This window comes from Homarus americanus, unplaced genomic scaffold (genome assembly GCF_018991925.1).
Source record: "Homarus americanus isolate GMGI-L3 unplaced genomic scaffold, GMGI_Hamer_2.0 scaffold24260, whole genome shotgun sequence".
NCBI lineage: Eukaryota > Metazoa > Arthropoda > Malacostraca > Decapoda > Nephropidae > Homarus > Homarus americanus.
Window position 1 is genome coordinate 9,003,037 of NW_024721079.1, and position 54,155 is coordinate 9,057,191.

At 42.1% G+C, this 54,155-nt stretch overlaps 1 protein-coding gene across 1 annotated transcript; it reads left to right on the forward strand.

The window, feature by feature from the left end:
* Positions 1-11,819: 11,819 nt before the first annotated feature.
* Positions 11,820-34,139, forward strand: LOC121861538 (glutamate receptor ionotropic, delta-2-like). Its single transcript, XM_042359385.1, has 9 exons — positions 11,820-11,920; positions 12,377-12,821; positions 16,588-16,723; positions 21,382-21,505; positions 23,489-23,748; positions 24,450-24,594; positions 24,924-25,149; positions 27,706-27,993; positions 33,558-34,139. The coding sequence occupies exons 1-9, from the start codon at positions 11,866-11,868 to the stop codon at positions 33,811-33,813; spliced, it is 1,935 nt and encodes a 644-aa protein (XP_042215319.1). The 5' UTR covers positions 11,820-11,865; the 3' UTR covers positions 33,814-34,139.
* Positions 34,140-54,155: the final 20,016 nt, after the last annotated feature.

Genomic DNA, 54,155 nt, shown 5'->3' on the forward strand with positions numbered 1-54,155 from the left:
AAAAAAAAAAAAAAAAAAAAAAAAAAAAAAAAAAAAAAAAAAAAAAAAAAAAAAAAAAAAAAAAAAAAAAAAAAAAAAAAAAAAAAAAAAAAAAAAAAAAAAAAAAAAAAAAAAAAAAAAAAAAAAAAAAAAAAAAAAAAAAAAAAAAAAAAAAAAAAAAAAAAAAAAAAAAAAAAAAAAAAAAAAAAAAAAAAAAAAAAAAAAAAAAAAAAAAAAAAAAAAAAAAAAAAAAAAAAAAAAAAAAAAAAAAAAAAAAAAAAAAAAAAAAAAAAAAAAAAAAAAAAAAAAAAAAAAAAAAAAAAAAAAAAAAAAAAAAAAAAAAAAAAAAAAAAAAAAAAAAAAAAAAAAAAAAAAAAAAAAAAAAAAAAAAAAAAAAAAAAAAAAAAAAAAAAAAAAAAAAAAAAAAAAAAAAAAAAAAAAAAAAAAAAAAAAAAAAAAAAAAAAAAAAAAAAAAAAAAAAAAAAAAAAAAAAAAAAAAAAAAAAAAAAAAAAAAAAAAAAAAAAAAAAAAAAAAAAAAAAAAAAAAAAAAAAAAAAAAAAAAAAAAAAAAAAAAAAAAAAAAAAAAAAAAAAAAAAAAAAAAAAAAAAAAAAAAAAAAAAAAAAAAAAAAAAAAAAAAAAAAAAAAAAAAAAAAAAAAAAAAAAAAAAAAAAAAAAAAAAAAAAAAAAAAAAAAAAAAAAAAAAAAAAAAAAAAAAAAAAAAAAAAAAAAAAAAAAAAAAAAAAAAAAAAAAAAAAAAAAAAAAAAAAAAAAAAAAAAAAAAAAAAAAAAAAAAAAAAAAAAAAAAAAAAAAAAAAAAAAAAAAAAAAAAAAAAAAAAAAAAAAAAAAAAAAAAAAAAAAAAAAAAAAAAAAAAAAAAAAAAAAAAAAAAAAAAAAAAAAAAAAAAAAAAAAAAAAAAAAAAAAAAAAAAAAAAAAAAAAAAAAAGTTATGATGATGACAGTGCGTGTGACAGTGTGGAGGGCAGTGTGACATATGCAGAGGGGCAGTGTGTGAGACAGGGTGTGAGGGCAGTGTGATATAGTGTGTGAGCAGTGTGATGAGAGAGACAGTGTGTGATGATAGGGCATGATATGTGTGACAGTGTGTGGACAGTGTGAGTGGGAGGGTAGTGATGATGAGTGTGAGGAGTGCAGTGTGGAGGGCAGTGTGAGGGTAGTGTGGGGATGAGTGTAGTGGGTGTGATATAGTGTGGAGGGTAGTGTGGGAGGGAGAGTGTGAGGAGTGATGAGAGTGTGATGTATAGGGTGTGTGATGAGTGAGTGTGTGAGTGTGAGAGAAAGTGATGAGTTACAGCAACAGGGACAAGTGGGTAGAGCAGTAGTGTGACAAGTAAGTGTGCAGAGTAATGGGGCGACAGGTGAGGCGTGTGTATTGACAGGTAAGGGCACAGTAATAGGGACAGGCATGCAACAAGGACAGGTATGGGTACAGTAACAAGGACAGGTAAGGGCACAGTAACAAGGACAGGTAGGTACAGTAACAAGGATAGGTAAGGGAAAGGTAACAAGGAGGTAAGGGTACAGTAAGAAGGACAGGTGGGTGGTGACAGTAACAAGGACAGGTAAGGGTAACAAGGACAGGTAAGGTACAACAAGGACAGGTAAGGGTAAAGTAAGAAGGCATGGGTACAGAAGCAGGTAAGGCACATGACAGGTAAGGGCACAGTAACAAGGACAGGTAAGGGCACAGTAACAAACAGGTAAGGGTACAGTAATGACACAGGTAAGGGTACAGTAACAAGACAGGTATGGGCACAGTAACAAGGACAGGTAAGGGTACAGTAACAAGGACAGGTAAGGGTACAGTAACAAGGACAGGTAAGGGCACAGTAACAAGGACAGGTAAGTGGCATGTAAAGAAAGGTAAGTGCACAGTAACAAGGACAGGTAAGGGCACAGTAAGAAGGACAGTAAGGTACAGTAACAAGGACAGGTAAGGGTACAGTAACAAGGACAGGTAAGGGTACAGTAACAAGGACAGTAAGGGTACAGTAACAAGGACAGGTAAGGTACAGTAACAAGGACAGGTAAGCAGTAACAGTAACATGATTAAGGGTACAGTAACAAGTGATGAGGTATGGGCACAGAACATGATTGTATAAAAACAGTAACAAGGACAGGTATGCATGGGACAGGTATGGCACAGTAACAAGGACAGGTAAGGGCACAGTAAGAAGGACAGGTAAGGGTAGAGTACATGACAGGGTAAGGGTACAGTAACAAGGGACAGGTAAGGGCACAGTAACATGACAGGTATGGCACAGCATGACAGGTAAGGGTACAGTAACAAGGACAGGTAGTGGGTACAGTAACAAGGACAGAGAAGAGTAAGAAGGACAGGTAAGCACAGTACAAGGACAGGTAAGGGTACAGTAACAAGGACAGGTAAGGGCACAGTAACAAGGACAGGTAAGGGCACAGCAACAAGGACAGGTAAGGGCACAGTAACAAGGACAGGTAAGGGCACAGTAACAAGGACAGGTATGGCACAGTAACAAGGACAGGTAAGGGTAGAGTAACATGACAGGTATGGCACAGTAAGGACAGGTACACAGCAATGCAGTAAGGGCAGAGCAACAAGAAGGGCACAGCAACAAGGACAGGTATGGGCACAGTAACATGACAGTAAGGGCACAGAACAAGGACAGGTAAGGGCACAGTAACAAGGACAGGTAAGGGTAGAGTAACAAGGACAGGTAAGGGCACAGTAAGAAGGACAGGTATGGGCACAGTACAAGGACAGGTAAGCAGTAAGTAACAAGGACAGGTATGGGTACAGTAACAAGGACGTAAGGGTACAGTAACAAGGACAGGTAAGGGTACAGTAACAAGGACAGGTAAGGGTACAGTAACAAGGACAGGTGGGTGGAACAGTAACAAGGACAGGTAAGGGTACAGTAACAAGGACAGGTAAGGGTACAGTAACAAGAACAGGTAAGGGTGCAGTAAGAAGGACAGGTAAGGCACAGTAACATGATTAGGTAAGGGTACAGAACAAGGAATGAGGTAAGGGCACAGTAACAAGGACAGGTAAGGGCACAGCAACAATGACAGGTAAGGACAGTGGCACAGCAATGAATGAGGTAAGGGTACAGGCCAAGGACAGGTAAGGAAATGCAGTAACAAGGACAGGTAAGGGTACAGCAAGACACGGTATGGGCACAGTAACAAGACAGGTAAGGGTAGAGTAACAAGGACAGGTAAGGGTACAGTAACAAGGACAGGTAAGGGCACAGTAACAAGAACAGGAAATACAGTAACAAGGACAGGTAAGGTTACAGTAAGAAGGACAGGTAGGGTACAGTAACAAGGACAGGTAAGGGTACAGTAACAAGGACAGGTGGGTATAAGCACAAGTAAGGGTACAGTAACAAGGACAGTAAGGGCACAGTAACAAGGACAGGTAAGGGTACAGTAACAAGGACAGGTAAGTGGCATGCAACAAGGACAGGTATGGTACAGTAACATGACAGGTATGGCACAGGAACATGACAGTTAAGGTAGGAGCAATTGATGGAGGTGATATCACAGAAGAATGATTATGGGCACAGCAACAAGACAGGTAAGGGTACAGTAAGAAGGACAGGTATGGCACAGCAACAATGATTAGGTAAGGGTAGAGTAACATGATGGTAAAGGTACAGTAAGACAGGTATAGGAACAGCAACAAGGACAGGTAAGGGTAGAGTAACAAGGAATAAGTAAGGGTACAGTAAATGAAACAGGTAAGGGTACAGTAACAAGGACAGGTAAGGGTACAGTAACAAGGACAGTAAGGGTACAGTAACAAGGACAGGTAGGTTACAGTAAGAAGGGACAGGTAAGGTACAGTAACAAGGACAGGTAAGGGTGCAGTAACAAGGACAGGTGGTACAGTAACAAGAACAGGTAAGGCAGTAACAAGACAGGTAAGGCACAGTAACAAGGACAGGTAAGGGTAGAGTAACAAGGACAGGTAAGGTTACAGTAAGAAGGAGGTAAGGGTACAGTAACAAGACAGGTATGGCATAGTAACAAGGAATGCAGTAAACATGATTGAGGTATGGCACAGTAACAAGGACAGGTGGGAGAGCAAAAGTGTGACAAGTAAGGTACAGTAACAAGACAGGTAAGGGTACAGTAACAGGACAGGTAAGGTACAGTAAGGACAGGTATGGCACAGTAACAAGAACAGGTAAGGGTACAGTAACAAGAACAGGTATGAAATAGTAACAAGGACAGGTAAGGACAGCAAGAAGGACTGTAAGGTACAGTAACAAGGACAGGTAGTGGGTAGAGTAACAAGGACAGGTAAGGGTACAGTAACAAGGACAGGTAAGGGCACAGTAAATAGAAGTAAGGTTACAGAAGAAACAGGTAAGGTTACAGTAAGAAGGACAGGTAAGGGTACAGTAACAAGGACAGGTAAGGTACAGTAACAAGGACAGGTAAGGTAGAGAGTAACAAGGACAAGTAAGGTCAGTAACAGACAGGTAGGAGTGAATCAATAAGTAGAAGGAACAGACAGGTATGGGCACATACTAAGGGACAGGTAAGGGATACAGTAACAAGGACAGGTACAGTAACAAGGACAGGTAAGGTAGAGTAACAAGGACAGGTAAGGTTACAGTAAGAAGACAGGTAAGGGCACAGTAACAAGGACAGGTAAGGGTACATAAGACGGGACATATGGACATGTAACAAGACAGGTATGGTAGAGTAACAAGGACAGGTATAAGGTGCAAGAAGGACAGGTAAGGGTACAGTAACAAGGACAGGTAAGGGTAGAGTAATGGGACAAGTAAGGGTACAGTAACAAGAATAGGTAAGGGTACAGTAATGATGACAGGTAAGGGTAAGAAGTAAATAAGGACAGGTATGGGTAGAGTAACAAGGACAGGTAAGGTTACAGTAACAAGGACAGGTATGGAATAGCAACAAGGACAGGTATGGGTAGAGTAACATGATTGGTATGGGCACAGTAACAAGGACAGGTATGGGAATATAAATAAGAGAGGTATGGGACAGTAACATGACAGGTAAGGGTAGAGTAACAAGTGATAAGGTTACAGTAAGAGACAGGGTACAGCAACATGACAGGTAAGGGTAAGTAAGGGGACAGTAAGGGCACAGTAACAAGGACAGGTAAGGGTAGAGTAACAAGACAAGTAAGGGAACAGTAACAAGGACAGGTAAGGGTAGAGTAACAAGGACAGGTAAGGGTACAGTAACAAGGACAAGTAAGGGTACAGTAACAAGGACAGGTAAGGGTAGAGTAACAAGGACAGGTAAGGGTACAGTAAAAAGGACAGGTAAGGGTAACAGTAAGAAGGACAGGTAAGGGTACAGTAACAAGGACAGGTAGGTACAGAATAAGGGACAGGTAAGGCACAGTAACAAGGACAGTAAGAGTTACAGTAACAAGGACAGGTAAGAAGGGAATTAGGGGATGGAGAGAGAACATGTAAGGTATGCACAGTAAGAATGATATGTAAGGGCATGAAAATAAAGGACAGGTAAGTGGGTACAGTAACAAGGACAAGTATGGGTAACAGCAAGAACAGATAAGGGTACAGTAACAAGGACAGGTAAGGTAACAGTAATGAAACAGATAAGGGTACAGTAAATAAGACAGGTGGTAGAATAACAAGGACAAGTAAGTGGCACAGTAACAAGAACAGGTAAGGTTACAGTAACAAGAAATATAAGGTTAAGAAAAGAAGGACAGGTAAGGGTAGAGTAACAAGGACAAGTATGGCACAGTAACAAGGACAGGTAAGGGCAGTAACAAGCAGCAGGTAAGTGGGTTACAGTAATGACAGGTAAGGGTACAGTAACAAGAACAGGTAAGGGTACAGTAACAAGGACAGGTAAGGGCACAGTAACAAGGACAGGTAAGGGTAACAGTAACAAGGACAGGTAAGGGCAGCAAAGATGAACAGGTATGGTAACAGTAACAAGGATAAGGGCACAGTAACAAGAAATATAAGGGCACAGTAACAAGGACAAGTAAGGGCACAGTAACAAGAAACAGGTATGTACAGTAACAAGGACAGGTATGGGCACAGTAACAAGGACTGAGGTAAGGTTACATAAGAAGGACAGGTAAGGGTAGAGTAACATGATGTAGTGGGTACAGTAACAAGGACAGGTAAGTGGACAGTAATACACAGGTAAGTAACAAGGACAGGTAAGGGTACAGTAACAAGGACAGGTAAGGTACAGTAAGAAGGACAGGTAAGGGTACAGTAACAAGGACAGGTAAGTAGAGTAACAAGGACAGGTAAGGGTACAGTAACAAGGATAAGGGACAGTAACAAGGACAGGTAAGGGTACAGTAACAAGGACAGGTAAGGACAGTAACAAGGTAGGCAGTATAAAAGGACAGGTAACAGTAACAAGGACAGGTATGGCAGAGTAACATGATGCAGGAAGGCAGAGCAAATGACAGGTAGGGTACAGTGTGAGACAGGTAAAGGGTGAGAATAAGACAGATAAGGGACAGCAAATGAGACAGGTAAGGGTACAGTAAGTGACAGGTAAGGGCACAGTAACAAGAAATATATGCACACAGTAAGGACAGGTAGAGCAAATGACAAGTAAGGGTACAGTAACAAGAAATGTGTAAGGGTACAGTAACAGGACAGGTAAGGCACAGTGTAACAAGGACAGGTGGCAGTAAGAATGACAGGTAAGGGTACAGTAACAAGGACAGGTGGTAGAGTAACAAGGATAAGTAAGGGCACAGTAACAAGAACAGGGTACAGTAACAAGGACAGGTAAGGTAAGTAACAAGAATAGGTATGGGTACACAGGTAACAAGGACAGGTATGGTACAGAAGAAGGACAGGTAAGGTATAGAATAAGCAAGAGGGTAACAGAACAAGAACAGGTATAGGGTCAGTAACAAGGACAGGTATGGCACAGTAACAGTTGCGTTTGAATGGTATGCAGATGCTAAGGACAGGTAAGGGACAGTAACAAGTGTGGGTTATTAGTAAATGGGGTCATAGAAGGGACAGGTACGAGAGTAACAAGGACAGGTAAGGGTACAGTAACAAGGACAGGTAAGGCAGTAACAAGAACAGGTAAGGAACGGTAAGAAGGATAGGTAAGGAAAGTAAGACAGGTAAGGGGTACAGAACAAGGACAGTAAGGTAACAGTAACAAGGACAGGTAAGGTACAGTAATAAGGACAGGTAAGGGTACAGTGCAAGAACAGGCATGAGTAAATAAGGACAGGTAAGGGCACAGTAACAAGGACAGGTAAGGGTACAGTAACATGAACAGGTAAGGGTAGCAGTAACAAGGACAGGTAAGGGTACAGTAACAAGAACAGGTAAGGGTAGCAGTAACATGACAGGTATGTAACAGTAACAAGAATGGTACACGTAAGGAGAGGTAAATGACAGGTAAGGGTACAGTAACAAGACAGGTATGCAATAGAAAGGACAGGTAAGGGCACAGTAACAAGGACAGGTATGGCACAGCACATGACAGGTAAGGGCAGGGTGTATGGTACAGTAACAAGGACAGGTAAGGGTAGAGTAACAAGGTAGGGAATAAGGACAGGTAAGGGCACAGTAAGAAGGACAGGTAAGGACAGTAACAAGGACAGGTAAGGGTACAGTAACAAGGACAGGTAAGGGTACAGTAACAAGGACAATAAGGAGAAAGAATAAAGGACAGGTAAGGGTAGAGTAACATGACAGGTAGAGTAAGACAGGTATGGTAAGTAAGAAGGACAGGTAAGGTACAGTAAGAAGGACAGGTAAGGGTTACAGTAACAAGGACAGGTAAGGGCTAACAGCAAATATATGAAGGGACAGTAACAGAATGAGGTTGCAGTAATTGAAGGCACAGCAACATGACAAGGACAGTAACAGAGGTAGGCAGTAACAAGGACAGGTATGGGTACAGTAAAAGACAGGTTACAGTAAGGACAGGTAAGGGTAAACACAGGTGCAGTACAAGGACAGGTATGGTAGAGTAAACACAAGTAAGGGACAGTAACAAGGACAGGTAAGGGTACAGTAACAAGGACAGGTAAGGGTACAGTAACAAGGACAAGTAAGGTTACAGTAACAAGGACAGGTAAGGTACAGTAACAAGGACAGGTAAGGGTACAGTAAAGAAGGACAGGTAAGGTTACAGTAAGAAGGACAGGTAAGGGTACAGTAACAAGGACAGGTAGGTACAGAATAAGGACAGGTAAGTACAGTAACAAGCAGTAGGTTACAGTAACAAGGACAGGTAAGGGCAGGGAGTAAAGGAGGTAAGTTACAGTAAGAAGGACAGTAAGGGTGGAATAAGGACAGGTAGGGAGAGTAACAAGGACAAGTATGGGTAGAGAACAGGTAAGTGACAGTAAAAGGACAGGTAAGGTTAAGCAAGAAACAGATAAGGGTACAGTAATAGGACAGGTGGTAGAGTAACAAGGACAAGTAAGGGTACAGTAACAAGAACAGGTAAGGTTACAGTAACAAGAAAGATAAGGTTAAGTAAAGAAGGACAGGTAAGGGTAGAGTAACAAGGACAAGTAGGACAGTAACAAGGACAGGTAAGGGCAGTAAAGACAGGTAGAAGTAAGGACAGGTAAGGGTACAGTAACAAGAACAGGTAAGGGTACAGTAACAAGGACAGGTAAGGGCACAGTAACAAGGACAGGTAAGGGTACAGTAACAAGGACAGGTAAGGGCATGCAGTAGAACAGGTAGGCAATAGACAAGGATAAGGGCACAGTAACAAGAAAGATAAGGGCACAGTAACAAGGACAGGTAAGGGTACAGTAACAAGAACAGGTAAGTACAGTAACAAGGACAGGTAAGGGTACAGTAACAAGAACAGGTAAGGTTACATAAGAAGGACAGGTAAGGGTAGAGTAACAAGAGACAAGTGGGTACAGTAACAAGGACAGGTAAGGGGCACAGTAACAACAGGTAAGTAACAAGGACAGGTAAGGGTACAGTAACAAGGACAGGTAAGGTACAGTAAGAAGGACAGGTAAGGGTACAGTAACAAGGACAGGTAAGTAGAGTAACAAGGACAAGTAAGGGTACAGTAACAAGGATAAGGGACAGTAAGAAGGACAGGTATGGGTACAGTAACAAGGACAGGTAAGGACAGTAACAAGGTAGGAATTAACAAGGACATAAGGGTAACAGTAACAAGGACAGGTAGGAGAGTAACATGTAAAGGAGAGTAAATGAGGTAGTACAGGAGACAGGTAAGGGGTGAGGAATAAGACAGGAAAGGTTACAGTAAATGAGACAGGTAAGGGAAAGTAAGGACAGGTAAGGGTACAGTAACAAGATTGTAAGGATACAGTAAGACAGGTACAGTAAATGACAAGTAAGGGTACAGTAACAAGAACAGTGTAAGGGTACAGTAAATAAGGACAGGTAAGGACAGTAACAAGAACAGGTGAGAAGAAGGACAGTAAGGGTGCAATAAAGGACAGGTAAGGGTACAGTAACAAGGACAGGTGGTAAAGTAATAAGGACAGGTAAGGGTACAGTAACAAGAACAGGGTACAGTAACAAGGACAGGTAAGGTAAGTAAAACAAGAACAGGTAAGGGTACAGTAACAAGGACAGGTAAGGTACAGAACAAGAACAGGTAAGGTAGAGAATAAGGACAAGTAGGGCAACAGAACAAGAACAGGTAGGGTGAAAGGACAGGTAAGGTACAGGAACAGATAAAAGTACAGTAACAAGGACAGGTAAGAGTGTAACAAGGACAAGTAAGGGTACAGTAACAAGAATAGGTAAGTAACAAGAAAGGGTTACAGTAAGAAGGACAGGTAGAGAGTAACAAGGACAAGTAAGGGTACAGTAACAAGGACAGGTAAGGCATGTAACAAGAACAGGTAAGGGTAAAGAGGAAGGAAGACAGGTAGGGGACAGAACAAGGACAGTAAGGGTACAGTAACAAGGACAGGTAAGGTACAGTAACAAGGACAGGTAAGGGTACAGTAAAGAACAGGTATGAGTAACAAGAACAGGTAAGGGTACAGTAACAAGGACAGGTAAGGGTACAGTAACAAGAACAGGTAAGGGTACAGTAACAAGGACAAGTAAGGGTACAGTAACAAGAACAGGTAAGGGTACAGTAACAAGGACAGGTAAGGGTACAGTAACAAGAACAGGTAAGGTTACAGTAAGAAGGACAGGTAAGGGTAGAGTAACAAGGACAAGTAAGGTACAGTAACAAGGACAGGTAAGGTACAGTAACAAGAACAGGTAAGGTACAGTAACAAGGACAGGTAAGGGTACAGTAACAAGACAGGTAAGGGTACAGTAACAAGGACAGGTAAGGGTAGAGTAACAAGGACAGGTAAGGGTAGAGTAACAAGGACAGGTAAGGGTACAGTAAGAAGGACAGGTAAGGGTACAGTAAGAAGGACAGGTAAGGGTACAGTAACAAGGACAGGTAAGGGTACAGTAACAAGGACAGGTAAGGGTACAGTAACAAGAACAGGTAAGGGTACAGTAAGAAGGACAGGTAAGGGTACAGTAACAAGGACAGGTAAGGGTACAGTAACAAGAACAGGTAAGGGTACAGTAACAAGGACAGGTAAGGGTACAGTAACAAGGACAGGTAAGGGTACAGTAAGAAGGACAGGTAAGGGTACAGTAACGACAGTATGGCACAGTAACAAGGACAGGTAAGGTATTGTGTAACAAGAACAGGTAAGGTTATTGGTAAGAACAGGTAAGGGTACAGTAACAAGGACAAGTAAGGGTACAGTAACAAGAACAGGTAAGGGTACAGTAACAAGGACAGGTAAGGGTACAGTAACAAGAACAGGTAAGGTTACAGTAAGAAGGACAGGTAAGGGTACAGTAACAACGACAGGTAAGGGTACAGTAACAAGGACAGGTAAGGGTAGAGTAACAAGGACAAGTAAGGGTACAGTAACAAGAACAGGTAAGGGTACAGTAAGAAGGACAGGTAAGGGTACAGTAACAAGAACAGGTAAGGTTACAGTAAGAAGGACCGGTAAGGGTACAGTAACAAGGACAGGTAAGGGTACAGTAAGAAGGACACGCAGGGTACAGTAACAAGGACACGCAGGGTACAGTAACGAGAACAGGTGATGGCAAAATATCTCACCTCACAAAAACAGTAATTTGCTGAGGTAAGTATTGATACAGGTATAAATAACATAGTTCTCTTCGGTAGTCTGTAAGAACATCGTAATGGTAGTCCAAGTGTTCCCTCTATGCATGACAAATCAACATTACTATTTCATTCCAATCAGCTCACTTTTGTCTGATGTTATGTAGACAAAACGATCTGAGGCTCGCTGGCTCGTCGATCTGTGGCCTGGTGGTAGGTGGTGGTAGTGGTGGTGAGTGGTGGTAGTGGTGGTGAGTGGTGGTAGTGGTTGGTGGTGAGTGGTGGTGGGAGTGGGAGGTGGGTGATTGGTTTGGTGGGTGGTGGGGATTGGTGGTGAGTGGTGGTGGTGGTGGTGGTGGTGGGTGGGTAGTGGTGGTAGGTGGGTAGTGTGTGGTGGGTGGGTAGTGGTGGTAGGTGGTAGTGGCTGGTAGGTGGGTGGTTGGTGGTGAGTGGGAGGATGGTGATTGGTTTGGTGGGTGGTGGGATTGGTGGTGAGTGGTGGTGGTGGTGGTGGGTGGGTGGTGGTGGTGGGTGGGGTGAGTGGTGGTGGGGTGGGTGGGTGGTGGTGGTGGGTGGGTGGTGGTGGTGGGTGGGTAGTGGTTGGTGGTGGTTAGTGGTAGTAGCAATGGTGGTAGTAGTGGTGGTGGTGATGGTGGTGGCGGCTATAATTAGTGGTACACAGGGCTACAGGTGGTAGTAGTAGTGGTGGTGGTGGTGTGGTGACAGCGACAAGCCAGCCCAGTACAGGTGTGACCCTCGCCAGGTATGGAGCTCACGCGATACCTGTTACCTGTCTGCCTGACTCTACTTATCCCTGCAGGTAATGTCTCGGGTTCACTCCTCCGGGTAAAAGAAGATAACTATATACATGAAGTAATGGCAGTTTAACATTACTAGATTGAGCTCTTCTCATAAGTTACTGATGATATGTTGGTTGTGTCACTGTTTACATGTGTCTACCTAACCTGGAGATAACAGAGTCTGATACAAACATGTCCTTTGTTGTTGATGGATTATGACAAATGCATGGTAATGATTCTATTCTTTTTTGTATGTTTTTTAATGTTCTCGTAGTTTACAAGTTTTGTCTGTCATGGAGATGGACTTTGGTAGATAGTTGTGTGTATTGTACTACGTTAACATTTATTTATCTGATTTTGATAACTTCTGATATTTTTCTGCACTGATAATTACATTTAATCAGAGGGATTATGTGTGTGATAAGATTTACGTGAGGTTTAAAGGTGAGAATTCTTAAGAAGTCTTGTTTGTGCAGAAGTTGAGGGCGTGGCGCGCACAGAGGCTGTTTCCAGTGACCCTGCAATGGTCGCCGGGACCCTAGGGGCGTCCCCAGTCACCCCCCAGCATCCGCCTCTCCACGCAGAGGCACTGCTCGCTATCCTCAGAACGGCCTTCCAAGACACTCGCTCCCTCAAGGTCCTTCACGATAGCACCATCGCGGCTAAGGACGTTCTTCAGCGTCTCTTACTCGGCGGCATCCCAATGGCCGTGCAGGTCAGAGACATAATCAATTCCCCCCAGGACCCCGGCGACCACCTGGAACACTTCAGGAGGCGAGGAAGCCATAACTCTGACCTGGACATCACCATTTTGTTGTTCCTCGACCAAGACCGCGTCCAAAGTTTCCTGAGAGCGAGGTCGTCTGCCTGGGTGATGGGCCCGCTAGTGTTGGTCAGCCTCCACACGACCCCCTTCACTAGGTAGTGTTGTTAGGTTAGGTTAGGTTATATAAAATAAATTAAGATTAGGTTAGGTTAGGTTAGGTTAGGCTAGGCTAAGTTAGGTTAGGTTGTTGGTTAATGAGGACTAAGGCCATCTAACACGTAATGGTTGAAACATAATCATCACCTCCAACTCATCCTCTAACAGCCAGCAGTTCACGGTATGGGTAGTTGGTGTGTGTGTGGGGGGTGTTTCATCACCCACTTTGAGATATTGAGAACAGTTTCTACAGCCAAGACCGTGTTGTAGTGTCTTATTATTATTATTATTATTATTATTATTATTATTATTATTTTTATTATCGTCATTATTATTATTATTATCATCGTTATTATTATTATTATTATTATTATTATTATTATTATTATTATTATTGTCATTGTTATTTACAAAACCACATACCACAATATACACTTACATGACTCACATTATATAACATGACATATCAATAGTACAACCTACTCTTAATACAGTAATATACATCAAAATACACCAGTAACATTGTATCAACCGCAACCAAGACAAACAGCTGTCATTATCTACACTCCCAGGTACAGCTCCCTCAGGTAACAGCCACTCAGGAGCGGCCATTAAGTAATTACTGGCAGGGGGACAAACTAAATATGTCTCGATATCTATAATTAATCCATCAGTCAGGTGTGTGTGTGTGTGTGTGTGTGTGTGTGTGTGTGTGTGTGTGTGTGTGTGTGTGTGTGTGTGTGTGTAGGTGTGTGTGTAGGTCGTGGTGATAATTGTTGAGTATTTCGTGGTAGAGTTTCATAAAAAGTACATGTAAGTCAATTAATGTATGTATGTGTGTATGTATGTATGTATGTATGTATGTATGTATGTATGTATGCATGTTTATCAACCTCTAAAACATGGAGTTGACAAGGCAGGGTTCTGGCAGGTAATCCATACTGGTAACTCAATATAAATTTTATCTTCCAAGAACTATGCCACCAACTGTATAACACTACATATAAGAAACCACACACACACACACACACACACACACACACACACACACACACACGACCAAATTCCCCAATATATTTCTACTATTTCGGAACCTTGACAATCTCTAACAAACTCAGAGCTGAAATTCCCTCGTGCCCAACTGTCGAGGCGGAGGAATATCTTGATATTCACGTCATAATTTAGTAAATGAACACACTCAACAAACTCACACACGGTACCAATAAACCTGGCCACACGGTACTAACAAACTCTCACACGGTACTAAACAAACTCTACACATTTAAATAATAAAACTCACACACGGTACAATAAACTCACACACGGTACTAACAAACTCACACACGGTACTAACAAAACTCACACGGTACTAACAAACTCACACACGGTACTAACAAACTCACACACGGTACTAACAACCTACCAACAAACCTCACACACGGTACTAACAAACTCACACACGGTACTAACAAACTCACACACGGTACTAACAAACTCACACACGGTACTAACAAACGCACACACGGTACTAACAAACTCACACACGGTACTAACAAACTCACACACGGTACTAACAAACTCACACACGGTACTAACAAACTCACACACGGTACTAACAAACTCACACACGGTACTAACAAACTCACACACGGTACTAACAAACTCACACACGGTACTAACAAACTCACACACGGTACTAACAAACTCACACACGGTACTAACAAACTTACACACGGTACGTACTAACTCACACACGGTACTACCAAACTCACACACGGTACTAACTCACAAACGGTACTAATTAACATAAGGCACGAACAAACTCACAAACGGTACTAAAACTCGCAAACGGTACTAACAAACAAAGTCACAAACAGTAGTAACAAGCTTACAAACGGTACTAACAAACTCACAAACGTTACTAACTCACAAATGGTACTAACAAACCCACAAACAGTACTAACAAACTCACAAACAGTACTAATAAACTCACAAACGTTACTAACTCACAAATGGTACTAACAAACCCACAAACAGTACTAACAAACTCACAAACAGTACTAATAAACTCACAAACGGTATTAACTCACAAATGGTACAAACAAACTCACAAACAGTACTAACAAACTCACAAACAGTACTAACAAACTCACAAACGGTACTAACTCACAAATGGTAATAACAATTTTACACTCGGTACTAACTCACAAATGGTACAAACAAACTCACAAACAGTACTAACAAGCTCACAAACAGTACTAAAAACTTACAAACGGTACTAAGAAACTCACACACGGTACTAACTCACAAACGTTACAACCAAACTCACAAACGGTACTAACTCACAAACGGTACTAACAAACTCACACACGGTAATAAACTCACAAACGGTATTAACTCACAAATGGCACTAACAAATTTACACTCGGTGCTAACTCACTAACAGTACTAACATACAAGCACACAAACAGTACTAAATCACAAACAATACTAAAAAACTTACAAACGGTACTAACACACTCACACACCGTAGTTAGTCAAAACGGCACTAAAACCTCACAAACGGTACTAAAAACTCACAAACAGTACTAACAAACTCATAAACGGAACTAACAAACTCCCACACCGTAGTAACTCAAAACGGTACTAACAAACTCACAAACGGCACTAAAAACTCACAAACAGTACTAACAAACTCATAAATGGTACTAACAATCTCACAAACGGTATTAAAACTTACAAATGGTACTAACTCACCAACGGTTACTAACGAACTCACAAACGGTACGAACTCACAAATAGTACTAACAATTTACAATCGGTACGAACTCACAAACAGTACTACCTCACAAACAGTACTAACACACAAACAGTACTAACTCACAAACAGTACTAACAAACTCACAAACGATACTAACAAACTCACAAATGGCATTAACTCACAAACGGTACTAACAAACTCAAACAATGCTAACAAACTCATAAATGGTAGTAACGCACTCACAAACGATACTTACAAACTCACAAACGGTACTAACTCACAAACAATACCAATAAACTCACAAACGGTAATAACAAACTCACAAACGGTACTAACACATTCACAAACGGCACCAACAAACTCTCAAACGGTACTAAAAACTTACAAACGATACTAACAAGCTTACAAACGGTACTAACTCACTAACGGTTACTAAAAACTCAAAACGGTCATAACAAACTCACAAAAGGTATTAACAAACTCACAATTGGCAATAACAAACTCATAAACAATACTAACACACGGTACTAACTCACCAACGGTTACTAACAAACTCAAAAATGGTACTAACAAACTTACACACGGTACTAACTCACCAACGGTTACTAACAAACTCACAAACGGTACTAACTCAGAAGCGTTACTAACAAACTCACATACCGTAGTAACTCAAAACGGTACTAACAAACTCACAAACGGTACTAACAAATTCACAAACAATACTAACAAACTCACATACTGTACTAACTCAAAACGGCAGTAACAAACTCACAAACGGTACTAACAAATTCACAAATGGTACTTACAAACTCACAAACGGTACTAAAAACTCACTAACGTTACTAACAAACTAATAAATGGTACTAACAAACTCACAAACGGTACTAACAAATTCTAAAACTGTACTAACAAACTCACACGCGGTACAAACGGTACACACATGAACCTACGTACCCGTTACTGTATCCTATCCCTGCTGTAACGCGCTGTACCGTCCCCGTCAGACAGGTGCTGGTGGCGGCAGGAGAGGTGAGTCGTGTGGTACTGCTTTTGCCAACCTTCACCTCAGGGGGTCACCTGCGCTACAACATGGTCACCTACTTCCCGTACAACCCCGTGGGCGCCAGGTACCGTACGAAGGTGAGTAAGTTATTATGGAACCTATGTTATTATTGAAAAGTGGCAAGAGTTATTTGTTTTGTTTTTGGTTCCTTCCAAGATGGCGGCAAGGGACAGCTGATCGTGAAATGTAAACACTGAAGGGGATTTCCCGAGCTATTTTATTACCACACCAAACACTCCGCTATGTTTATGTGAAGAAAGTAAACATTAATAAGGATAGCTGTAAATATGTTTCGTTGTGTTTACTGCCACGGACGGCAGGTAAAACTGTTTCATCTTTTCACTGTTACGGACAGCTGTAAAAATGCTTCATCTTATCTTTTCACTGCTACGGACACTTGTAAAAATGTGTCATTTTTTCACTGCTACGGACAGCTATAAAAAACGCTTCACCAGTAAGAGCTGTAAAATAAACTGTTCGCTGTGTTGGCTGCTATGGACGGGTGTGATGTTGCTGTTAAGATATGTAAATGGCTGTAAACTTTTCACCTCAGATAATCCCGATAAAATTAACATAGATATTTGGATACTTGGTGGTGTTGCTGTTGGTGTCTACTGTTGTTCCTGTTTACTGTTGTTCTTGATTACCGTTGCACTTGCCTTTCGTTTATTGTACTGTTGTTTTTTCTTATCTAACAGTATTACCTCTTTTTCTCTCTCTCTCTCCACCATTCCCTCCTTCCACTCCTCTTCCTCACCCTCCCTTTTCTCTCTCCCCCCCTTTATTTTACCATTCCATCTATCTCCCCCCCTCTCCCTCCCTCCCGTTTCTCTCCCCCCTCTCCCTCCCTCCCTTCTCTCCCAAGATTAAATTAACACTGACATAACAAAAACCAGGGGAATTACATTACAATTACTATACTAAAAACCTTAGGTAATATATACACACCTGAACTTAAGACAATATACAGGTAAGTGAATCTCTCCCAAACAAAATACTACCTGGGCTAATTATTCTCAACTCAAGGTAACTTAGGTAAATTGTTTTAGCCTTCAAAGCTAGAATAAGTTTAAGATCAAAGATAAGTATATATTGGGCTGATGACTCGTGTGTGTGTGTGTGTGTGTGTGTCGTTCCTTTGTTACGGTGTAGCTGAGTGTGTTTGTATAATGATGGGTGTGTACTGATTATATCTGCTGCCTCTGTTTGTTTGTTTGTCTGTGTCTGTCTGTCTGTGTGTGTCTCTTTCTTTGCCTGTCTGTGTATGTCTCTTTCTTTGCCTGTCTGTGTGTGTGTGTGTGTCTCTCTCTGCCTATCTGTGTGTGTCTATCTGTGTGTGTGTGTGTGTGTGTGTGTGTGTGTGTGTGTGTGTGTGTGTCTGTGTGTGTGTGTGTGTGTGTCTGTCTGTGTGTCTGTGTGTGTGTGTCTGTGTGTGTCTGTCTGTGTGTGTGTGTGTGTCTGTCTGTCTGTGTGTGTGTGTGTGTGTGTGTGTATGTGTGTGTGTGTGTGTGTGTGTGTGTGTGTGTGTGTCTGTCTGTGTGTGTGTGTCTGTGTGTGTGTCTGTGTGTGTGTGTGTGTGTCTGTCTGTCTGTGTGTGTGTGTGTGTGTGTGTGTATGTGTGTGTGTGTGTGTGTGTGTCTGTGTGTGTCTGTCTGTGTGTGTGTGTGTGTGTCTGTCTGTCTGTGTGTGTGTGTGTGTGTGTGTGTATGTGTGTGTGTGTGTGTGTGTGTGTCTGTGTGTGTGTCTGTGTGTGTCTGTCTGTGTGTGTGTCTGTCTGTCTGTGTGTCTGTGTGTGTGTGTGTGTGTCTGTCTGTCTGTGTGTCTCTGTCTGCCTGTCTACTTGATTATCCTTTATTCTCTCTACCTGTCTGTGTCTCAGTCTCTGTCCTTTTAACCAATCTTTTTTTTCTATTCACTCTTTTGTCCTCTTCCTTGCAGTCATATATAACTATAAGTTGCCATACATAACCACAAGTTGCCATATATAGTCATAATTTACCACACAACAGCAATTCGCCATATATAGTCAAAAGTTGCCATATATAGTCATAATTTACCACACAACAACAATTCGCCATATATAGTTAAAAGTTGCCATACAAACAAACAATGCCATATATACAGTATAGACAAAAATATCCATACATAGACAAAAGCTACCATGGATAACCAAAAGCTGCAATATATAACCACAAGTTGCCATACAGACAAAAACTGCCATATATAGCTACAAGTTGACATACAGAGACAAAAACTGTCATACATATATATAGTATAGACCAAAAATTACCATACATGGACAAAAGTTGCCAAAGATAACCAAAAATTGCAATACATAACCAAAAGTTGCCATAGTAAAAAAAAATTCATATATAGACAAAACTTGCTATAGATAACCAAAAAAACTGCAATACATAACCTTAAGTTTCCACACATAGCCAAAAAATGCCATATATAGCCACACGTTGCCATAAATCACGGAGACTCAAGCGTATTTAAGCTGTAGGATTGAGAAGGAACCAAAGAAGAACACAGAGAGGGTGATGGATGTGACCCTGTGTAGTGTAGGGAAACCTGAGGCCCCTTATGTAACAGTGGCCCCTAGTCTACCCTCCCTCCCCCTCCCCCCTTCTTGGTTTACCTCTTGGTTTAATTCGTAGTTAACTTTTTGGTTTAATTCGTGGTTTACTTCTTGGTATAAAATGTGGTTGCATTGGGTTGGGTTAGGTTAAGTTGGGTTAGGTTAGGTTGGGTTAGGTTAGGTTGGGTTAGGTTAGGTAAGCACTAACATCACCTTCCTCCTTCTACACAACCAACACTATTGCCTCATTCTCCCTACTTTACGGCCACTTTCCTCTGATTCCCTTTATTACATTCTCTTCATCTGTATTCCACAAGTAGCAGCCAATGTTTGTTTTTACCTCCTGTTACGTGACTCTCGCTATTATTAACCAGTATTTTGTATTATTTTCTACCTTTCTCTGCGGTTTTCTTTCGTTTGTATTCAGATGAGGGTTACGTTTTGTGTCCCATTTTCTGTGATACTTTTGTTGTTGTGGTGGTGAATTTTTGTGTGTATAGCTTGTGTGTGTTGGTATACCTGTAGTGGTGTAGTCTTGATGGTGAAGAGACTTCTTGTAGCAACACACGGTAACTGGGTGCCTCGTGGGCCCAGGCTAGACCAGCAGGGGATATCGGAACTGCAGTGGGCCCCAGAAGGACGGCGTTTGGGCCCACTGGCATGTGGATACGCCCTGGTGCCTACCAACCATTGCCCCGCTGCCTTGCAGATTAACTTTGGTAGGTATAAGGCTACGGGAGTAAACCCCGAATGAAAAATCTACGGCGGAGCCCCGCATCAGGCAGACATGCTTACATACCTCCAATAACACCCCAACGGTGGTATAGGCAGAAAAGGTGACCAACATGGGAACCCAACGACTACACCGATGGACGAAGGCAATGCACGATGGACAGGCCGTTTTGGATGCCCACCAAATCTCCTCGCCATTGTGGGGCAACTCCACGATGGCATGAACGGCAGTGTCCTGCACAATGGTACCCAGTCTGAGTTCTTCCCCATCCAAACGGGGTAAAACAAGGATGTGTACTGGCACCAACTCTCTTTTCCATTTTCTTGGCTGCCTTCCTTACTCGTGCCAGTGCCAATTTAGCCGGCAGGGTGGCCATCGAGCACCGGATGAAAGGTCTTTTCAACATAAGACGACTCCAGGCAGGAACAAAGGTGTCGGCAGCTTCCATTACTGAACTTCAGTATGCAGACGACCTCACCCTTGTCACTCACACTGAACGCAAACTACAGGAGAGCCTACACAGATGAGTATGCACACTTCGGCCTTGAGGTGAATGTACATAAGACTTAGATTCTCTTTCAGCCTGCCACTGGTTCAGCCATACATCCACCATCCATCCAGTTTAACAGGAGTACCCTCTCTAATGTTACACTTTCGGTATCTCGGCTTCCATCTGTCCACTACCAGGGGCCAGATTAGCATGGAAATACTCTAGTTTGGTATATCAATATATTTCTATACGATCATCCTCCTTTATTCCCTCTATCCTTCTTATCATTCCATCATCGTTGCTTCTTCCTCTTCTTTTTCTTCTTCGTACTTACTTCTTCTGTTTTCTTCTAATTGGTTTCTTCCTTCTTCTTGTTTACCCTTTCTTGTTTCTTTGTATTTTTCTTCCCCTTTATCTTTATTTTTCTTCTTGTTGTTTATCCTTATCTTCTTCCTGACAGCTGGTTCTTCTTCTTTCTTCTTGTTTTATAGATTTTTCTTTTCCTTCAAGTTTTCTTCTTAAATTTTCTTCTCGTTTTCTTTATCTTGTTTTTCCTCTTTTCTTCTAATTTGCTTGTTTTTCCTTCTTATTTTGTTCCTTATCCTTCTTATTTTGTTCTTTTTCTTTCTTAATTTGCTCTTTTCCTTTTTATTTTGTTCCTTTTCCCTCTAATTTTGTTCTTTTTCCTTCTTATTTTGTTCTTTTCCTTCTTATTTTGTTCTTTCTCCTTCCTATTTTGTTCTTTTTCCTTTTGTTTTTTCCTTATTTTGTTCTTTTTCCTTCTTATTTTGTTCTTTTTCCTCCTTATCTTATTAGTTTTCCTTCTTATTTTGTTAATTTTCCTTCTTATTTTGTTCTTTTTCTTCGCGTTTTTTTCTTTTTCCTCTTGTTTTCTTCTGTATCTCCTCTACCATTGTCTTCCTCCCAACAGCTGGTGGAGAGAGAGACGTTAACAAGACACCAGCTGTTTCTCGAGCGTTTTCCGGACTTCCACGGCCAGCTGTTCCATCTAGCCAGCTGGATTGACGACTTTCCATATCTCTTCTACGATAATGGTGGGTGATGGTGGCTGTCCGTGTCCTTGTTTTGTGGATGTCCGTTCTTGTGTCGGTTGTCTCTGATGTCCGTTGTCTATTGAATCTTCCGCCCGTGTCCGTGTTTTGTGGATGTCCGTTCTTGTGTCGGTTGTATTTTCGTCCGTGTCCGTGTTTTGTGGATGTCCGTTCTCCGTTCTTGTATCTGTTGGATGTTGTATCTACCATCCATGTCCGTGATGGTTAATTTTTCCGCCCATGTTCTTTTTTTCTTGTCTGCCTGTCTGTCTGTCTGTATCCGTCCTTCCGTTCTGGTCTGTCCTTGCATTCTTGACTGTCCATCCGTCCTTTCTTCTGTCCGTGTCTATGTACTTTATTCAATCCGTGTCTGTCCGTACAATCTGTATATGTTCCTTCCCGTCCGTATCATATCCATCCATCTTCCCGTCCGTATCCTATCCGCCCTTCTTCCCGTCCGTATCATATCCATCCTTCTTCCCGTCCGTATCATATCCGTCCTTCTTCCCGTCCGTATCATATCTCATCCTTCTTCCGTCCGTCCGTATCATATCCATCCTTCTTCCCGTCTGTATCATATCCGTCCTTCTTCCCGTCCGTATCATATCCATCCTTCTTCCCGTCCGTATCATATCCATCCTTCTTCCCGTCTGTATCATATCCGTCCTTCTTCCCGTCCGTATCATACTCATCCTTCTTCCCGTCCGTATCATATCCATCCTTCTTCCCGTCCGTATCATATCCGTCCTTCCCGTCCGTACTGAAAGTCAATCCAGCACACGCAATCTGACAACTCACCTGTCTAATTAGCACCGTAACTTCCAACCCTCACCTGAGCTAATAATAATAATAAAACTGTTAACTTCCCCAATGGTACTTTTACGTCATGTATTCCAAGAGAAATTTACGACTATTATAATTTTTTTAAGGTAGAGAAAGTTAGTAATTTTTTCCTACCTTCTCTACCACAACACCTGTCAGTGAGGGAGATTCTATCTGTGGGTACGAAATGAGAGAGAGAGAGAGAGAGAGAGAGAGAGAGGATATAATAAGAGCGGAAAGAAAGAGATAAGAACAACACAGAGAGAGAGAGAGAGAGAGAGAGAGAGAGAGAGAGAGAGAGAGAGAAGAGTATTATTATGTATAAGAGCGAAAAGAAAGAGATAAGAACAAAAGAGAGAGAAGAGAGAGAGAGAGAGAGAGATAAATAAGAAAAACACAAACTAAAACAAAACACAAACGAGAATAAAACAAGAAAAACAAATTAACTCCTTCAAAACAATATCACATCATCATCGTCAACCCACAACACACATAAACCAATTTTTTTTTATACAACTCGACCTTAAACCACTGCGTAGAATAAACTAGTAAAAAATTTTCTCTCTACATCAACACCATAATAGTTTCAGTTTAAAATTTAACCAGAAGCGAATGAGAATTGTGGTGGTGATATTATATGAAATTAAAAGCAGCGAGACGCATTATCCTCGTGTTAATTCTCTCTCCGGTGAACACGTATATTTATAATTTCTTTTAAACTTCTGTATGTTGTAGTTTTTGTCGTACTCAAGTCGTAATTATTGTAATAGTTTTAAGCTACAGTATTTTTGTAATATTAGTTACGTATTGATGTACTAAACACTTTAATACTTTATAAATTACAGTAGTTTGTGATACTGGACATTTTTGTATTCAGTATATCGTAAAACGGATAAGGCAATGAATCGGGTATATTGTGTTAACTTAAAATAAAGGAATATACGGTCGTTCATACGTGTTCTTAAGCACTTAAAGGTATATACATATTTACATTAATCTTGTAATTAACCTGCAACATAAGGTATAGATTCTTTGATATGTTAATTACATCTTTAAATAGTATGTGAATGTTAATATTTTGTCCATAATGTAACCTATAATAATGTTAACATGTTAAAAATAATATATATACGGTGTCCTGATGTAGTGTGTCGCGCCCTGCAGAGAAGAAGGTGGTGGGTATTGGCCAGGCGATGCTTCAGGAGATAGCTAGTCGCCTCAACTTCACCTACCACCTGCAGGAGATCCCACCTGACGAGTACTGGGGGGAGCTGATTAACGGCACCTGGGTCGGGATGCTGGGGCAGGTGGTGAGGAAGGAGAAAGATTTTATCATCAATGGCATGGCGGTGGTGCTCGACAGATACCAGGCAGCTGACTTTAGTGTTCCCTACTTCAGCGACTCCTACAGTATTACCCTGAAGGTGTGTGTGTGTGTGTGTGTGTGTGTGCTGAAGAACAGGACAGACAACTTTAATCTGTGAAGCTGAATAACACACAAGTGGTATACATACACGAGAAATTGGACTGAATATGAATTTGGGTAAATACTCAATGAATAGACACGAAGAGAAAATACTGTGAAAAAAATACAATGCAAGAATATTTACAACTGGTAAATATATCGTTTAGGGAAAAGAGGGCTATTTATAAGTACAGGGTATAGCATAAGTTGATTTGCAGAGAATGTGTATATGTGTGTGTTAGTAAAGCGATTTATGCGTCACCCTGCATGCATGGAGGAATGTAAGTGGAGAAAACGGATTGATTTAAGGCTCTGGTGAACGCATGGTTGATGTTCGTGTGCTAAGAGATCATAACAGAGAACAAGAGAGAACAACAGAGAACCAACGAGAAGAAACAAATATAGAGTGATATTAAAAGACAAATACTGCATGTGTTTAAATATGTGGTGTCTAATCGAGATATGTTGGCAGGTATGGGGACAACCACATCATGTTGGCAATGCTATTTTATCATTGTTCCAACCATTATACCTTTATCTTTCTCTTTATTATACTTCTCAGGGTTAATTATCTCCTGTTGTTTCGTCTCTATCCACCCCACCCCACCTCACCACCCCTCCCACAAGTCCAATGATTCTCTCACTTCTCTCCCCACACAGGTCCCCCCACCCTTTCCACGCTGGCGGTCTGTGGTGTATCCGTTCGGTGTGTGGGTGTGGGCGGGAGTGTTGGCTGCCTTAGTGATGCTCTCTCTTATATTCCACCTCCTCGTCCGGGCTGACTCCTCGCCCATCTACAACAACAGTCAGTATCTTCCTTCTCTTTCTTGTGTGTGTGTGTGTGTGTGTGTGTGTGTGTTTTAATTAAGTAATATAACAACCACGTAAGCAACAAATTCTAACTAAATTAAACTACGAAACACAATTACAAACTTTTTTCGCACTTCTTATATTTCCCCAATCTAACCAACAGTGTAAATCCATACTTAGTTATTATCTAAATAACATCATGAAGAACAAAACACTCACTGAAAAGAACATCCAATGAACACTGAAACACAATTCGATGGATATAAGAACAACCAAAACATCAACACGAGTCACCTTCTCAACCCAACAACGAGGAAATTCCAGGGATGGACGTGTTGTCGACGATGGTATGGCTCTCCAGGACACTCCTCCGACAGTCAGTGCCAAGAGTGCCAGAGGTGATGGGGTGCCGAGCCTTCCTGGCCTGTTGGTGGCTCTCAGCTCTCGTGCTCTCCACCTCCTATATGGGCAAGCTGATAGCCTTCCTCACCGTGCCCACACAAACACGGAGGATAGACACTCTAGAGGAACTGGCTGCCGCCCAGGTCAAGTGAGTTATCCAGTTCAAGTGAGTTATCCAGGTCAAGTGAGTTATCCAGGTCAAGTGAGTTATCCAGGTCAAGTGAGTTATCCAGGTCAAGTGAGTTATCCAGGTCAAGTGAGTTAGTTATCCAAGTCAAGTGAGTTATCCAGATCAAGTGAGTGAGTTATCCAGGTCAAGTGAGTTAGTTATCCAAGTCAAGTGGGATAACCAGGTCAAGTGAGTGAGTTATCCAGGTCAAGTGAGTTAGTTATCCAGGTCAAGTGGGTTATCAAGGTCAAGTGAGTTATCCAGGTCAAGTGAATTAGTTACCCAGGTCAAGTGAGTGAGTTATCCAGGTTCGGTTAGTTATCCAGGTCAAGTGGGTTATCCAAGTAAAGTGGGTTATCCAGGTCAAGTGATTTATTCAGGTCAAGTAAAGAGTCATCCAGGTCAAGTGGTCAAGTGAGTTTTCCAGGTCAAGTGAATTAGTTACCCAGGTCAAGTTAGTTAGTTATCCAGGTCAAGTGAGTTATCCAGGTCAAGTGAGTGAGTTATCCAGGTCAAGTGAGTTAGTTATCCAGGTCAAGTGGGATAACCAAGTCAAGTGAGTTATCCAGGTTAAGTACTTATCCAGGTCAAGTGAGTGAGTTATCCAGGTTAGGTTAGTTATCCAGGTCAAGTGTGTTATCCAAGTCAAGTGGGTTATCCAAGTCAAATGAGTCATCCAGGTCAAGTGAACTAGTTACCCAGGTCAAGTGAGTTATCCAGGTTTAGTTAGTTATCCAGGTCAAGTGGGTTATCCAAGTCAAGTGGGTCATCCAGGTCAAGTGATTTATTCAGGTCAAGTGAACTAGTTATCCAAGTCAAATGAGTTATCCAGGTCACGTGAGTTATCCAGGTCAAGTGAATTGTTTCCAAGTTAAGTGAGTTATGCAGGTCAAGTATCTCCTCAGCATCCAAGAAAAATAACATCCTGCTACTCGCCAACTCGCCCCAACTTCGCCCATTCACTCGCCCAAAACCATTTCCTCCTCTCTTGTAAAAATTCGCCAAGTTTGCTGGAGTGCCATTTATGCTAATTAGCTAACAGGGAACTAATTAGCATACATGTCTTACGCAGAACCTTTTCATACATTATTTTGCTTCTATTTATGTACCAACTCTCGAAGTATTGTTAGTTTTTAATTATAAAAATTATTAATAAGTCTAAAATATGTTTCCCAGGTAATAATTAATGACACCTGTATATGTAATTAACCAGTCATCGACAATATTTGCATTGAAGACATTTTACCTGTATTTTATTATTATTGTAAAAAAAAATACAGAAAAAATATGGACATTATAATTCTTGTTTCTTATTGGCAGTTTTTCTAAGGAATATATTGACTTGTTAGAAATAAGTTGTTTACGTTTAGAAAGGTCATACGAAAGGTCAAAGTTCACCCTTCTGTTGGTATGGATGAGATCAAAGGTCAGAATCAAAAGGCCACAAGGCACACTCCAGACCTCACCCACCCTCTATCCTCACTACTACCATCAGCTGAAGAAGTCTGCTGGATGAGTTATGTGCATGTGAAGTTTTCTTTTAGCGTGGGATAAATCGCCTTGGGGTCATAGGGTCAGGTCACAGGGGGATTACGCGTCATTGAGGCAACTTACAGCCATTGAGACAAACTTTGGTGTTCGTTTCCCTCCCCCAGTTGGTCACTTTTTCTGCAGAAAGAATGTTAAGCTTTACTAAGTTCTTGCAATGACCTGACCTGACCTAGGGTAACGTAATTCAAGCCAACCTAAAATAATCTAACCCAATCCAACCTAGCTAACCTAATCAACTTAACTCAACCTAACCTAACCCCGTCTGACCTGACTTGACCTAATCTACCGTAACCTAATCTATTGTAAGAAAACCTAACGTAACCTAACTAACTCTTCTAACCTAACCTTACCTAACCTGACTTAATCTAACCTAAGCTAACCTAATTCAACCTAACCTAATCTAACCCAACCCAAACTAAGCAAACCTAACCCAACTGAACTGACCTGATCTGACCTGACCTAACCCAACGTAACTCAAACTAACCGAACCTAAGATAATCTAAGCTAAACCAACTGACCTGACCTGACCCGACCCGACCCAACCCAACCCAACCCAGTCAGCCACTCGACCTCACACACATTAAAGCCAAGTTACCATGGCAAGATAGTCGATAAAACTACACTTTTGGAGTTCTTTTCTGCTCACGTGTTCGCTGGCAGAAATCTTTAAACTGCCCTGAAGCAAAATTTCCGAGGGATGTAATGGCCCCAGAATGTGAGTTTTGTTCAATGGTCGACGGTGTAGATGTCGTCTATATTTTTCTTACTGTCGTATTTCTTGGATTTTCTTGGTGGTGGAAATGTTTTCGTTTCATGAGTCAAAAGTTGTCGTTTATTTTTAGTTTAATGAAGATTTTGTGAGGAATAATCTAAACCTAACCTATCTTCACCTAACCTAACCTCATCCACCAGAAACAACACATACTCGCCAGGTTAGGTTAGGTTAGGTTATAAGCTCACCTAATAACCTCATCTGATCGTCAGGATACATATGTTGGACTACGGTAACTTCCTGCCTGGTTACCTGTGGTCATCTAAGGAACCTGTACTACGGAGGCTGGGGAACAAGTTGTCGCTTTTACCGGACTACGACCAGGTTCTGCAGGCCTTCGATAGCGGGGCCGGGGTGCTGGAGGCTACTGAATACTCCCAGTTTCTGTTTATCACTCGGAGTAGGAGCAAGACTTCCTACGCCGTCGAGGAGAAGCTGTATCCGAACTACGTGGGCTGGGCGTTCCAGAAGGGCGCTCCTTATAAATACATCTTTGACAGGTAAGATCTTTTGTGTGGTCGGAGGGTGGGGGGGTGTCGGGGAGGAGGGGATGTTTGTGTGGAGGGGAAGGGGTGTTTGTGTGAAGGGGTGTGAGGAGGAAGGTGTGTTGTGTGAGGGAGGAAGGGGTGTGTTTGTGTGGTGGAGTAAGGGGTGGGGGTGTGTGTGTGGGAGGAGGAGGGGTGTTTGTGTGGGGGAAGGAAGGGGTGTGTGGGTGGGGGAAGGAAGGGGTGGTGTGTGTGGAGGGAGGAGGGGGGTGTTTGTGTGGGGAAGGAAGGTGTGTGGAGGGAGAAGGAAGGTGGTTGTGTGAGGGGGAAGGAAGGGTGTTTGTGTGGGGGAAGGAAGGGTGTGTTTGTGGGTGAGTGGGGAAGGAAGGGGTGTTTGTGGGGGAAGGAAGGGTGTTTGTGTGGGGGAATTGTGTGGGGGAAGGAAGGGGTGGGGGGAAGGAAGGGGTGTTTGTGTGGGGGGAAGGAAGGGTGTGTGTGGGGGAAGGAAGTGTGTGTGGGGGGAAGGAAGGGTGTGTGTGGGGGGGGAAGAAGGGTGTGTGGGGGAAGGAAGGGGTGTCAGAAGGTGGTGGGGGGAAGGAAGGTGTTGTGTGTGGGGAAGGGGGAAGGGGTGTTTGTGGGGGAAGGAAGGGGTGTGTGTGTGGGGGGAAGGAAGGGGTGTTTGTGAGGGGGGAAGGGTGTTTGTGTGAAGGGGGGAAGGAGTGTTTGTGTGTGGGGGGGGGAAGGAAGGGGTGTGTGTGTGAGGGGGGAAGGGGTGTTTGTGTGTGGGGGAAGGAAGGGTGTGTTTGTGTGTATGTGGGGATTGAGTGTATGATGGTGTTTTTGTGTGTGCAGAGGTTGATTGAACGTGCGTGTTGGGTGCTTACATGCGTGTGTTGGGTGTTTGTATGTGCGTATGTTGTTTTTTGTGTGGGGGGAGGTATATCGTAAGTGTGTGCATGTGTGTGTACGTGTGCATGTGGAGTAACAATCAGAAGCATTAAGACTTTACCTCTTCTTTAACTCCACCACAGTAATCACATTAACAACCACAATACACACAAGTTATATTACAATTATTACCCAACGCTTATTTTCAATTAATATTCAAATTACTAACAAACTACTACTACTCTTTTCTCGTTATACATCAACATAAAATTGCCTATTACGACTACATTTTTTCCTATTATGACCATATTTTTTCCTATTCCGTTTTTAGTTACATGGAAGATAAAATATATATAAAAGTTATTATTTTTTTTTACAACAGACGAGTTAAATTGTCCGTCAAAATAGGAGAAAAAAGCTTTGTGTGTTGTGAGTGTTGGGTGGTCAGGTGGGGGAGGGGGAGGGGAGTACAGCAACAGCAGGATGGGGTGTTTTGATCCATTTGAGTTAATTTTTTTTATAGGAATAATAACAACAACCGTACCACCACCACCAACAACAACAACAATATCGATACTCCCACTAACATAACAACAACGCCACCACCATCATCACCACCACCACCACCACCATCACCATCATCATCACCACCACCACCACCACCGCCACCACCATCACCATTACCATCACCACCACCACCAACAACAACAACCTCATCACCAACTACAAAACCATAACAAATAAATCTCAAAACTTTACAACACCGCCGGGTACAGTGTGATAAGTAAAGGAAATAAGACAGTGTTGACAATATTCACCACACCAACAGCTGCCTCAAAAGGGTCTAATTGGAATGTCCTGCCGTCTTGTGCCGCCATTCACCACGAACGTCTTGCCAATTTCTCAACTTTTTCTTCTCAAGCGTGACGACTATCTGGAGAATTTTCTTCATCTGGTGATCGAAATGTTCAGCTTTTAAGAGAGTCTCAGCTCCTTTTAAGAGAGTCTCAGCTCCTTTTAAGAGAGTCTCAGCTCCTTTTAAAAGAGTCTCAGCTTCCTTAAGTAACTCACAGCTCCCTTAAGTAACTGTCACATCACATCTTGTTCACGGAATTGACGAAGACTTGATATGAAAGGTGTGTTTTTTCTTACAGGGTTCAAAGAGACTTAACCTTACATTTAAATACATAGATTCGTTTTCTGTTTGTAAGACGAAGATGTGATACAACCTTAAAGAAAACCTGAAACTCTCGGAAGGAGGAGCGGGAGAAGAGGGAGGAGGAAGAGGAGAAGAAGAAATATTTACTGAAGAATATATTACCTTATCGGGAATGCGTCTACCCAGTGACAAATATGACCAATAAGATTTTTTATATGAATATTTATTTTACTTATAAATATTTCTACTGACAGTTAATTAATGTACGAATATTAACACAACCAGGTAATTTATTGCACCAAAATTAACTCTAAGACAGGTAGGTAATTAGGAGGAGTATTACCACTGATATTGACCCTCGTATTGATCACAAATATTACTACTGGAGGTAAATATTACAAAGTAAATATTACAGAAAAAGTTAATAAGCATTTTTTGATACCTGAAGACATCAAAGGTAAGGCGGACAGGTGTGTGTGTGTGTGTGTGTGTTGAGGATAACTTACAGCCCAGGTAATGTTCATTGAATGTTGTGGCATTGAAGCTTTTTGTATTTGATATCGAAAGAGAGTATATATGTATGTATGTATGTATGTATGTGTGTGTGTATGTATGTATGTATGTATGTATGTATGTATGCATGTATGTATGTATGTATGTGTGAATACTTACATGCATCCATGTATGAATGTATGAATGTTTGAATGTATGTGTGTATAGATGCAAGCATATAGAGTATATATGAATGTTTGCATGCATATGTTACTGTATGTATGTATGCATGTATGTATGTATGTATGTGTGAATACTTACATGCATCCATGTATGAATGTATGAATGTTTGAATGTATGTGTGTATAGATGCAAGCATATAGAGTATATATGAATGTTTGCATGCATATGTTACTGTATGTATGTATGTACGACCCAAAAATAACGATACTGACCCTATAACTCGGGAATCAGGAGTGGGAGGGGAGGGACAAACAGACGGTTATCGAACATGTTCTAACCTATCACAGTGTAACAAGGCTCAACTCGATCGCTTCCCTCAGTACAATCTCGTTAAACTTAAGAAATCCGCGACGGAAGCTTTTCAGTTATTGACTGAGGCCTACAGTGAAGATTGCATGTCTCGTGCACGCGTTTTTGAATGGCACAAACGATTTTCGGAAGGCAGAGAAACCGTGAAAGATGATGACCGCCCAGGCCGTCCGCACACAGCAGTTACCGATGACAACATTGAAAAAGTACAAGATATGATAAAAAAAAACATAGGTTGGGTGTTCGAGCAATAGCTGAGCAAGTTAATTTAGACAGAAAGTGTTCGACGCATTCTAACGGAAGAATTGAACTTGACAAAGGTTTGTGCAAAAATGGTTCCAAAAACGCTGTCAGATGAACAGTGCGCCAGCCCACAATGCTTTGTCTGTGAAGCATTTTTTAGCCAATAAAAGCATCACTGTGCTTGAGCACCACCCTATTCACCAGACCTGGCTCCCTGCGACTTCTACCTCTTCCCAAAGATCACGTCCGTGCTCAAAGGAACCAATTTCTTGTCAGTAGAAGAGGTGAAAGCAAAAACGACGGAGCTCCTCAACAGCCTTACAGAACATGATCTGCGGAATTGCTTTAAACTGTGGCAGCATCGTATGCAGCTGTGTGTCAACTCAGAAGGAAACTACTTTGAAGGAGATCACAACTGATTTTCTTAATTTGGTAAATAAAAAGAGTTACAGCATCAGTCTCGTTTTTGTGCGTCGGACCTCGTATGTATGTCTGCATGTATGTAAGAATATCTACATGTATGTATGAATGCCAGCATAACCTAAATGTCTGCACGTGCACTGTATATGAATAACAGCATGTATATATGAAAACCAGCCAGTGTGTAGGACTGTAGTGTTGACTATTGACCCACATAATTCACTCTACTACCCGGCCTCCTCCTCCTTCTTCTCCTCACAATATACAGTTGTTGTGAGGCTGAAGCGGTACAATGACCCCCCCTCTCCCCCCCCAATGTATCAACCCCTGGGGGAAATACAGAAAAATACATCATATAAAACCAAAGAAAAGATGCATAAAATACACAAAAACAAAAACACCACAAAATACAGATAAACATAAAACAAAACCAGAACAAAAACACCGATCAACTTCAACACACACACACACACACACACACACACACACACACACACACACACACACGAGTTGGATGCACAGCCAAAATATTTTCACGGTCGGTATGAAAAAAATCTCGATTTGTGGGAATTTCTTTTATATATATTTTTGTGGTCTAGATATTTTTTGTTATATTATATTGTAATTTTGGCACGTGACTGGCATTAGTATATCAGTCCGGGGAGTGTAGCTATAGCGCCCAAAGTTTAAAACATTTATTACATTTTTGGGGATAAACTATTGGCTATATTTTTAGATAAACTATTGGCTATATTTTTAAATAAACTATTGGCTATATTTTTAGATAAACTATCGGCTATATTTTTAAATAAACTATTGGCTATATTTTTAGATAAACTATTGACTATATTTTTAGATAACTATTGGCTATACTTTTAGATAAACTATTGGCTATACTTTTAGATAAACTATTGACTATATTTTTAAATAAACTATTGGCTCTATTTTTAAATAAACTAATTGGCTATATTTTTCATAATGACTTATGAAATATATTACCGTATATTAAGTACAGTATATATTCTCACTGGTTTAAGGATTATACTATTGATTTTACTTGTCACAAATAATTTTTCTGGGTATATATTATTTACTATATTATTCACTATGATTTTTTTATATATACTCCAGGTTTGTTTGTCTTGTTTGTATTATTTATATTGTTACTTTGCTTTTTAGTTCTTGTTTATTTTGTTTATTTTGTTTTGTTTTTTTAGTTCTTGTTTATTTTGTTTATTTTTTATTTTGTTTGTTTTGTTTTTTTAGTTCTTGTTTATTTTGTTTATTTTTTATTTTGTTATTATGTTTTTGTTTATTTGGTTTATTTTGTTTATAGTATAATTATTTGCATTGTTTAACGTATTTATTTTGTCTGTGTTTCTCGTCAGTGTGTACATTGATATTTATTTTTAATGATGTAAACCATTAGTTCTCCTGTGATAGATAACGAGGTGATTAAGATAGATTGATTGTTAGCTTATTGGTGCTGTTTGTGTGTGTGTGTGCCTCCCAACAGAACCTTAACCACTATCTCTCAGCGCCCCTGACATAACTTTAACCACTCTCCTCCAACGCTCCCGACAGAACCTTAACTACTCTCCTCCAACGCTCCCGACAGAACCTTAACCACTATTTTTCAACGCCCCCGACAGAACCTTAACCACTATCTCTCAGCGTCCCCCGACAGAACCTTAACCACTATCTCTCAGCGCCCCCGACAGAACTTTAACCACTCTCCTCCAACGCTCCCGACAGAACCTTAACCACTATCTCTCAACGCCTCCTAACAGAACCTTAACCACTATCTCTCAACGCCACCCGACAGGTACTTAAACGCCATGTCTCAGTCGGGCTTGGTGATGCAGTGGCGACGCTCCATCATCGAAGACTTCCGACGGTCTACAGGAGACAAGCAGAGGTCGGCGACGAAGGGGATGCTACAGGTGGAGGAGGAGGAGAAGCAGGTCCTTGAGCCTTTAACCCTGGAGAACATACAGGGAGCCTTCATAGTGCTGGCATTCGGTAGTGTGTTGGCCTTGTTGGTGCTGGTAATAGAGGTGGTGGTGATGTACTGTGGCTAGTGTGTGTGTGTGAGAGAGAGAGAGAGAGAGAGAGAGAGAGAGAGAGAGAGAGAGAGTATGATGACTCCAAATCAACAACACTCGTCTCAACCATCTACTAATCACATCGGCTGTCGTGTAGCACAGTCGTCACCCAAGAGGTTTCCTGCACACCTGTAATTGATGTCACCACCTGCTGTAGTGGGATTCAAACACACCTGTAACTCGTATGTGCTTGGAAACCCCATTATGTACACGGATGAGCCTATAGAGTATGTCTAAGCGAATATCGATGTCACTTGTCAAATAATAATAAAAGTAAAAAAATAATAAAGCAAATTGAATAACACTGCGTCTTCTTACTGTCCATCTAAGTGCTGAGAGAGAGAGAGAGAGAGAGTCATTAACACACAATAATCTAGGGTCATCATCCTCTACACGTCACCTTCACTCCCTAAATTTAGGCTTCTTCAATAATAACTCCTGACCTTTGACCTTTCATAATGAGGTCACCACCAAAAATATCTAGGGGTCCTAAAATACTAATGTCCTAATATATACTATTGAAAACATATTTGCGTGAGTAATAATAATAATAATAATAATAATAATTAACGGTTTATTAAGATAACATGGCAGCCCGAAGGCTGGAAATATACAATGAACAGAGGTGATAGGTTACATATGGTGGAAGCGGGGAGTGGGTCACTTGATTGACAAAAGATTTTAATACAAGAATTAAGAAACATAGAGTCAACATATAGATTAACTATAGATCTGGTACTGTGGGAGCTGGTCTTGTAAACATTCTTGTGACCTGATATTGGCGCCACTGTCTGGATGGCCGTCGTACCTGGGTGCTAAGCCGCTACCTCACTACAGCTACTGATGTTTAGCACATCCACCACGTGGTCCGGGTAGGTCCTTCAGCTCACACAGGGTGTTGGAGATGGTTCTTGTTCCTCATGTGATCTAGTTAGGAATTCATAGTTCCTCACCTGGGTGGAGTAGGGAGTCCTCATTTCTCTCCTAATGTAGTTTGGAGTCTTTCTTAGCTTCTCATCCAGTGTTGGTGGTGGTGAGTGTACCGCGGACTGGGTGTGTCTGGTCCGCGTCAGGTCAACATTGACCGCACTGATTGTCACTCACAGTTGTTTCTTTCCTTCAAGTTGAAATTGTCACTTTTGTATATCACTCGTGAGTTGATCATCAATCTTTGCACTGTACTGTTGGTGGGAGAATGTTGATAAATCCTGATTCTCTTTCAGCTTGCCCCTGGTTCAGCCACATCTCCACCATCCATCCATCTTAACAGTACTACCCTCTCTAATGCTACCCACTTTCGGTATCTCGGCTCCCACCTGTCCACCACCGATGCCATCGATGAAGAAATTCAGCATCTGAACAGATGTGCATCTCAAGCCTTTGGCAGACTCCGAAACGGTGTCTTCAGCTGTAGGGAGCTGACATACCTACAAAGTTACAAGAATATCGAGCAGTGGTCCTCCCCACCCTGCTATATGGCAGTGAGACATGGGTCACATACAGTCGGCACCTCAAGGTACGTGGAAACTTTCACCAACGTAGTCTACGTTTCATCCTCCAAGTTCGCTGGGAAGGCAAGAGGACAAATGTCAGTATTCTTGCTGACACCAACTGTAGGAGCATCGAGGCTACCATTATCCACGAACAACTACACTGGATTGGCCATGTTACACGCATGGACGACAGTAGACTGCCAAAGCTGCTACTTTAGTCACCTAACGAATAGTATGCTGGCGGGCAACTGATGAGGTACAAGGATAGTCTTAAGACAAACCTGAAAAAGTGCCAAATCGACCTCCTCACCTGGGAGACGATTACTCCACACCATAACGCTTAGAGGAGCACCACACAAGAAGGTGTCAATATTTTCGAGTTATTCCGACTGCATAACGAGGCAGACAAGTGCCAACGCCGGAAAGACGCTGCCGCCGATCCTCCCGCACTAGATGTAGCCCCCCACATAAGCAACTTCTGAGATCGACTCTGCCAGTCTCGTATCGGCCTCTTAAGTCATCTCAGAACTCATCAACCTAGGTAACACACTTAATAATTCATATAACTGTATCATAGCTGGATGACCGTCATACTCGATTCCGGGTGAAAGAAATGTAGTGGTAGTAGTGTGTGTGTGTGTGTGTGTGTGTGTGTGTGTGTGCGTGTGTGTGTGTGTGTGTGTGTGTGTGTGTGTGTGTGTTTGTCATGTGCATTCCTAGTCCACGGAGAACCTGCCAAACAAGTAGAACATTCACCTGCCTCGGTAGCGTTCTTTCTCCCAAGCACAACATCGACGGAGAGATCCAGGCTGGGATCCATCCTGCAGCTGCCTCCTTTGGTAGAGAGAGAGGTCGGGGTAAATGGGAGTAAAAAAGCAAGCAGGTCCTGGGAAGTAAAATTGGTTACTCAGGACAAGGGGCAAAACAGAACCAGGGAAGGGTAGGTTTAAATGTATACTATACAAACAGTAGGAGTGTTAGAAATAAAATAGACTTGCTGAGAGAAGTTGTTTGTACCGAGAATTTAGACGTCATAGCAATCACCGAAACTTGGATGAATCTGGCGAGCAAATTTTTTTTGATCAGAGTACCATATAGAAGGGTACAACCTTTTTCACAAGGACAGGGAAGGTAGGAAGAGGGGAGGGGTCGCACTCTTCGTCAGGGACACAATAAAATGTTGTATTAATAATTCAATAAAGGGTGAAATAGGAATCGGGTCTGTATGGGTAGAAATTACGGAAGGAAGAGAAGAAATAATTATGGGAGTGATTTACAGGCCCCCAAGTCTTGGGAAAGAAGCAGCTCAGTCCATATGGCAGGAAATGAGTAATGCAACAAAATACAAAAACCTGTACATTATGGGGGATTTCAAATTCAGAAACATTGACTGGGACAACATTGTAGGTGACTATGAATCTGAAGATTTCGTAGACACAGTGCAGGACAATTTTTTGAAACAACTAATTACAGAACCTACTAGAGGTGACAATATATTAGACCTAGTAGTATTAACAAATAAAGAAAATATTATCAGAGATATCACAGTAGGGGAAGAACTAGGTAACAGTGATCACAGAGAAATCAAGTTCACCCTAAATTGGGAAACGAAAAACAATGACAATATGGTCAGGATCAAACTTTCAATCGGCGGATTATGGGGGGTTAAAAAGGTACCTAGGTGAGGTCACCTGGGAACAGTCAGGTCAGTCCCAGGTGGGAACGGGTGAGGTCACATGTGACACAACAATTGATCATGACGATAATATATTCACTCGTATACTACGTAAAGCACAAGAACAAATTATACCATACAGAAAAAGTAGGTCAAATAAGAATGAGCCAAGGTGGATGACCAGAAAACTTAAACATGACATAGGAATAAGGAAAGGAATTTATAAGAAATTAAAGGGAGGGGAGGAGCAGCTCAGAAATAGGTATAATGAACTATCTAGGAATGTTAAGAAAAATGTAAGGAAAGCAAAGAGAGACTGCAAAATCAGAATAGCAAGAGAATCCAAGGCGAATCCCAAGGGATTTTTCCAGGTATATAGAACAAAGGTCAAGGACAAAGTTGGGCCTTTAAAGTCAGAGAGGGGGGGGGGGAAGTGATCGATGACAGTGAAGAAATAAGCAAAGCATTGAACAGCTACTTCTTATCAGTTTTCACAGAAGAAATTCACGAGGAAATTCCAGAGGTGGAACTGATATTTAGGGGAAAGGAAGAAGAGAAATTAAAGAATATCACTATCAGAAAAGAGGATGTTCTTAAGAGGATAAACAAATTAAAGAAGACAAAATCCCCAGGGCCAGATGAAATTTTCCCTCAAGCCTTGAAAGAGTGTAGGGAACAGATTAGCAGACCCCTCGTAAATTTATTTACAAAATCATTAGACACGGGAGTTGTGCCAGAATTGTGGAAACAAGCAAATGTAGTACCCATATTCAAAAAGGGAGACAGAGCATCAGCGTCAAATTACCGGCCGATCAGTTTGACGTCTGTAGTGGGGAAATTTCTTGAATCAATTATAGTAAATAGCATCCAATCGCATTTAGAGAAAAGCAAATTAATCTACGACTCTCAACATGGGTTTACAAAGGGAAAATCTTGTCTAACAAATCTGTTGACGTTTTTTAGGAAAGTCTTCGAGGTAGTAGATAATGACGAAAATGAGGATGTTATATACCTAGACTTTAGGAAAGCATTTGACAGAGTACCGCGTCAGAGGCTTCTGAGAAAGTTAAGGCTCATGGTATCGAGGGAAAGTTTTAAATTGGATAAAATCATGGCTCACCGATAGAATGCAGATGGTCAGCGTAGATGGTGTTAAATCTGAGTGGGGCCGTGTAACCAGTGGGGTTCCCCAGGGGTCAGTACTAGGCCCACTCTTGCTCATAGTCTACATAAACGATCTAGATACTGGGATCAGCAGTGACATAAGCAAGTTTGCGGATGACACCAAAATAGGGCGGCAGATTAATTCAGGACAGGATGCAAATGCACTACAGGAGGATTTAAATAAACTGCAGGAGTGATCAGAAAAATGACAAATGAAATTCAACACCAACAAGTGCAGCGTACCTAATATTGGAAGAACAAATATTGTCAATGTATGCAGCCTTAACAACATCAACCTAGAGAAGTCGACTTGTGAAAGAGACTTAGGGGTACTTGTAAGCCCGGACCTACGGCCTAGAAAACAGTGCGTTAATGTTCGAAATAAGGCAAACAGAGTATTAGGTTTTATATCTAGAAGTGTAAGTAATAAGAGTGCAGAGGTCTTATTGCAACTATATCTTGCGCTAGTCAGGCCGCATCTCGATTATGCTGTTCAGTTCTGGTGCCCTTATTATAGAATGGATATCAATTCACTGGAGTCGGTGCAGCGAAGAATGACGAAAATGATTCCGGGACTTAGAAACCTTCCATAACAAGATAGGTTAAAGAAACTAAACTTGCATTCCCTAGAAAGACGAAGAGTGCGGGGAGATATGATAGAAGTATTTAAGTGGGTGAAAGGGATCACTAAAGGGGATATAGATAAAGTTCTTATAATATACGAGCAGGATAGGACTCGTAGCAACGGATTTAAGTTGGATAAGTTTAGGTTTAGGAGGGAGATAGGAAGGAACTGGTTCACAAATAGGGTGGTGGACGAGTAGAACAAGCTTAGCAACTTTGTAGTAAGTGCTGGAACGCTGGAAAGTTTTAAAAGGAGCTAGATAGATTCATGGGTGATAGAGAGTGGTAGTAACTCTCGACAGGAGCTGCCATGCACAGGCCAACCGGCCTATTGCAGACTCCTTATTTTCTTATGTTCTTATGTTTGGTCATCTATGCGCTAGAGTGTTCAACAATAACAGTCTCTATGTCACAACCAAACTTTCTGTCTATCAAGCTGTCTGTATGTCCATCATCTATTTGTTTCGGAAGCGTGGATTACGTACCAAAGGCACATCAGATCTCTCGGGGCCTTCCATATCCGTTGTTTGCAGCGCATTCTTGGTCTGACCTGGCAGGACAAAGTCCCTCATACTGACATCCTTCTGCGCGCCAACACCACCAGCAAAGAGGCATTTTGGCGAAGCAACAGATGCAATGGACGGGATACATCATCCGCATGCCAGAGCACCTACTCCCCCGCTAGATCCTCTACAGGCAGCTGCCCGAGGCAAGCCGCAACCTTGGAGGACAATGCTTTAAGTACAAAGATCAGCTTAGAATGGCGCTTAAAAAAGTAACATTGCTCCAAAGGATCTCGAGACCGAAGTCTATGGTGTTCCACCTGTACCCAAGGCGTCAAACATCTCGAGAACGAGCGTAATAGGGCCAGATGTTCACGTAAGGAAAGGATACACAATCGCCCTCCCAGAGACCTCCCACCCAACTCGGAGCTGTCCTGCCCAATGTGAGAGACTGCGGATCAAGGATTGGACTCCACAGCCACATCCAGTGGCACCACCGACAACATCACTAGTTCACCACTCATGATCATCATCATCGATTCATAATGAAGCAGAGTTGTCGTCGACTACGACGGACATACATAAACAATGAAATAAGGTAGTGGTGTCTTGTTTGTTTGCGCGCGTGTGTGTGTGTGTGTGTGTGTCTGTGTGTGTGTGTGTGTGTGTGTGTGTGTCTGTGTGTGTCTATGTGTGTGTGTGTGTGTGTGTGTTGTGTGTGGGTGTGTGTGTGTGTGTGTGTGTGTGTGTGTAGAATGCCAATACTGTGTCCAAATGAAGCAGTTGGTCAAGATGCTCAGGTAGTCTTGGAGGGTCTTGGAGGCGTGGGTGTGGAGGTGGTCTTGGAGGTGGGTGGGTCTTGGAGGTGGGTCTTGGGCGAAGTGGGTTATGGAGAGGAGGGTCACTCAGTTAAAATACTTGACCACTGCCGAAGGGTCCACCTCCGCCTGGCCGCTAATCCACAGCAGAGTATAAAGATCACCCACTCTATTGCATTCCTGACCCCGAGATGCCGCGCAGTGCTCGACCCTGGCTCAAAGTCACAGCTGGAGGTAGAAAAGATGGAGGCCGGGAGGAAGGAAAAAAAAGGATTACAGAGGCTCAATCATCCTTTAAGTTAATTCTCCAGCAGTGCGTGTTCGCTCTCTCTCTCTCTCTCTCTCTCTCTCTCTCTCTCTCTCTCTCTCTCTCTCTCTCTCTCTATCTCTCTCTCTCTCTATACCTCTCTCTCTACCTCTCTCTCTACCTCCCATCATTATCTCTCTGTACCTCCCATCATTATCTCTCTGTACCTCCCATCATTATCTCTCTCTACCTCCCATCATTATCTCTCTCTACCTCCCTTCATTATCTCTCTGTACCTCCCTTCATTATCTCTCTGTACCTCCCTTCATTATCTCTCTCTACCTCCATCGTTGTCTCTCTTTCTCCTTCATTATCTCTCTGTACCTCCCTCATTATCTCTCTGTACCTCCCGTCATTATCTCTCTCTACCTCCATTATCTCTCTCTACCTCCCATCAACTATCTCTCTCTACACCTCCCTTCATTATACTCTCTCTACCTCCCTTTATTTATCCTCTCTCTGCCTCCCCATCATTATCTCTCTGTCCCATCATTGCTCTCTCTCCTCCCCTCATTGTCTCTCTCACCTCCCACCATTATCTCCCCTCTACCTCCCATCATTATCTCTCTGTACCTCCCATCATTATCTCTCTCTACCTCCCATCATTATCTCTCTCTACCTCCCATCATTATCTCTCTGTACCTCCCATCATTATCTCTCTGTACCTCCCTTCATTATCTCTCTCTACCTCCCATCATTATCTCTCTCTACCTCCCATCATTATCTCTCTATACCTCCCCTCACTATCTCTCTGTATCTCCCATCATTATCTCTCTCTACCTCCCCTCATTATCTCTCTCTACCTCCCCTCATTATCTCTCTGTACCTCCCCTCATTATCTCTCTGCACCTCCCTTCATTATCTCTCTCTACCTCCCTTCATTATCTCTCTGTACCTCCCATCATTATCTCTCTGTACCTCCCTTCATTATCTCTCTCTCTACCTCCCTTCATTATCTCTCTCTACCTCCCATCATTATCTCTCTGTACCTCCCTTCATTATCTCTCTGTACCTCCCATCATTATCTCTCTGTACCTCCCATCATTATCTCTCTGTACCTCCCATCATTATCTCTCTGTACCTCTCTTCATTATCTCTCTGTACCTCCCATCATTATCTCTCTGTACCTCCCATCATTATCTCTCTCTACCTCCCATCATTATCTCTCTCTACCTCCCATCATTATCTCTCTCTACCTCCCATCATTATCTCTCTCTACCTCCCTTCATTATCTCTGTACCCTCCTTCATTATCTCTCTGTACCTCTGTCATTATCTCTCTCTACCTCCCTTCATTATCTCTCTCTACCTCCCATCATTATCTCTCTGTACCTCCCTTCATTATCTCTCTGTACCTCCCATCATTATCTCTCTGTACCTCCCATCATTATCTCTCTGTACCTCCCATCATTATCTCTCTGTACCTCTCTTCATTATCTCTCTGTACCTCCCATCATTATCTCTCTGTACCTCCCATCATTATCTCTCTCTACCTCCCATCATTATCTCTCTCTACCTCCCATCATTATCTCTCTCTACCTCCTTCATTGCCTTAGCATCTCTCTCCACCTCCCTTCATTATCTCTCTACCTCACTTCCATTATTTCTCTCTACCTCCCTTCAGTATCTCTCTACCTCCTTCATTATCTCTCTCTACCTCCATCATTATCTCTCTCTACCTCCCCTCATTATCTCTCTCTACCTCCCCTCATTATGTCTCTCTACCTCCCATCATTATCTCTCTCTACCTCCCCTCATTATGTCTCTCTACCTCCCCTCATTATGTCTCTCTACCTCCCCTCATTATCTCTCTCTACCTCCCTTCATTATTTCTCTCTACCTCCCTTCATTATCTCTCTCTATCTCCCATCATTATCTCTCTCTACCTCCCCTCATTATCTCTCTCTATCTCCCATCATTATCTCTCTCTATCTCCCATCATTATCTCTCTCTTCCTCCCATCATTATCTCTCTCTACCTCCCTTTATTATCTCTCTCTACCTCCCTTCATTATCTCTCTCTACCTCTCTTCATTATTTCTCTCTACCTCCCTTCATTATCTCTCTCTACCTCCCTTCATTATCTCTCTCTACCTCCCATCATTATCTCTCTCTACCTCCCATCATTATCTCTCTCTACCTCCCATCATTATCTCTCTCTACCTCCCATCATTATCTCTCTCTACCTCCCTTCATTATCTCTCTCTACCTCCCATCATTATCTCTCTCTACCTCCCCATCATCTATCTCTCTCTACCCATCATTATCTCTCTCTACCTCATCATTATCTCTCTCTACCTCCCATCACGTATCTCTCTCTACCTCCCTTCATTATCTCTCCTACCTCCCCTCATTATCTCTACCTCCCTCATTATCCTCTCTCTGCCTCCCCTCATTATCTCTCTCTACCTCCCCTCATTATCTCTTTCTACCTCCCCTCATTAACTCTCTTTACCTCCCTTCATTATTTCTCTCTACCTCCCCTCATTATCTCTCTCTACCTCTGTAGTGATGGTTTGTCAGACCACAGCTTACATCGCGAGGAAAGCCAGACTTGACCCGACATTAGGGAGGTCAAAAGTATAGGGTATCTCTTGCGGCTGACCAGGGTTACAAATCAACTAGCTCCCCTCCCATGTGACATGTCACCACAACAGACATGTAAGAAGGCACCAGCCGACTCTCTTCCAATATACAATAACCTACTCTCTGAACAAAGGCCGGACCTGACCTCACATTAGCCAGGTCAAATGTAACCCTCGGAGCCCAACTCAAGGGGCCACAAATCAACCAGGGCCTCTCATGTCACACGGCCCCACCTGATGACTTCTCCAGAAAGTACGTCTTACATCTCAGAAACTCCAGTCTGACCTGACATTAGGGAGGTCAAGTGTAGGGGAACTCTCACGGTTGCTCTCCCAATATACACACGGCCCCACCTGATGACTTTCCCAGATAGTTTCTGAAAAGTCCAGACCTGACCTCACATTGGCCAGGTCAAATGTAAGGAGACCCTTCGCCTCCTCCCCCCCCTCCCCCCGACCAGCTGAACCTGACGGCTCGCATCCCAATATATAGGACGTCCTAGTCCTCCCTCGGGGAATTTCGCAGAGTCAGAGAGAGAGACACACAGGGATCGGAGGAGGAGGTCCACGACAGTCGAGTCCTGCTCACGGGAGGAGAGTCATGCAGGACTTCCCTCCCCGACTTCCCTCCGGTGTCCCAGCTAAGCAGTCGCCCTCCCGACACCAGTGTCCCCGCTAAGCAGTCGCCCTCCCGAGACCAGTGTCCCAGCTAAGCAGTCGCCCTCCCGACACCAGTGTTCCAGCTAAGCAGTCTCCCTGCTAGGCCTCCCCTAGGTCACGTGAGTGTTTGTCAGAACTTTCCATGGGATGAGTTACTTATGTGGGAAGTGTATTCATTTCATGTTCGTGTCCGAGAATCAGTGTCTAGTAACATAATAATGTCCTAGTAACTTTCAATTGAAGGTGTTATTAATGTGTCCATGTCATGTTCGTAATTAATAAAGAGTTGTAACGAAGCGGTGTTTGAGAAGTCGCCTTTAAGAACGTAATAGATGTGTATTGACGTGTAAGACACGACCAGTGTACGATAAGAGTAAATAACTATCACGGCCACGCTACCAAAGTCTTCCTCTCTTTTATACTCTTATACTATCAATATTCTACCTATATGTAATATTCTTCTTGTGAGTTTTGTCTCATTACACCTCCCATCATTATCTCTCTCTACCTCCCATCATTATCTCTCTCTACCTCCCCTCATTATCTCTACCTCCCCTCATTATCTCTACCTCCCCTCATTATCTCTCTCTACCTCCCCTCATTATCTCTCTCTACCTCCCCTCATTATCTCTCTCTACCTCCCCTCATTATGTCTCTCTACCTCCCATCATTATCTCTCTCTACCTCCCCTCATTATGTCTCTCTACCTCCCCTCATTATGTCTCTCTACCTCCCCTCATTATCTCTCTCTACCTCCCTTCATTATTTCTCTCTACCTCCCTTCATTATCTCTCTCTATCTCCCATCATTATCTCTCTCTACCTCCCCTCATTATCTCTCTCTATCTCCCATCATTATCTCTCTCTATCTCCCATCATTCACAACATCTGTCATACTCACCAAACAGAGAATTAATCTTTCTATAAAATATTAGAAATGTAAATTACTATAACAGCTCGTGGATTTTACAGCTCAGACAGACAGACAGGCAGGCACACAGACAGACGCAGACAGACACAGACAGACAGGCAGGCAGACACAGACAGACAGACAGGCAGGCAGACACAGACAGACAGACAGACAGACATTCTTCCTGTGAGTTCATCCCTGTTCCCTGAAGCGGAGGAGGTTGGGGCAGTATAGTCTTGTGGATAGAGTTCATATCAACGTTATTGTTTGTATCTGGAGGCAAGCAAGAGTGGTCAGTTGTTGTTGTTGTGAGGAGAAGTTTGTTGTTGGTAGAATGTTACATGTTTCTTGCTGGTGTTTTAAGTCACATGTGTTGGTGTTTATGTGTCATCTATGTAAAGTATGTGTCATTTACCTCAAGTATATATGTGTGTCATTTCTTACCACCACGAGTGTTTCGGATCAATTTTGTGTTATATTTCTTCTTTAAAAATAATAAATCATAACATCTCGAGGGTTGTGAACATCTTGCCACCAACTCTTCCTTTACCTCCATCATCCACAACAACATCTTCTCCTTCAGATGTGTCCACAAATTCACGTTCTCGAGGTCGACCAAACATGATCTCTGAAATAACCTGGAGAAGACGACCCACTATCTTGTTTGTTGTGTAAGATAGCGGAGATACAACATACTCAATACTAAAGCCGCCGATACTATATTCACATCCCCCAACAAGTGTCAGGTCCCACCTCACAGATGGGTCGACTAAGGGTGCCCGGGATGCAAACCAGCGATCCCTTGGGCAAGAGGCGAACGATGTAAACACTCGGCCGCTGCCACACCTCAAATCACTTTAAACTTTTCAATATATTCATAATTAGTTTTACACACCGGCCTCTCTGTCTATCCTCAGTTGTGTTTGATTAACAGAAAGTTATGTAATAGTTTCTTATGATGAAGGAGCCTATATATCTTATCACGGTTCACCTGTAGATTAACCTCCTTAGCTTATTAGGCATTAAGGTTAACCACCCTAATGTTAACCTAACCTGAGTTGAACTGACCACACCTAACATATTCTAACCTCACCTAACTTATTCTAACCTAACCTAAGCTAACCTAATCTAACCTAACCTCACCTGACTTGACTTGACCTGACCTAACCAATACGTAGCATTGGGGTGTTTAAACATCAAGGGAACTCTAAGCTCTCTCACACACACCTGACCTGTGCCATGGCCAAGTACAGGAGCGCCCCAGGGAGTGTTGTGTTGTTGTTTAAAGTTGTACAGAGAGTGAGATGATGGAGTCAGGAAGCGCTGTGTTGACCCGAGTGAGTGAATCTTGTACCGCAGCCGGAGATACTAGCACAGAACACCCAGTGATACCCTTCTGTACCGCCCTCCCCACACACACAACACGAGAGAGTATCACCACACTGGTATGGTATATAATTGAATCCAGTGGTGACAGAGGCGGTGAGGCCAACTATTGTGTCGAGACAAACTCCTATAGACTCCAGATGTTGAGTGGGTAGTTGTGGGAGATGAGGAGTCTTTTATGTGGGGATAATACAGGTAGTTCTCCAGCCACCACTGAGATAATCTTCCACCAACAGTGTTTTTGTCCAAGGTTGCTGCTGACGAGGCCCCGGGGGGAGGTGTTGTGGCTCTTCAATACACACACGCTCATCACTGCTTCTATTTTTCATACCACACAATTTCTTCCCATGTTTTGAAAAGTTTAATTAATTAAATCCCCCGCGTGTGCGTGTGTGTGCGTGTGTGTGTGTGTGTGTGTGTGTGTGTGTGTGATGGAGGTGGTGGTCGTCCCTCAAGACACAAGAGAGTGACCGAGATAATCAAGGAACCTCGCAACGTCTTGGAGATTATAGCCCAGAGAAACTCACCACCTCCTAAGACGTAAAGCCTCTGCAAGTCTCACTGAAGGGGGGGAGGGGGGGGGCGAAGAGGGGAAGGAGGCGAATAGGGAGGGAGGGAGAGGGGGGAAGGGGAGGGAAGAGAGGGCAGAAAGGGGGTCATAAAGTTTTCTTAAGGACGAAGATATTTCTAACTTCTGTGCAGTTATAGGACGCCCCAAGACGCCCCCAAGAAGACAGTGACGTCAACAAGAGCAACACAAACGAGGCATCAATTAGTCTCAAGTCATCAACAGCGACGCAGATTATTAACTTCTCAAGTCACAACTCCTCTACTACTTTTTTAACAAGATCAAGTTTATGCCTGTAACCTGACCTGACATCACCCGCTGCTGGGGACGGTGAGAGGAGGGGGGGCGGTAAAGAAGGGTAATTTCTTAAGGATAACCTGAACATTAGTCCCCTCCTCCCGGAGCTTATTGTAACTGATGATTAAACACTTAAACGCCGCCTGAGGGGGTTAGATTAGGTTAGATCAGGACAGAACAGATAGGTTTTACATTAGGTTAGGTTAGGTTATGTTTCATCGGGTTTGGTTAGGTTAGTTAGATAAGATTAGGTTAGGTTAAATCAGACCAGGTTAGGTTAATTTAGGTTTTATTAGGTTAGGTTAGAGTTTACTCATCCGGCAGAAATAAACTGGGGTGTCTAATCTTCAGGTGAACCAGTTATAAAGCCTCTACCAAATCCATAGTTACAGATCAAAGGAGAGAAATACATACAGTAATAAACGGGGCAAACAGGACGTGGACAGTTTATGCAAGAGAGATTCTGTGTATATATGGCGAGGGAATTTTTTATACACAGTTGCCGATCCAATTATTTACATGTGTACCTGTCCACTCCTTTACCTGTGTACCTGTCCACCCTCTTACCTGTGTACTGTCCATTCCTTTACCTGTGTACTGTCCACTCCTTTATCCGTGTACTGTCCACTCCTTTACCTGTGTACTATCCACTCCTTTACCTGTGTACTGTCCACCCTTTCCTTGTGCACTGTCCATCCCTTTACCTGTGTACTATCCATCCCATTACCTGTGTACTGTCCACTCCTTTACCTGTGTACTGTCCACTCATTTACCTGTGTACTGTCCACTCCTTTACCTGTGTACTGTCCACCCTTTCCTTGTGCACTATCCACCCCTTTACCTGTGTACCTGTCCAATCATTTAAAGTGCATGTACATATATATACACACACAAGTTATCGTCTGTCATAGTAAAATTCTACCTGTTATGAATGCCAAATTTTAAGTGTCATTGTGATTAGAAATAATATCAATTTTAGCTGTCATTCAAATCACTAATCTTAGCTATCTAGAAAGACAACCACACTTGCTAAACACCTGTCATTAATAAAATACCAATTCCTCCTGTCGTTGAAATACCCAAATCATAACTGTCGTATATGAGAAAAAAATATACGGTCAGGTTGTCGTTCATTTAGAGTCAGTGGAGTCATTGCAGCTGTCGTTTAGCTCAGGTGAGGCAACGGTCAGAAGCGACAATCATCAAACACACGCCAGAGTTCATTAAGTGTTGTTTTTTTTCTTCCATGGCGACGTGGTACGATTGACGTAGTTAGTGCTGGTTGGTTCATCGTTTTCTGTTGCTGCCTTGTGATGAATAGCTCTTAAAAATTCTGAGAGAGAGAGAGAGAGAGAGAGAGAGAGAGAGAGAGAGAGAGAGTTTAGTTTCTTTCGGATACAAACCGATCAACAAAACATTGTGAAGAAAAACATAAATAAACATCTCATTAACCTGTTGCAGTAATATTAGACGCCTCCCTCCCTATTCTCCCTCTCTCTTTCCCCTCTTCTCCCTTCCTCCCCCACTCCTCTCTCTCAGCCACGAGAAGAAGTTGATAAGGGAGACAAAGAGATGACTCAACCGGAATGAACGAGACACAATGAGCTTGAGAAAAGTTGGAAGAGTAATCACACGTATTGTAAGGTGTGTGTGTGTGTGTGTGTGTGTGTGTGTGTGTTTGTGTGTGTGTGTGTAAGGAGAACGATATTCCTGCTCGTTACCGCTGCTTTCTCGCTCGTTTGCTGGTGAGACCAACGCTTGGGGGGTTGGACAGAGGCGAGAACGGCGCTGCTACCAGCGTCACCGAGGCAGATTCACCCCAGCCGTCATACAGTCACTATCTCCCCAGCTGTTCGTCAAATTCTGGCTGTGATCTCATCATAGGTCCTGGATTCGTGGGCTGCTTTCCCAGACCTTCACAATTCGTCTGTTAGTCTCTGGACACCTACCCCAAACCACTACCGCAGCCGCCACGGCTGCCAGCTCCTCTCCACCATCTGTGCCCCCGGTGTTTCGTCTGCTGTATCAAGACATCGGCTGCTGTCGCTCGAGTGTTGAGTTGAATGGAGGCTTCCCCCTGAGAGTGGATCACTGTGTTCCAGAACCTTCCCCAGGGCCGCTGCCGTAGGAAGTATCTGTTCATTGTTTGATTCTTTTGTTGTTTGATTCCATTAATTGCTGACTCCCCTTTCATTGTTTGATTCTATCAGTTGTTTGATTCCATTAATTGTTTGATTCCATTAATTGTTTGATTCCATTAATTGTTTGATTCCATTAATTGAATCTATTAATTGTTTGACTCCTTTAACTGTTGACTGCACTAATTGTTTGACTCCCGTAATTGTTATTTGATGTTTGTTGAGTGGTGTCAGAGTTTTGTGCTATATTTTTATATTAAAGAGATGTCAATCTCAAACGGTTGTTTGTTATTCCTCAGAAAACCATGGTCCTTGACTTTCCTTTATTAAGATCCTGACTAGTCAGGTAAGGGATTTCTATCCCTAAGTCTCTGTCCTTTACAGTGTGTGTGTGTGTTCTCAGAGAGAGGGCGTGTGTGTGTGTGTGTGTGTGTGTGTGTGTGGGTGGGTGTGGGTGTGTGTGTGTGTGTGTGTGTGTGTGTGTGTCAGCCTCACCTTAAGTACGTAAATATTTAAGAACAATTTTAGCCCAGGAGTCAACAGTCTCAAGACCAGATACTCTCCTGGGGTTAAATAATGTCTGTAGAAGGAGACCCCGAGGAGGAGGAGGAGGAAAGGGAAGAAGATAAAGAAGAAGAGGAGGAGGAGGAGGATGAAGAGGAGGAGGAGGAGGAGAGGGAAGAAGATAAAGAAGAAGAGGAGGAAGAACAGGAGGAAGAGGAGGAGGATGAAGAGGAGGAGGAGGACTTATACCTCAGCGCTACACCACGTTTCAAGGTGCTACTCGAGGTGTCTCTCTGTCCATCACGTGGGTGAAGGTGATAACAGGTAACTATAATCAATTACCTGTTGATTATCTCCACCATAATAAAGAAGGAACTCCACACTACAACAACACAGCAACACACTGCACACTACAACAACATAGCAACACACTAACACACTCCACACTACAACAACACAGCAACACACTGCACACTATAACAACATAGCAACACACTCCAGAAACACTAACACACTCCACACTACAACAACACAGCAACACACTCCACACTGCAAGACACTCCACACTACAACAACATAGCAACACACTAAGGAAGGTAGAAGCACATGGAATAGGTGGATCAGTATTTAAATGGATTAGGTCATGGTTAACTGGTAGGAAACAAAGAGTCAGCATAAATGGATTAAAGTCAGACTGGGGTGCGGTCAAAAGCGGAGTTCCCCAGGGATCTGTATTAGGCCCTCTGCTGTTTGTTATATTCATTAATGATCTTGATTTAGGCATAACTAGTAGGATTAGTAAATTTGCAGATGATACCAAAATGGGGAGAGTGATAAATTCAGACAGTGACTTTGAACACCTTCCAAGAGATCTAGATACCTTACATGAGTGGTCAGTAGACTGGCAAATGAATTTTAATACTGATAAATGCAAGGTACTACAGATAGGAAGACGAATACAAATGTTAAGTATAAACTAGGTAACACGGAAATAGAAAACTCAGTTTGTGAAAAAGATCTAGGTGTATCTGTTAGCAACGACTTGAAACCTAGAAAACAATGTATTAGCGTTCGCAACAAGGCAAACAGGATTCTTGGGTTCATATCTAGGTCTGTGAGTAACAGAACTGCTGACGTTATCTTGAAACTTTACCTAGCACATTTGAGGCCACATATGGATTATGCGGTTCAGTTCTGGTGTCCTTATTATAGAATGGACATAGATTCTTTGGAGAGTACAAGAAGAATGACAAAATGATCCATAATATTAGAAACCTTCCATATGAAGAAAGACTGAAAAGCTTAGGCTTACATTCATTAGAGAGGCGTAGAGTTAGGGAGATATGATAGAGGTGTACAAGTGGGTAAGTGGGATTAACAAGGGTAAAATGGAAGATGTTCTGAAGCTCAGTAATAACGAAATAACTAGAACAAATGGCTTTAAATTAGATAAATTCCGATTCAGAAAGGATATAGGCAAGCACTGGTTTGGTAATAGAGTTGTGGATATGTGGAATAGGCTACCGAGTGCTATAGTAGGATCGGGGACGCTAGGGAGCTTCAAGACGAAGTTGGATAGGCACATGGAAGTGCTGGGATGGGTGTGAAAGGGATCTGCCCTGTATGGGCCAGTCGGCCTCCTGCAGTATCCCACTTTCTTATGTTCTTATGTTGTAACACACTCCACACTACAACAACACACTCCACACTGCAACAACACAGCAACACACTCCACACTACAACACAGCAACACACTCCACATTACAACAACACAGCAACACACTGCACACTACAACAACATAGCAACACACTCCAGACACACTAACACACTCCACACTACAACAACACAGCAACACACTCCACACTACAAAAATACTGCAGCACACTCCACACTACAATAACACTGCAACACACTCCACACTACAAAAACACTGCAACATACTCCACACTACAAGAAAACAGCAACACACTCCACACTAAAAAAACACTGCAACACACTCCACACTACAAAAACACTGCAAAACACTCCACACTACAAAAACACTGCAACATACTCGACAAAAACACTGACAAAAACACTACACTTATTACTCCAAAAAACACTGCAACATACTCCACACTACAAGAAAACAGCAACACACTCCACACTAAAAAACACTGCAACACACTCCACACTACAAAAACACTGCATAAACACTCCACACTACAAAAACACTGCAACACTAAAAACACTGCAACACACTCCACACTACAAAACACAAACAACACCGCTACTAAAAACACTGCAACACACACCCACAAAACACTGCAACATACTATACACTACAACAAACACAGCAACACATTCCATTCTACAAAAACACTGCAACATACTCCACACTACAAAAACACCGCAACACACTCCACACTACAAAAACACTGCAACACACTCCACTCTACAAAAACACTGCAACACCCTCCACACTACAACACAGCAACACACTCCACACTACAACACAGCAATGCACTCCACACTACAACAACACAGCAACACACTCCACACTACAAAAACACTGCGATATACTCCACACTACAACAACACAGCAACACATTCCACTCTACAAAAACACTGCAACCCACGGAACACACACCCCAACACACCTCACATATTACCCACGCTACACACACACCCCAGCACACAGGAATATATAAGAAATTAAAGGAAGGGGAGTAGCAGCTCAGAAATAGATATAATGAACTATCTAGGAATGTTAAGAAAAATGTAAGGAAAGCAAAGAGAGACTATGAAATCAAAATAGCAAGAGAATCCAAGGCGAATCCCAAGGGATTTTTCCAGGTATATAGGACAAAGGTCAAGGACAAAGTTGGGCCTTTAAAGTCAGGGAGGGGAGAAGTGATAAATGGCAGTGAAGAAATGAGCAAAGCATTGAACAGCTACTTCTTATCAGTTTTCACAGAAGAAATTTGAGATGAAATTCCAGAGGTGGAACTGATATTTAAGGGAAAGGAAGAAGAGAAATTAAAGAATATCACTATCAGAAAAGAGGATGTTCTTAAAAAGATAAATAAACTAAAGAAAACAAAATCCCCAGGGCCGGATAAAATTTTCCCTCAAGTCTTGAAAGAGTGTAAGGAACAGATTAGCGGACCCCTCGTAAACTTGTTTACAAAATCATTAGACACTGGAGTTGGGCCAGATTTGTGGAAACAGGCAAATGTAGTGCCCATATTCAAAAAGGGAGACAGAGCATTAGCGTCAAATTACCGGCCGATCAGTTTGACGTCAGTAGTGGGGAAATTTCTTGAATCAATTATAGCAGATAGCATCCGATCGCATCTAGAGAAAAGCAAATTAATCTACGACTCTCAACATGGGTTTACAAAGGGAAAATCTTGTCTAACAAATCTGCTAACGTTTTTTATGAAAGTCTTCGAGGTAGGAGATAATGACGAAAATTACGATGTTATTTACTTAGCCTTTAGCAAAGCATTTGACAGAGTACTGCATCAGAGGCTTTTGAGAAAAATTAAGGCTCATGGTATCGAGGGGAAAGTTTTAAATTGGATAAAATCATGGCTCACCGATAGAACGCAGAGGGTCAGCGTAGATGGTGTTAAATCCGAGTGGGGCCGTGTAACCAGTGGGGTTCCACAGGGGTCAGTACTAGGCCCACTCTTGTTCATAATCTACATAAACGGTCTAGATACTGGGATCAGCAGTGACATAAGCAAGTTTGCGGATGACACCAAAATAGGGTGGCAAATTAATTTAGGGCAGGATGCAAATGCATTACAGGAGGATCTAAATAAACTGCAGGGGTGGTCTGAAAAATGGCAAATGAAATTCAACACCAGCAAGTGCAGCGTACTTAATATTGGAAGAACAAATACTTATAATGTATACAGCCTTAACAACATCAACCCTAGAGAAGTCGACTTGTGAAAGAGACCTAGGGGTACTTTTAAGCCCGGACCTACGGCCTAGAAAACAGTGCGTTAATGTTCGAAATAAGGCAAACAGAGTATTGGGTTTTATATCTAGAAGTGTAAGTAACAGGAGTGCAGAGGTCTTATTGCAACTATATCTTGCGCTAGTCAGGCCGCACCTCGATTATGCGGTTCAGTTCTGGTGCCCCTATTATAGAATGGATATAAATTCACTAGAGTCGGTGCAGCGAAGAATGACAAAAATGATATCGGGACTTAGAAACCTTCCGTATCAGGATAGGCTAAAGAAACTTAACTTTGCATTCCCTAGAAAGACAAAGAGTGCGGGGAGATATGATAGAAGTATTTAAGTGGGTGAAAGGAATCAATAAAGGGGATATAGATAAAGTTCTTATAATATCCGAGCAGGATAGGACTCGGAGCAACGGATTCAAGTTGGATAAGTTTAGGTTTAGGAGGGAGATATGAAGAAACTGGTTCACAAATAGGGTGGTGGACGAGTGGAACAAGCTTAGCAACTTTGTAGTAAGTGCGGGAACTCTGGAATGTTTCAAAAGGAGGCTAGATGGATTCATGGATGATAGAGAGTGGTAATAACTCTCGACAGGAGCTGCCATGCACAGGCCAACCGGCCTATTGCAGACTCCTTATTTTCTTATGTTCTTACACATTACCCACGGCGCACACACACCCCAACACACCTCACACATTCCCCTCGCCACACACACCCCAACACACCTT

Bases quoted from the DNA above. Each gene is read 5' to 3' on its own strand.
- LOC121861538 (XM_042359385.1), top strand. From the start codon at position 11,866: ATGGAGCTCACGCGATACCTGTTACCTGTCTGCCTGACTCTACTTATC. The intron at 23,749-24,449 runs GTGTGTGTGTGT...CTCCCCACACAG, and splicing joins CCTACAGTATTACCCTGAAG to GTCCCCCCACCCTTTCCACG. The intron at 25,150-27,705 runs GTGAGTTATCCA...TCTGATCGTCAG, and splicing joins CTGGCTGCCGCCCAGGTCAA to GATACATATGTTGGACTACG.